At 37.1% G+C, this 72,089-nt stretch overlaps 4 protein-coding genes across 7 annotated transcripts; 2 read left to right on the plus strand and 2 right to left on the minus strand.

Annotated features, from left to right (window-relative positions):
* Positions 1-4,723: 4,723 nt before the first annotated feature.
* On the minus strand, positions 4,724-33,875 carry LOC108986827. 2 transcript variants are annotated; one of them, XM_035693412.1, is made up of 21 exons: positions 33,677-33,875; positions 33,423-33,492; positions 29,506-30,042; positions 28,543-28,637; positions 28,296-28,370; positions 28,039-28,200; positions 27,874-27,952; positions 27,600-27,754; positions 16,214-16,277; positions 15,217-15,296; positions 13,197-13,262; positions 11,320-11,370; positions 11,029-11,180; positions 10,679-10,769; positions 10,408-10,488; positions 8,449-8,526; positions 8,276-8,311; positions 8,147-8,190; positions 7,379-7,457; positions 6,904-6,994; positions 4,724-6,810 (listed from the first exon to the last, which is right to left on the minus strand). In XM_035693412.1, the coding sequence occupies exons 3-21, from the start codon at positions 30,038-30,040 to the stop codon at positions 5,639-5,641; spliced, it is 3,186 nt and encodes a 1,061-aa protein (XP_035549305.1). In that variant the 5' UTR covers positions 30,041-30,042; positions 33,423-33,492; positions 33,677-33,875; the 3' UTR covers positions 4,724-5,638. The 2 variants fall into 2 exon arrangements, with proteins under 2 accessions (XP_035549305.1, XP_018815139.1); XM_018959594.2 differs by having other exon boundaries at positions 33,423-33,520.
* Positions 33,876-46,282: 12,407 nt separating this feature from the next.
* LOC108986813 (dof zinc finger protein DOF5.7-like) lies at positions 46,283-48,118 on the minus strand. Of its 2 annotated transcripts, XR_004802271.1 has the most exons (2): positions 46,623-48,118; positions 46,283-46,406 (listed from the first exon to the last, which is right to left on the minus strand). XR_004802271.1 is itself a non-coding variant. In XM_035693431.1 (1 exon), exon 1 carries the CDS (start codon positions 47,746-47,748, stop codon positions 46,717-46,719), a length of 1,032 nt encoding a protein of 343 aa, XP_035549324.1. In that variant the 5' UTR covers positions 47,749-48,118; the 3' UTR covers positions 46,536-46,716. The 2 variants fall into 2 exon arrangements, 1 of the variants encoding a protein (XP_035549324.1); XM_035693431.1 differs by lacking the exon at positions 46,283-46,406 and having other exon boundaries at positions 46,536-48,118.
* Positions 48,119-65,249: 17,131 nt separating this feature from the next.
* On the plus strand, positions 65,250-71,190 carry LOC108986830 (protein FAR-RED IMPAIRED RESPONSE 1-like). 2 transcript variants are annotated; one of them, XM_035693426.1, is made up of 7 exons: positions 65,250-65,415; positions 67,656-67,968; positions 68,046-68,195; positions 68,345-69,001; positions 69,107-70,594; positions 70,721-70,857; positions 70,939-71,190. In XM_035693426.1, exons 2-5 carry the CDS (start codon positions 67,879-67,881, stop codon positions 69,437-69,439), a joined length of 1,230 nt encoding a protein of 409 aa, XP_035549319.1. In that variant the 5' UTR covers positions 65,250-65,415; positions 67,656-67,878; the 3' UTR covers positions 69,440-70,594; positions 70,721-70,857; positions 70,939-71,190. The 2 variants fall into 2 exon arrangements, with proteins under 2 accessions (XP_035549319.1, XP_035549318.1); XM_035693425.1 differs by having other exon boundaries at positions 68,345-70,594.
* LOC108986821 (protein FAR-RED ELONGATED HYPOCOTYL 3-like) lies at positions 69,713-70,426 on the plus strand. Its single transcript, XM_018959582.1, has one exon. The coding sequence runs from the start codon at positions 69,713-69,715 to the stop codon at positions 70,424-70,426; it is 714 nt and encodes a 237-aa protein (XP_018815127.1).
* Positions 71,191-72,089: the final 899 nt, after the last annotated feature.

Raw genomic sequence — 72,089 nt, forward strand, 5'->3', positions numbered from 1 at the left:
AAATAACTTACCCCAACTTTCGCTACGACGAAGAGTGGGATCAGCACCAGCCTAACCGAAAATTTACCCTTCCCTGCAGTGTCAAAGGACGAGAGTTGGTCCAATAGCAAACTGACCGAACAACCTACCTCTCTCTCGCGGGGAACAAAGGGACAGGTTAAGCCAGAGGCCGCCTTGTCCCTTCCACTATGGAGAGCGGGTCCAGTTTTAAGACTGCCCAAATACTTACTCCAACCCCTATCACGGCAAATGAGCGGACCAGCCACATTGCTGTCCGAATTACCTCCTCGGGGGAGCAAAGGGGCGGTTTGGCTTGAAGCATTCCGACCCCTCCCCAGCGGAGTGGGGGTAGTTCTCAGCTACTCGAAGACGAAGACTTATCTTCCTCGTAAGCGTCAACAGGCGTGAGTGAGTCCAGTAGCAGACTTTCCAAACGACTTACCTCCCTGCGAACCAAGGAGATGGATCGAGATAGGGGCCGCCTTGTCTCCTCGGGACCAGCCCCACGGCTACCCAAATAACTTACATCGACCTCTGCTACAAAGATGTGTGGGAACAACGCCAGCCTGACCCAAAACTTACACTTCCCTGCAGTGTCAACGGGCGAAAGCAGGTCCAGTAGTAGACTACTCGAACAACCTACCTACCTCATGGAACAAAGGGACAGGTTGAACCAGAGGCCACTTTGTCCCTTTCGCGACGAAGAGAGGCTCCAGCCCCGACGCTGTCAGAAAACTTACTCCAACCCCATCGCGGAGAAGGAGCAGCCAGACACATCGTTGTCCGAATTACTTCCTCGTAGGGCAAAAGGGCGGTTTGGTTGAGGCATTCTGACCCCTCCTCGATAGAGTACGAGTAGTCCTCAACTACTCAAAGATGAAAACTTACCTTCCTCTTAAACGTCAACAAGCGGAAGCAGGTCCAATAGCAGACTGCCCGAACAACCTATCTCCTCGCAGACCAAGGAGACAAATCGAGCCAAAGGCCGCCTCATTTTCCCACGATGGATAGCGAGACCAGCCCCACGACTACTAGAATAACTTATCCCGACCTACGCTACGATTAAGTGTGGGATCAACGTCAGTCTGACCCAAATTTATCCTTCCCTAGGATGTCAACGGAAGGGAGCAGGTCCAATAGTAGACTTCCCAAACAACCTACCTCCTGGTGGGAACAAAGGGACGAGTTGAGCCAAAGGCCACCTTGTCCCTCCTGAAACGGAGAGTGGGTCCAGCCCCGAGGCTGCCAAAAAACTTACCCCAACCCCCATCACGGTGAAGGAGTGGACCAGCTACATCACTGTCCGAATTACCTCCTCAGAGGGTAAAGAGGCGGTTTGGCTTAAGGCATTCCGACCCCTCCCCGATGGAGTGCAAGCCGGGTCCTTCGACCACCTAAAAGTTGCACTAAAGAACACATACATCAACAACATGGTAAAAAGCAGCAAGCGCATCGCGTCATATGCTAAAGGGTCCAAGTTTGCGAAGTCTAACTCCTACGAAGTTAAGGATAAAGTTATGATAACCTGCTTATTTTTTTCATTTCAACCAAAAATTAAATACGCAATGTCAACGGATGGAAGTGGGTCCAGTCCCAAGCTGCACGAACAAACCTACCTCCTGTAGGGCAAAAAAGGACATGTCGTGCCAAAGGTGGTCTTGTCCCTCCTGCGATGAAGAGCGAGTCCGGCCTCCCAATCACCCGAATGCTTATCCCAGCCCCCATTGTGGTGAAGGAGCAGACTAGCCACATCGCTGTCTGAATTACCTTCTTTGGGGTGGTTTGGCTTGAGGCATTCCGACCCCTCCCCAATGGAGTGCGGGCCAGGTCTTTCGACTGCCCGAATGCTGCACCAAGGAACGCGGACATCAACAACATGGTAAAAAGCAGCAAGCACATCGAGTCCAAAGGGCCTAGGTTTGCGAAGTCTAACTTCTACGAAGCTAAGGATAAAGTTATAATAGCCTGCTTCTTTTTTTTTTCAGCCAAAAATTAAATACGCAATGTCAAAGGGCCGGAGCGGGTCCTGTCCCAAACTGCCCGAACAAACCTACCTCCTGCGAGGACAAAAGGGACAAGTTGTGCCAAAGGCTGCCTTGTCTCTCCTGTGATGCACCATGAGTCTGACTCCCGATCATCGGAATACTTACCCCAGCCCCCATTGTAGCAAAGAGAAGCCCGGATTATTTAATTCAACTCCATGGCCACGATGCTACTCGGAGGGACATAAAGGCTAGTTAGCAGAGCACTTCCCAGCCTCCCTAAAGGAGAGGCTGATTTCCATCCCCTCCAAGCCAACGACAATGGACAAGGGTCGATATACGCTGATGAAATTTCTTTTTCCAGTTGCATATGAAAATAAAGGACATTAGCTCAAAATGAAAAAATTAAAGGACTAGGCAAGGTAAATCGCATCTCAGAGACTGACAACAAAAAAGAAGGAAATTGCTTAAAGAAAAAGTTGAAAGATATCGACCTCGTCAACAATATCGCTAAAGGCACCAAGAGGGTAACTGACTAATGAAGGTAAACGAGGACAGTATAAGCGGGAAGCCGTCAGTCGGTGGGGTTGTCGGGGATGGGTTCAGCGTTGGCGGGGTGAACTATAAGGCTCTGGATGACGGTAATCACCCTACCCGACGCGGACCCCATAATTCCCTACATCAAAATCCCAGGCCGACCGTTAAAAAAAAAAAAAAAAAAAAAAGGAGACCCCGAAAGCAAATGGCTACAAAAGATAAAGATAAAGCAAAAAATGATAATGTTATTGACAACATAAAGTTGCAAGTTTACAATGAACAAGTTACAACGTGAAGCGACAGGTTACAATATGAAGTCGCAAGCTTACAATGGATAAGTTACAATGTGAAGCGATAAGTTACAACATAAAGCCGCAAGCTTACAATAAACAAATTACAACATGAAGCGGCAAGTTACCACATAAGGCCGCATAGCCACATGGCCGCATAGACAAAAAAGCCACTCAGATATGGCTAGAAAGTAGAAGTGCAACATGTGAGCACCAAGAAACCCACAACTTCTTGTCCCAGAAAAGAAAAGGTTGCATAGCTGTAGTTGCAAAAATTGATTAATCAAGGAAGGAAATGAAGAATTCTCATCGATTCTATCTGATAGAAATTGGCAAGGTAAATGTAAGAGGATCTCCCCCTCACTCATAAGTCCACTAGACGCTTGGCCTAGAGTAATGAGTTTCGCCCATATACCCGGCCTTAGGGCCCAAACTTGCCCACGAGACAACTCACTTGCAAGGAAAAGTAAGCAATGATAGCTGATGGGACGAACAAGACTGACGCCACTCGGACGCATCCCGCTCATGGGGACTCATACAGGGCAGAACAAAAAAGACAGGTAAACTTTGATCTTTTGACAATGGAACATCGACGGACAGCCAATAGGGCCTGCAAAATAAAGAGATCGAGAAGCCAGCCATATTAATGGCACAACTATCCGAGCAATATGTCACATTAATGTCGTCGTCATAGAAGCACGTCGCATTAAAAGACCCTGACAGAGGGAACAGTAGTAAGGACGTAAGTCCCACGGGAGGAGGCACGATATGCCCTCCAAATCTTAGTATAAATAGCAATTTCCAAATACGAATCCATTTTAAAGATATGGGTCTTGTACCATCAGGCCACATGCCCTTAGCAATAACCACCTCACTCTTAACTTGCAAATAGCTACTAGCCTCCTATAATCAAGAATATCTTAAGGAGTCTCAAGGATGTCCCTAAATTAAAAGTCATTAGTATTCACATGATTGCCGATTTTAATGTGCATAATCTTGTCAAATGGGCCGATCCACGATTCATTACCATCTTTTGGACACCTATTTCACATTTGAACCCCATATTGAGTGTCATGGATTCATTTCTTGATCATCACAAATTGTTCTTTGGAAGATAATATTTTTTTACAGGTTGAGCGAGATATTCTAGCACTTCAACATAGAGAGATAAAAGGGGAAAAAACAGAAAATTTGTAATGTTAGATAAACAAAAAGAATTTAAAAAGAATGATGCTAGATACAGTATTTAGATATGCAATCTTTGTGCACTTTTTTTGAAAAAAAAATTATAGTCCATTATTAAAAAATTTTTTTTTTTTTTGAGAAATGATATTTATAGTCGTGGAGTGTGCAAGCGTCATGCAATCTCTTTGAAAAAAAGTGAGTAAAAAAGAACTCACATGAAAAAAAAAATTAAGTTTTGAATAATGAAAGTGATTACTCTATTTTTTTATATGAGTCTCATATTTACATACTTTTAATTGAACATTCTAAGATTGTAAATATCATTTAAAAACTATTGGTAAAGCAATCTACCAGATTTAAAGTGTGAATGCAAGAGAAACCCATAATATGAAAGTATGCGTTGCTTTTAGTTACGTTGAGGTGGCAGTTAAACACCTTCACTCTCGCGTTCCCAACACTATCGAATAGTGATCATAAAATTACATCAATTATAGACTTTTTTTTTCTTAAAAAAAAAAAAATAGACGAGATCATATGTCTAAGAGTAACCACTTTCCAATTTTATTAAAAAATCATCACTTATAGTAGAGAAATACCATGTAAACAAAACAAATAACACCTGAGAATTTACAAAAAAATTACCATAAGAACAAAACTCGTGTGGAGGGAAGGAATGAGATCTACTTTTCATTTCAAAGGAACGATAGGAGTCAAATGTAAAGAGATAAATCTGAAAATATCAGCTCTACAATACCGTAGAGTGATGATCGTGTATTGTATATACATCATAGTTTGTTACAAGAGTTCGATAAGATAAATATTGAAAGATAAAGCAGTTACACAAGCCTAGGATAAGGTTAGGATGATGAGATTGGTGGTGATGGACAACCGATGGACTCTGAGTGTTCAATAAAATGGTCACAGAAGTCACCGGAATGAGTTCCCATGTGGGCACAGGCTGTTTTCTACTGAATTCATACTAAAATTGTATAAATTCTTGCCTGTTTACTGTACCGTTCAAGCCATTTTGCCCAAAGGAATGTCGACTTGTGAGAATGCACGTGCCTCACACGACAGTGGAAATTGAGAGCGGTACGCAATGTACAGTGGATGAATCTATTGTGGGAGATCTATGGATGATGGCAAATGTGACCCAATCACTCTGGATAATGTTTGCATTTTCGATATTACTGCAGTAGTTGATACAAAGTTACATGATACTTATTCTCTATATATTGCTGCTGCTGCTGCTTCGGGAAAAGTTCATGACCCAAAAGCCTTCTACCTCCATGCAGAGGGATTGCTCCATATCCGACAAAGCTAGGAAAAAAAAAAGTGAGGAGAAAAATGAAAGAATAGAGATAAAGAAAGGAGAGAAGGAAGAGACGGCAAGGGAGAGGGAAAGCTCCACAGATTTCACGACAGAGGAAAATGGGTTGTTTATCGAGGGGAGAGCGTTTTCAAGAGTTTTATTCGAGTTAATTCATCAGTCACAAGGCGATTTGTCATTCCTCGCTTTTCCCAACTCCCCTAGAGAGGAGACAACAAATGTGTATCGCCAAAAACGAAGAAAGACTTGCTTGCATCATGAGATTATTGTCTACATTGATCCTAAAACGGAACACAAATGTACTGTGTAATATCCTATATCCTTTGAGATGATGGCAAAGTCAATGACGCTCCTTGGCTGGGGAACTCATCCATTGAAATTATATGGTTTTGAGAGTACAGCCTCTGAGATGTTGGTGAAATATATAACCTCTCAGTCGTTGGAGGCATGCCTGGGTTTCTCTGAACTATTGCAGACATGTACAGTCTTTCAGGCGTGGGGGGAACAGCATCAGTCCGCTGAGAAGCCGGAGCCATGTTTTCATTCCTTTGAGATGTTACAGGCATGTATATCCTCTCTGAAGTCGGATGCAAAGCAATATCCGTCCTCCGAGATGTAGAACCCATATGGTCATTCAGGTGAGATGTGGTGGGCATGTATAGCCTCTCAGAAGTTGAAAACATGTTGGTGTTAGTCCTTTGAAAGGTTTGACCCATGCCATCATTCAAGCGAGAAGTTGCCAGCATGAATACCCTGTCGGAAGTTGGATGCACAGTAGTGTCAATCCGATGAGATGTTGGAGCCACACTGTCGTTCCTGCACGAAGTTGGACCCATATTGTCAAGCGCGTGAGATGAAGGACCATATACCCTTTCAGAAGTTAAGGCCATCGCAGCATCGGCTCTTTGAGATGCTGCATTCCTCTGGGATGTAGGCACATGAATCCCGTCTGATGTTGATGGAATAGTTTCACTCCTTTGAGAGGCTGGGGGTTGAGTTTCATTCCACTGAGACTGAGGTATATATATCCTTTCAGATGACTTGGGTGTCGATATTGACACTCCTTCACTTGGTAAATCCCTCTCTGTCGATAGAGGCATAGCTACAGACATTTCATGGTTTGATAAACCCCTGTCGGATGTTGGAGGTAAGACCATGGACACTTCCTGGCTTCGTAAATCTCTATCCGCTGTTGGAGACACAGATGACAGTTGAGGGTTTGGTAAATCCGCCTCAGATGTTGGAGGAATTGGCAATACTTCACAGGTTGGAGAATCACTCTCGGATGCTAGAGGCATGGCTGGTGACATTCTTTGGCTAGGTGAGTCTCTCTCAGAAGTGGCAGGAAATGCTGAAGATACTCCTCGGCTTGTTGTATCAGTCTCAGATGATGGAGGCGCAGCTAGAGACACTCTTAGGCTAGGTAAATCCTTCCACTGTTGTGCCACTGTTTTGATCTGGGTGTAAAATTGCACACCCGCCTTCCCTGCAAAGTCAAGAATCAAAAGAAACTGAGAAACTGAAACTAGCATGTAACTAATTTGAGAGAGAGGGAGGGAGAGGACCAAATAAATTATACCGCAAAAGTTTAGATCCCCGGCAAAAGATGCCTTCGATCCATTGAATGAGGAAAATGGCAATGGAACTGGAACAGGAACATTGACCCCAACCTGAGTCGTATTTAAATTCTTGTAAGAAAATGACATGCAAGTTAGAATAATAGATACATATCTGAAAGAAGAATGAGCAACCCCATGGCACTGTCTTGGCTGGCTCACAAGGTCTCCCCCTATCCCATTGTGGGTTCCACTAGACACGTTTTAATCATAAACTTAAATGCAACATTTGCAAATAATGGCCTCCTCAACTCTAAATAACGTGTGAGCTGATCATGTTTTTTATTCAGGTTTTGTACAACTAGCCGATAGATGGGCCCCCTGCATTCTAGCCAGGATTGGCTTAAACTGAGCAATAAGGCGGACTGAGATCCAATGGCCAGAAAGGGGTACCAAAATTTCTTGGTACCCATATGCCATACAGAACGGTTGACTTACCAGCACAGCCTCAACTTCATTCTGGAACTTCCTAGCAGCAACACCAGATGTCGTGAATATGGAAGCTCCATTTCCATGCCTGTAAAATAGGAATATAAAATATGTAATGGTGAAATATCTCCAAAAAATTGTGAATTGTCAATGGGTACTTCGGATAGCATTTCAACACAATAGAAGAAAATGTCTCAGCATAGACCCTGGACTCTTATATACTCCAAACTCAAATTGCTATTTTTCTGACATGTTTAGATAGTTTATACAATTAGTTGCAGACCTGCACAATGGGCAGAAATAGTTGAGGGTATGCAGGAGCCACAAGGAAGACCAAATTAGCAAGTGTTCAACCATTAGAACATTTATAGATTCAGGATGGGAAAGACACATGAGAAGTCAACAGTTGAGGAGATGGAAAATAAACGCACGGTTGGTAAGTTATGTAAATATCAGGAGACAAATATCCAACATCATGGCCCGCTGACATGGATGAAAAAGTGACGTGGATGAACAAAAGAAAAAAGGCTAATTAGTCGCAAATGCTTCGATAATAAGATATTATACTAGATTCCTATATTTCGACAAGCAATTCATCCTAGAGTTTCAATAACATGAACAATTCACTCCCACTACTTGCCAAACTTGGTGTATATACACTGAAAAGAAAAAGCTTTGTGTACCTCATATATAATCCCATAATCAATTTAAAACATGACACCTCGAAACACACATCATATAATATTCACCTTGGAGCTAAGCGAGGAGTAGCAGTACCTGTTTTTGTTCACAATGGTTATGGCCTCTTCTAGGCTGTCAGCCTGGGTCACCAAATAAACGAAATGTTGTCAAACAATCTCCAGCTCACACCACAGACAAAAACGAAAGAAACCTAATTATGCATACCTGCATACAAATAAGAACTGGTCCAAAAATTTCTTCCTGCTCAACACAAGATACAGTGCTGTCAAGAATATGCCAATGTCTTTGGTTCTAATCTTCTTCCACTGAGATCATAATTATCCAAATACATTCATTTTTGGAAACAAAAGTGGAACTGCAAGCATAAAGAAAAATACCTTGTAGCACTCCATATTGGTTGTAACGTCGCATAAGATGGTAGGGCCAACAAAATTTCCATTCTCATATCCTCGTACCTACAAAGTTAAATTGGAAGATTTCACTGAACGTTTTTCAAAAGCAAGCTCTCGCAATATTTAAAATATAAATTAATATAACTCCTCAGCAAATGACAAGCAGATGGATTCTCTGAAAACATCATGCATCAAAGAGAATACCAAACAGAAAGAACTTTCCAAGCCAGGGTCCCATGATCTCACTTAATTCAGACCAATAAATCAATGTTTTCAGTCTTATATTGTTTAAAATTTTCTCCTGTGTTGAATGGAAAAGAACTGGGTTCCCTGTTATGACGAAGTTCGTCAAGGATCATGTGATTTGGGTTGTGAAGACGTTGGGTGAGCATATGCTTGAGCCCTGTGTCGAGAATGCGACCATGTTTATTTGTGCAATAGAAAAAAGTACTGGGAGCCCCAATTGTGAACAGTTCGTATCAAATCTGGCTAACATACCCCAGTCGTGAAACAAGGATTTTACTTTCAAGCAATCTCTATAGAGTTTTCCTCTAACCGGGTCTTGCAAGAAAACAGGATTTTAAATTAATCTTAAAAAATGTGCTATTAGGATAGGATGGATCCAACCAGTCTCCCCATAAGAATCATACGTTTAAGTTTCCTCTAATAAATCTCTAAAAAATGTGGACGTGCTATACCTTAAAAAGAATGGTCAAGATTGGAACTTCTCATAACCATTTATATAGTCCAAATAAACCAAGGTCACATCTAATGTAAGATTCAGTTTACATGTACGCAATTCCATCCACTTAAAAATCCCTGGCAGACTCTTGGACAACCCATATTGCCTTGCAATGCCCCTTAGACACATGGCATTACTAAGCTGACTTATAATCCTCTGGGTCATTGCTATGATGTGGGATCACAAAGACATTTTGATTCTCATCCAAACCACTGTTTAACAGAGATAATAATGGTATTGTAAAGCATCCAAAAAGAAGATCCAATTAAACTCAAAACATCAATTAATTTTCATTAAAAAAAAAAGTAATGCAATCAAAATGGTTCACATGTCAAATGTCGGTCTTCAAATGTCAATTTTATAACTAAGGCACCTTGGAGGGAAGCTGTTTTTGCTTGGACAGCAACTTTAGGTAAGACAATAACACTGGATAGTCTATGAAAGAGGCATTTGTAGTCTTGGAGTGTTGTATGTGTAAGCAGAGCAGAGACAGGTTTGACCATCTCCTACTTCAGTTGGAGAAATATAGGTTTAGATTTCTAGTACCTTTGGGAATGTGTGGATTATGCCCCAAAGGGTCATGGAGTTGCCTTTTTGGCTTTTTGGTAGAGCCCGTGAGAAGAAGATGAGACAGTTAAAAGCCTCAATATTTAAGATTTTTGTTGTTTATTCTTCCTCATTAGTTGGATGCATTTTTTATGTACATGTGTACTAGGGTTCTGCCTCTCAATGCTTTCAATTACATTACATTATTGATAAAAAATGAACACTATACACATTGCTGCATGACTATAAATTGTGAGCATTTAAGGAGCCTACAATTTGGACAACTAGAAAATCCATCATTTCCCTACATTGGAATGAAACTCCATTATGACCAAGAGCTGCCAACAACCAGTAAATTTGCAGTATCATCCTTCTTTAATCATGGTTGTGTAAAGAAAGCAACTGCTGAAACCCATAAGACTTTAACCAAAACCAAATCTCACAGTAAACGTTCAAGAATTTTTGCAATAGACTGAAATTGAGAAAAGTAGCATTATTGACACCAATGGGCCACATTTCTTTCTAACTCCAATAAAGAAAATTTGATGCAAGAGGATTCGCGCAACTGCAGTAAAGTTAAATTTGAAAAGGAGGTATCAAACAAGGTTTGGTATAGCAACAGTTAGCTTGACTTGTAGAGCATAAAGAAATCCTACCACAACATGTCTCCCATCAAGCAGCATTCTAGCACCACTTTCGACACCAGATTGTACTAATCTGCATACACAATCCTTTGCCTGCAAAATTTAACACACATCAAGAATGAAAAAGTAAAAGAAAAAATCGAGTATCTTACATAACTTAAAATGAACACAGTATGCACTAGCAACCAGCTAGGCAACAATAAGTGCATTACATTGATAGAATGTAATAAATACATCTATATTGTAGATGGATTGGGAAACTTTTTAGGGGCTATGCTTGCACCTCTTTAGTAATAAGTGGACCAAGGTCTGCACTCAGATCTGCTCCTACATTTACTTTAAGTTCTTTGGCACGCTCCACAAGTTGTTCTTCCCTGTACAGACCCGCAGACATCATTTTTTAAGACGAGGATTTGCCAAACCCTATTAAGTGGATTGGAGAATTGAAAGAAACCCTTGGAAACTGTTATAATTTCATAAATGAAAAAGACAGACTAATTTAGAACTATGACCACTTGAGTCTGAAGTCTGAAAATTGATAATGATTCTTTATGAAAGCAAGCACCCAATCGAAGCTTAAAACTTGGAAATGCCAAACCATAAAGAAAAGTTGAGGCAATTGAATCATAATACCATGGCCTTGAACCTCCGATAAAAACAGCTGTGCTGAGTGCCATACCCCGCTGTCCTGCAGCACCGAAGCCAGCAGCCACAAGAGCATTCAACGTAGCATCCACGCTAGCATCAGGCATAATGATCGCATGATTTTTGCCTCCTATATTGGACTAAAGAGTTAACACAACAATCAGTGACATAGCCAAATGGTGGGTTTACAGTTTTCAACTGGGTCTAACCAAAGTTGAAAGAACCTGAGTGAGTGGAAGAGAGAGAGAGAGAGAGAGATGAAAAGGGGCAAGCCCTCACCTGAACATGTTTTCCTCTAGCAGCTGCCCTGGCATATATGTGCATTCCAGCCTGAACAACAGGTGAACAAGCGAATAAATTTTTTTGATCTGTAGGTGAACAAGCGAATAGATAATATATATGCATGAATATATCTCCATATGCTCTATATATACGTGAATTTTAAAACATGAAAGTCAACTAATCCTGCACTTGCTTTATGTGACAACATTTGAGGGTGTTTGCACAAACATATAATGGTTAAGACTGAAATGGTGGGAAAAAACTGAAAAACACTACCAGGTATGGTATCTCAGTAGAATAGTCTCTGGGGAATGTAAGATCTTTTTTTTTCATAAGTAAGAAGTAAGTTTCATTGATATGAATGAAAATAGGCATAGCCCCATGTGCATAGGGAGTATACAAAAGAAAACGCCTAAATACATTCTAAAAACGCTAAATTAGAGATAAGAAATCATGCACACTATTTCCATTAAGGACAATGACTGAAAACCATAGGAGTAAAGTATGTAGAAAAAAATTCTGAAGCTCAGTTATTGTTCGCTCCCTATCTTCAAAGCACCGTGCATTCCTTTCCATCCAAATACACCACATAATGCACAAGAGGATCATCTTCCATGCTGGGGCCACCTGGGAACAACCTTGGAGACCCTTCCAGCAAGCAAGCAGGTCAGCCACCTTTGCCGGCATAACCCAATCAACATCCACTCTACTAAATATCCCATTCCACAGCTCTCTTGTCACCTCACAATGCAGTAATAGATGGTCCACTGATTCTCCTGTTTTTTGCACAAATAACACCAATCCATCATAATGAGGCCCCTCTACCTTAAGTTATCCGTGGTTAGAATATTCCCAAGGGCAGCAGTCCACACAAAGAAAGCCACTTTGGAAGGTGCGCGAGACCTCCAAATGCTTTTTCACAGGAAAGATACATTACCTTGTGATGCCAATATTTTATAATATGTCTTGGCTGTGATCTTCTTGCTGCCACTGCACCTCCATTGTATCCTATCACCCAGTGCCATTAATCTTCCAGAGGAGTATATCAAGCTGAAATATTCTGAAACAGTAGACAATTCCCAATCATGGTTATCCCGAGTGAATAGAATATTCCACTGATGAGAACCTTGGGCAAACACAAGTAGATCCACCACCAAAGCCTCCCTATTAGCCGCAATACTATAGAGAGCTGGGAAGGCCCTCTCCAGAGAGCGCTCTCCACACCAAACATCCTGCCAAAACCTGATTCTAGTGCCCTGTCCAACCACAAATCGGATATTGTTTTCGAAACATTGCCATCCCCACCTAATATATCTCCAGAAACCCACACCATACCCCCCCCCCCCCCTCCCTCACTACATTAGTGCACCAACCACCTCCATGTCTAGAGTCAACAACTTCCTTCCACAATGAAGATACAAATGTTAATCCTGATCTCAATTTTACATCCTCTTTTATATAAGCAGACAAACATTGCTCGTTATGTATAGAATATACACTAGAACCAATCAGGGTGTGCAAACATCACTCATCAACTTCAAAGCAGAATTACAAGAAGACGAGAGGATGGTATACTTACAACATGAACTTCCGCCAAAACTAATGCAATAAAATCCCCAAAGTTAATATATGCCCATTTCATATCCACAAAACACAAACAGAGCAACAAACATCACTCATCAACTTCAAAGCAGATTACACAGGAGTCAATAGGACTGCATAAGGAAAATTTTGCCAAAATAAATCCAATAAGATCCCCAAAAGTCATGCGCATGTGTGGGTGTATAAAATGTCTATACTTCAAATATCTTCAGGCATTGCATAAGCATGTGTATGTATTGGTAAAAATGTAGTGCCCTTGAGGACAAACTTACTGCATTCGAACCAAAGAACGATACTGCTTTTATATCATCGTCATCACATATTTGATTAACAATGTCCTGCTCCAGTTAAAAAATAAATAAAACGTCAGGGATAAATTAATGACCTAACTGAACCTTTAAATTGTAATTGAGTATACATCTTGACATAGAAAAGAAAAAGGGTACAAAGGAAAATGTAGAGAATATAAAAGTTTTTAAACTTGTCACATAATGTTATAATGTTTTTTTGATTGGCACCGGTGTCCAAGAACAGCGTCCCAACTAATCCTAGGGGTGCACAGACTCTCAGCAAGGAGTTTCCCACAAGTGCATCTCAGGTAATTCAAGGAAAAAATCCCCCAGTCCGATGGCCCCTAGAGATTGTTTGCACCCAAGGGGATTTGAACCTTAGACCTGGGGAGAGCATAAACCCAAGCCCAAGGCCTTTACCATTTGAGCCAACCCCTGGGGGTTGTATATAATGTTACAATTGCATCAATATTCCAATACTTTGAGGCACAAAAGAGACAAATCATGTGGAAAGAGAAATATCATGCCAAGTTAATATAGAGATGATAGACAAATTCAAAAGAAAACACTAAATAAACAAATCTCTCACATAAGACAATCTTATGTGGTTTCGCACAAAGGTTAATGTCAATGTGTAGAGAAAATCATGGAAAATTTCACAAATAAAAGGTGCAGTATCTTTGCAGTAAGATACATTCAAATTCTGACCCTGAATACAACTAACTGAACCAGCTCTTGGAAGAAACTCCCTCGTTCCTCTAAGCGGCTTCTTCTAACCATATAACTTCCCCACAAAAGAAGAACACCTTAGGCTGAAGGCACTAGTCGGGCTGAAAACCACAATTTTCCAAACCCCACTAACTTAAATCCCCAATTGCACTGAAGTCATTACCCTTAACTCTCTACTTATCACACCTCACAGAATTTGAGACAACTTATAATAAGGGCATTTCAGAGATCAAGTCTGCAGGAACTAATAAACTGGTAGATGGGTTCAGGTGATCTCGTTGCTTTGAACAATTGAAGATGGGTGACAAAGTCCCACAACAAACATGCACTTGATGGAAATGCATTTTACAAGATTTGTTTCTCATTATGAGGGTGAAGTGTTCACTGGCCACAATAGCCTCTACTACAAAATCATCCCCAAATTGGGAAGTGTCTTTAGTGAATTTATTCAATCAGACTGAGGGGAAGATAAGATTCTTTGGAACCCTTACAAGAGAGGAGAGCGTTCAATGTTTGCTCTTTTTATAATATTTCCATTTCTCGTGATAATAACCTATTTCCTTGGAGGAGCATTTGATGACTAATGTCCTGTTAAGAGCTGCTGTTTTGGCTTAAACAACAACTCTAGGAAAGATTCTTACCATGGATAATTTAAGGAAAACCAATCGTTGTGATTGATTGGTGTTGCATGTGTAAGAGAAGTGGTGAGTCTGCTAATCATCATACTCCATTGCAAGAATGTTGGTGCATTTTGGAGTGACTTCTTCAATCCAGTTGGTTTGGCTGTGGAGCATGCCAAGAAGAATTGAGGACCTTTTTTTATTATTTCTAGAGAAGATTAGGCGGTAGCCCACAAATTGCTGTTGCGTGAAAAATGGTTCCTACTTGCCTCATTCGGTGTATTTAGAAGGAAATGAATGACAGAATCTTTGATGAAAGCGCACAGACGCACAACTGACCCCGGGGGCCGGGGGAGCAAAAGAAAGGGGCTCAAAATATACTAATTTCTTTGGAAAGTCTTAGAATTTCATATGATTTTCGAGTATCTTTTTCTCCTTCTAGATAGGTGTCACTCTTGTATATATCCCGTGTGCTTGGTTCCTAATGAAGATTTATTAAAAAAATGCATATAACATGAATATAAAGCAGTTTTTTGTGTGAATGATAATGAAAAAGGGGTGAAGGATGAGGTCATGGGTTCAATGTCCTAGGGTGCAAGAGTCTTGCCAATCAAAAAATTCATATAGAAGAGGTTTAAAGAGAAAAAGCTTACATGAGTGCCGTGAACAATATTCAAGACACCATCAGGCAAACCAGCCTCGATGGCTAGTGCAGCAAGTATCATTGCAGCCCCTGGAACGAAAATAATATTACAATAACAGTAAGAAGAATGCAGTAAAGTGCATCAGTAACAAAATAATATGGGAAACAGGAGGATGGCATTTAAGAATAGCATAAGACCAAATAACTATATAATACAAAACACCGGTCCCAACTAACATTATGACTGGAAATGTACTCTGCATAAATCATCAATACACAATATAAAAGTTAACTAAGTTTCAATTTCTGCTTTTTTTCCTCACCACACTTGTTAAGAACCTTAGAATTGCCAAACTCCACTGCATCACTTACCAGTTAATCCAAGGTACAAGCAGTTCTACTGCCTACAGACACATGTCTATACACGCATGCATACCTGGTGAATAGCTCAATCATTCGCTGAAATAGAATACTAATTTACTCATCATACCTAACCATGTAACTTAGCAAATATTGACCTGAGAACAAAACTTATACCTAACCAACTAATAATATTGTATTGGACCATACATAGTGATGCAACATGAACAAAATTCATTGTTAATGCTGTTCCACATGTTCTCTAGAAGACAGCTGCAATTCAGAAACAACTGTTTAAAACTTTGAATCAACCTGAGATATAACCCCATTTTGTAATTCCTATCGGTCTAAGTGTGAGCCTTGTTACGAACCCAAACCTTTTAGACAGGCGGTAAAACAATGAACTGAATCCTGAAGAACATTGCTTAAAATATAGCCCACACAACTTATCAAAAAAAAATATAGCACACACAAGTGCTTTCACAGATAACAGCGCTATCAATCCTATTAGGAATAGACATAATCAAGTTCATGTATAAACTGAATTAACTTCATCAAATAAAGGGTGGTTTCTCCAAAAATTTTAATTAACATAGAGAATCAAAGTAAGAGAAGACAAACACAAAAATAAAATTGTTGACAATCACCTGGGTTTTTTTCGCATGGTTTAAGGACAAAGGTATTGCCACAAGTGACTGCAATTGGGAACATCTGCAAACTCACTCAACACCTTTGAACATAAGTTTCTTTCCATTTTCTTTTCCCAAAACACAAACAAGAGTTATATGAAACCAGAGTAATCTTTCAGTATATTTCTGTACATGCTAGTGATCTCTATTTAAGATACAAGAGAAATATCAAAGAAGGAAAGAATTTCCTAAAATAAGAGCAGGAAATCTGCCTAACTAATTGACAGAAACCAGAAACTTCCTAAAGAATATCTACCACAAATTACTTCACATTTATCTTGATATCTACCACTAATTACTCCATCTCCAGATTTATCGGGATTTCCACACTCTCCCTCAAGTTGGATTATAAATGTTGATCATATCCAACTTGCAGAGGAAATCACCAAAACTTTGTCTAGATAGCCCTTTGGTGAAGATGTCCGCTGTTTGCTCTTTTATAGGAACATAAGTCATACAGATGGTTCCTTCTTCAACCTTTTCCTTGATAAAATGTCTATCCACTACTACATGCTTGGTCCTGTCATGCTGAACTGGATTGAGAGAGATGCTAATGGCTGCTTTGTTATCACAGTAGAGTTTGATAGAGAATTTTACTGTGACATGTAGTTCTTCCAAGAGTTTCCGTAACCACAGTCCTTCACACATCCCTTGTGCAACTGCTCTAAACTCAGCTTCAGCACTACTTCTGGCCACTACATTATGTTTTTTGCTTCTCCAAGTTACCAAATTTCCCCATACAAAGGTGCAATACCCTGTGGTGGACCTTTTATCCTCTGCTGAACCTGCCCAATCAGCATCTGTGAAGACTTCTACTTCCATACTTTCACATTTTTTTAAGAATAGTCCTTTGCCCGGAGAACCCTTAAGATATCTGAGGATCTTGTGCACAGTTTCCAGGTGAGTTTCCTTTGGTGAATGCATGTGTTGGCTCACCAGACTCACTGCGAATGCAATGTCAGGTCAAGTATGTAATAGATAAATTAGTTTGCCAACTAATATCTGATATCTTTCTTTTTCAACATGTCTTCCAAATTATCTTGTTCTTTTTCCTACTTCGATGGGAGTGTCACTTGGTTTACAACCAAGCATGCCAGTTTCGATTAGGAGATCAAGAACATACTTGCGCTTAGAGACAATCCCTTCTTTGATATGGTAACTTCCATTCCCAAGAAGTACCTCATTTGTCCCAAGTCTTTTACTTCAACCTCTCCATCTCCACTAGATTACAATCAGAATTGTTTTCTTTCCATCTATGATCTGATTGTCCCTGTCGATATCCTTGACCCTTTATCACCTTTGCAAATCTATCGAACCATGCTCTTGGAGACTATTTGAGTCCATACAGGGATTTCTTGAGTTTACATACTCTGTTTTCTTCACCCTTCTTACAAAAACCTGGTGGTACTTTCATGAAAACTTCTTCTAATTTGCCATTTAGAAATGCATTCTTAATGTCAAGTTGTTGATGTGGCCAATCCAAGTTGGCTACCAAAGACGAGTACCAGAATTGTATTTAACTTTGCCACAGGTGCAAACGTCGCGGAGAAGTTAATGCCATAGGTTTGTGTAAAGCCCTTTGCAACAATACAAGCTTTGTACCGTTCTACTATCCATCAGCTCTATATTTCATAGTGAAAACCCATTTGCAACCCACTGGTTTCTTCCCTCTTGGCAAATTCATCACATCCCAAGTTTCGTTTTTTTTTTCCAAGACCCGCATTTCTTCCATAACTGCCTCTCTCCATTAAGGAATCTCCAAGGCTTCCTGAATATTCTTTGGACTTTTTATACTATCAAGGCACGACACCTGTAGACAAAGTATTGTAAGACATGAATTTTGAAATAGGATAGAGAGTACATGACCGAGTTTGTTTCCTGAGAGCAATAGGTAAATCAATATCAGTAGGCTCAAATTTATTAGAGGAGAACTCATGACAATTTTGAGCTACTACTTGGTCGGGATTGGAAAGAGACTCATGGTTGCTTGGATCTATCATCAGTTCCAACTCTCTTGGTGCCTTAGGTGTGAGATTCTCCTTGTACCTTAATTTTGGCTTCCTTGAATAAACAAGTATCTCCTTGTCATTTTGTTTTTCTGCATCTCCCCCTAAGTTTAAGTTTTCTTCTGTAACTGGCAGCTTAGAAAAGGGAGGTGTAACATCATGTGGGACAAGCATGTTTGGGACAGATTCAACAATAGAGAGATCGAAGTCTAGAAAATCCCAAGGCTGAGCTTCACTCAAATTCTCCCCCTGAAGAGATAGCTTTTGGAAGTAAGGAGTGGTCTCAAAGAAAGTAACATCAAATAGCATTTGTAGCCTTTTTGGGTAGGAGAATAGCCAATAAAAATGCACTTAAAAGCTCTAGGGTCTAGTTTATTCCGATAGTGATCATGAACATGGACAAAGGTAGTACAACCAAACACTTTGAGAGATACATTTGAGCTGAGAAGAGAGGTAGGGAAAAATTCCTGGAATTTTTTTAGAGGTGTTGCAAAAGAAAAGACACAACTAGGCATTATATTATTGAGATATGTAGCTATTAAGATGGCATCTCCCCAAGAATATTTTTGGCATGTTTGTAGTGAACATCAACGCAGGAGCAACTTCAAGAATGTCTATTTTTTCGTTCAGCCATTTTGTTGGGGGGTGTCGACACATGAACTTTGGTGAATTATCCCATGCTGTTGAAGATAATTTCCCAAGATACTATTGAAATATTTTGTGTCATTATCAATACGAAGAATTTGAATTTTTGTTTGGAACTGTGTTTGAATCATGGAATGGAAATTAATAAACACAGAACGAACTTTAGTTTTGTCTTTCAACAGGTAAACCCAACAAATACAATTATGATCATTAATAAAAGTAACAAACCATCTTGTGTGGGAACGATTAAGAGTACGGGAAGGTCCCCATAAATTACTGTGAATCATAGTGAACGGCTGGATGGTTTGTATTTGGATTTTGAGAAAGAAGTATGCTGATATTTAGCAAGTTCACAAATTTCACATTGAAAATCAAGAGACGTTTTATTCAAACAAATGGAAGGAAATAAAAGTCTCAAATACTGAAAATTGGGATGACCCATTCTAGAATGCCATAACAAAAGTTCACTATGCTTAGGAATAGATGAAGAATCACAAATAGCAATTTGACGTAGGGAACACTTTTCTCTCCATACACATGCGAAAAAATACGATGATGGTGTTACGTCGCTGCTGGCGTTAATGGAGTTCTGAGTATTGTTTCATAGTGCTTAGATTTCTTTTGTCTGGAGTGGTGGTTGGTTGCGATGGGGTCGTGTAGAAGCGTTATTATTTACTCTAAGTTGTTTGAGTTTAAGAGGGAGAATGAACAGTGGTGGAGAATCACAGAGAGTAGCCATCGAGTTGTGAAGTTCATCTCCTTTGATCAAGAAGCTATGGTATGGTTGGCTGCAAAGGTGAAGGAATGTATAGCCTCTAGGGTATCCTCTGAGTTTCTTAGAACTCGCAAAAGAGGAAACCGAGTACTTGTGGTGCAGAGACACCTCAACTACCACGGCAGTTTCTTCTCCCTCTTGAAGTTTGGACATGAGAAGAGGCGTGGTCTGATAGTAGTATCGGCAATAAGGAAGGGGGAGGATGGAGGAGTTTTGGCGAGACCCTAAAGGCGCTCTTAGCACCATCCTCTGTTTTGGTTGAGAAAAACAGAAGCAAAGGTGGAGTGATTTCATGGCTGCCTCCACCCTCGACTACGGCGTTCAAGTCTTCCTCATGGTCGTATAGAGGGGCTTGAGTTGCCTCGAGCAATGAAACCAGCAAAGAGGGCAAGCTTGCCAAGAACAGGAGGTTCTTATAGTTTGGGGTTCACACACAGCAGTGTGGAAGATGGCAGGGCTACAGGGGGTCTAAATGAGAAAAGAATCCTTCACGCATTGGTTGAAATGGAGAAATAGGTGGGGATTTTGTCTGATAACATCAGTTGGCTAAAACGCTACGTAAAGGGGAAAGAAGTAGAGAATGTGGGCTTGGGCTTGGGCCAAAGTATACCGGGGCCTCTGCGGGTTGGGAAGTTTGGAATAGATGGGCTGGGCCAAGGCCCACGCCCGACGAAGGTCTAGAAACAAAAAGAAGCATCTCGGGCCTTGCCCGAAATATTGGTCTAGGGGCTCTATCCCCGCCCCACGCCATTGATAGGTGGTCTGCCGGTCCCAGCCACTACACAGAAAGGGTCACCGTCGACCACTCTGGCGGCCGATAACACCACATAGCTGGGAGTAAGGCGAGAATCTTGAGGAAGGGGAGTTTCTCATGGATTCCAGCCTCGATGGGGAGATTTCACTGGCTTTCTCATCGGGGGAGCAGTCTGAGGATGGCTGGTGCAGTGAGGAAAACCGTCGGCAGATAGTAATGAGTGAGACGCAGGTGGGTGGCTTGTCTGGGCATCTGGAGTCAGTGGGCTTAAAGCTTGGTTTGAAAGAGAGGATGGAGTCGTAGGGGTAGAGGGGCCTGATGGTTGTTCAGGAGGTTTACAGATGGTGGTTTGTGAGAATGGGGGCGACCTAAATGAGGTGGGCAATCCAACACCGCTATGTGCCATCCCATCTTATCCAGCCCCTAACTCAGCGGATTGGGTGCTAAAAAAGGTGGCAGAGTTATAGGAGTGTTTGGGGATTTCTTGTGTAGGATATGAAGAGCAATTTGAGGCTCTTATAGTTGCAATTGAAACTGGGCGTCTAACGGCAGTAAAGTCTGCTGCTAAAAAAGATAAGAGAGTTGAAAATATTGTTGTGCTCTATTAATTATGACAATAAGGAGGGGCAGCGTGGGGAGGGAAATATTGAAGGGGAGGGGGAGCAGTTTTTCTTATGAAGCCTAAAATCTTATCGTGGAATGCTAGGGGGATTAACGATGCTAATAAGCGACTTCGCATTCGATCTCTCCTTCGTAGTTGAAAAGTTGATATTGTATGCCTTCAAGAGACGAAGTTGAGTCACGTTGCCAGAAATATTATCCGGAGTTTATAGGTGTAACGCCCCAATGGAAGGCCCAAACCACATGGCCTATACTCTAAAAGGACTAGTCAATGATACAATTGGAGCCCCATTGGAACCTTATAAAGAGCAAGAACTTCTCATTCCCAAGCAATGTGGGATCTCATACACCACCTACCCTTATCCATATCATATGGGGTATCACAATCTACCCCCCTTAAATTCCCGACGTCCTCGTCGGGCCTGTCCATTATAGGTGACACAGCTCAAGTCCCACATTTCTGGTTGGGATAGGCTTTGATACCATTTGTAACGCCCCAATGGAAAGCCCAAACCACATGGCCTATACTCTAAAAGGACTAGTCAATGATACAATTGGAGCCCCATTGAAACCTTATAAAGAGCAAAAACTTCTCCTTCCCAAGCAATGTGGGATCCCATACACCACCTACCCTTATCCATATCATATGGAGTATCACAATAGGGTTGCCCTTTTGTGGGATGGAGTTTCTTAGCTTCATTGGGTGCTTCTGAAGGGGTATTGTTGATGTGGTATATGAGAGTGGTGGACATAGTAGAGGAGTGCATCGGGGATCATTCAGCGGCCATCTCTTTCGAGAACATTGCGGATGGGTGGCGGCGGGCCCTTGCGGGGAGTGTATGGGCCTAATGGGGATAGAGACAGATGATTGTTATGGAAGGAGCTAGTAGGAGTGCATTATATTTGGGAATTAACTTGGGTTGTGTGTGGGGATTTTAATGTGGTACGTTTTCCTTGTGAGAGGGTTGGGACTACTTCTTTGTCACAGGCTATAGCAAATTTCTCAGAGCTGATTTTTTATCTCAATTTGATTGATCTTCCTCTGGTTGGGGGTTTACACACTTGGTCCAACAGTAGAGGGAGGGTCAAAAGATTGGACAGGTTTCTAGTCTCTTCTTCTTGGGAGACACGTTATCCGGACCTAAGCCAGAAGCACTTGCCTCGAGTATGCTCAGATCATTTTCCCATTTTGCAAGATTGTGGCGGTATTCTCGGGGGAAGGCGATATTTCAAATTTGAAAATGTGGCTCCATACGGTCGGTTTTGAGAAGAAGGTGAGGAATTGGTGGGCCTCCTACTCTGTCTTTGGCACCCCTAGTTTTATTGTGGCAGGTAAACTTAAAGCTCTCAAGTTGGATTTAAGGAAGTGGAATATTGAGACTTTTAGACATACTGATGAGCAGAAGAGTCTTCTATAGAACGAGTTGAATTCTCTTGAAGCGGGGGACGTTAGTGAGGAGTCTTTGTTGAGAAAGATTGAGGTGGTGGCTGAAATTGAGAGAGTTTTGTTACTGGAAGAAATCTCTTGGTGCCAGAAATCTAGGATGACGTGGTTGAAGGAGAGTGACAAATGTACTAAGTTCTTTCACAAGATGGCAAACTCCCAAAGGCGTAATAATGTGATTGAGGTGATACATTCTGGCAATACGGTGCTTCAATCTCCAGTGAATATTCGAGACCACATAAAAAGTTATTATGAAGATCTTCTCAAAGAGACAGCGGTGTGGCAACCTAAACTAGATGGGTTACTTTTTGAACAGTTGGATTGTAGTGCAGTGAGTTTGCTGGAGAGACCATTTGAGGAGTCCGAAGTGCAATAGGTGGTGAGGTATGTGTAAAGATAAAGCCCCGGGGCCAGACAATTTCTCAATGGCTTTTTTGCAAGAGTGTTGGGGCATAGTGAAGGATGATGTGATGAGGGTCTTCCATGAGTTTCATTGTTGCCACAAATTTGAGAAGTTCCTCAATGCTACTTTTATTGCACTTATTCCGAAGATAGCGGGAGCCATTGAGTTGAAAAATTTACGTCCTATTAGTTTGGTAGGCAGGATCTATAAAATTATTTCGAAGATATTAGCTAATCGAATGAGCATGGTGATGGACAAAATCATTTCTAAGCCTCCAAATGACTTTGTATGTGACCGGCAAATTTTGGATTCAGTTTTGGTAGCGAACGAGTGCTTGGACAGCCGGTTGAGGGATGGTATTCCGGGAGTCTTATGCAAGCTGGATATGGAAAAGGCCTATGATCATGTGTGCTGGGATTTTCTGATTTATATGCTGAGGCGTGGCTTCAGTGATAGGTGGTGTAGTTGGGTGAAACATTGTGCATCTATAGCTCAGTTTTCTGTTTTAGTTAATGGCCAACCCTGTGGATTTTTTTAGAGTTCGAGGGGCTTGAGACAAGGGGATCCGTTATCTCCTTTTCTCTTTGTTTAGTGATGGAGGCACTGAGTCGCATGTTGGAGGCAACGGTAAGGGGAGGTTTTATTGCTGGTTTTTTAGTGGGTAATCCTAACACGTGCGTTTTCCATTTCCCACTTGTTGTATGCGGATGACACCTTAATTTTTTGTGATGCTAACAGTGGACAGCTTCAAGCTTTAAGGGTTGTTCTTTTGTGCTTTAAAGCCATTTCAAGGCTCAAGGTGAATTTGGAAAAGTCGGAATTGGTCCCGATAGGAGAGGCAGATAATATCAACCATCTAGCAGAGTTGTTAGAGTGCAAAGTGGCCTCTCTTCCTATGAAATACCTCGGATTACCTTTGGAAGCCTCTTTCAAAGCAAAAAATATTTGGGATGGTGTGGTAGAAAATGTAGAAAAAAGATTGGCGGGTCGGAAGTGGCTCTATCTATCAAAAGGGGGGAGACTAACTCTCATCAAAAGTACTCTCTCAAATCTTCCTACATACTTTCTCTCATTATTCCCTTTAACGGTGGGTGTGACCAATCGGATCAAAAAACTATTTAGGGCCTTCTTGTGGGGTGGCATGGGAGAAGAGCAGAAATTCCACTTAGTAAGCTGGCAAAAAGTGTGCTGCTTGAAGGAGATGGGAGGCTTGGGGGTGCATAATTTATTCTTTTTTAATAAAGCTCTCATTGGGAAGTGGCTATGGAGATTCCAATCGGAAAGGGAATCGCGAAGATTCCAATCGGAAGGGGAATCGCTATGGAGATTGGTTATTGATCGGAAGTATGGCTGTGATTGGGGGGGTTGGTGTTCCAAGGAGGGTAGGAGTACTTATGGGGTGAGCCTCTGGAAATTTATTAGAAAATGGTGGAAGGTGTTCGTAAAACACACTGATTTTGAGGTGGGAGAGGGTACAAGAATCAGCTTTTGGTTTGATGTCTGGTGTGGTGAGAGAGCCTTATTTTCTGTTTTCCTTGGAGTATTCAGATTGGCGGCAAATCAGCAAGCCGCTGTTTCGGATGTAATGAGTCGAGCTAACGGTAATGTACATTTTTTGATAGGGACTTAAACAAAAATAACGGTAATGTACATTGGAATATGATCTTATCCAGAAACGCACAGGATTGGGAGGTGGATGAAACAGCGGGTTTTTACAACTTTCTTTATTCCAAGAAGATAGGAGGAAATGGGCGAGATTGAATGTTGTGGAAACACTCGAGGAGCAGAAAATTTTCAGTTAAATCTTTCTATAAAGTGCTGGCAGCACACCAGCCCAGTGGGTTTCCTTGGAAGGGTATTTGGAGAGTCCCTTGTACCCCCTAAAGTTGCCTTTTTTACTTGTACCGCAGTTTTAGGAAAGATTTTGACAGCTGATAATTTAAGGAAATGTGGTGTGATTGTGATGGAGTGGTGCTACATGTGTAAAAGCAATGGCGAATCGATTGAGCATCTTTTTTTGCATTGTGAGGTGGCAAGGGAATTATGGGCAGGTATTTCAGTCAATCTGGGTTGACTTGGATCATGCCCAAAAGTGTGGTGGATCTCTTAGCAAGTTGGAATAGGAAGCATCATTGCTCCCAACTAGCAACGACGTGGAGGATGGTTCCTTTGTGTCTTTTATGGTGTATTTGGATGGAGCGCAATGAAAGGTGCTTCAACAACAAGGAGAGAACTATGGGGGAAATATGGAGTTTTTTTGTATTTTCTTTAGTTCAATGGTTTGTTGTTATTGTATTAAAGGGAGGGAATGCCCATGAGTTCTTGCTTTCTTTTCAACTTTCTAGAATGTAATTAGGTGTCTCTTTTGTATACTTCCCGTGTACATGGGTTGTGCCTAGTTTCATTCAATCAATAAAGTTTCTTACTTATCAAAAAAAGCAATTTGACGTTGTTCGCGCACATTAGCCTCCTCAAAGTAGTAGAACCCCTCACACTCCTTAGCACTGCCAATCGTCTTCACCGATGATAGGTCCTAAAAGACACAATAAGGCTTCGTTTGGAACCTAAACTCATCTCAACTCTTCATTATAACTTTTTCAAATCCCAACACAAAATATAATAAACAATTTAATTTTTTCAAATCCCAAAATAATAATAATAATGAACAATAATATTCTAACAATATTTTATCATCTCAATTCAACTCAGTTCAACATCCAAACGCACCCTAAGAGGACAGAAATTTAGCCGAGCAATTGAAATTTTTTGTCAACTGGCTAATGGATAACAGATTGCATGATAAATTAGGGACATGAAGAACAGATTCTAGTTTTATAGAGTCAGAGATTTGGATACTCCCTTTGCCTACAACAGATGAGAGTGAACCATCTGCAATTTTAACTTTCAGATTTCCAGCACAAGGTGAGTATAAGGAGAAAAGTTGATAAAAATCAGTCATATGATCAGAAGCACCGGAATAAAAAATCCAAGGAGTTTTGTGCCGAGAGGTGGTACTTAAGGCTTTCAAAGAATTACCTCTGTGTGCTAAAGAACCAGAAGGGACACTCGTGGAGGACTAACCCAATGCATGAAGGGTAGAAATCATTTTATAGAGTTGCTCCAACTGTTCAGCGTTGAATGCACTGCTTGGAGTGGGATTTTTGCTCTTGTCCCCTTGAGGTTGCTCGGCTTGATGATCAACAGCAGCTTGGCAACCACGGTTTCAACTGTTGTCTTGGTTTCCAATCAAATGGTTTCTCGTGTATCTCCCAACAGGTGTCTTTTGTGTGTCAAAGTTTTCGGCAATGCTCACACCAAGGACGTCCCTTCTGTTGTCTTGAACCTGATCCAGCAAGAGTGCCCCGAGACACCAAGGCAGACATCTCAAGTCCAGTATGTCCAGCAAATACAATCTCCTTCAGCATCACCTTACACCTATTTTCTTCTCGCCTCACCTCCGAGAAGACTTCGCATGTTGAAGGCAGGGACGTCAGCCAAGAATTCTTCAGCGAACGTCATCCAAGTCTCAGTTAAGACCTGCAAGAAATTCAAAAACTCTTTCATTTTCAAGTCGCTTTTTGTATCGCACACTATCGCCAATTCACTCTCATTCTTCTTCGAAACTCAAATCGAGTTCTTGCCAGAGGGTTGTCATCTCCATGTAATAATCCGTGAACTCCCTCTCCCCTTGCCTCATCTGCCATAACTGAGTCTTAATCTCAAATATTTGGGAGGAGTTTTCAACATCAAAATATGTTTCACGGACAGGGTCGTCCCAAACATCTTTTGCCGAAGGCAAGAATAGATAGGTCTTGCCGATGGAGGGCTTCATGGAATTTACAAGCCAAGCAGTCACCATTGAATTTTCTAACTTCCATTTTTTTAGGGAGGAAGAGTCGGTTGAGGCTGGCTTTTTTGTCTCGCTGGTAAGGTATCCTAGTTTTCCTTTGCCGTCGATTATGAGCTTAATCGATTGGGCCCATTCACGAAAATTCTTCTCATTCAGCTTCTCCAGCATGAGTTGAAAGGATGAATTATCAAGTCCAGTTGAACTCATGGTGGAGATAGCTTTTGTTTCACTATCGTGAGTTTCATAGGTCATCGACCCTTTGTCGTTGACGGCAGTTTCCGCCATTGATAGCTAGGTTTTTCTAAACCTAGCTCTGATACCATGAAATCAGAGTAATCTTTCAGTATATTTTTGTACATGCTAGTGATCTCTATTTAAGATACAAGAGAAATATCAAATGAGGAAAAAATTTCCTAAAACAAGAGCAGGAAATCTGCCTAACTAATTGACAAAAAACCAAAAACTTCCTAAATAATATCTACCATAAATTACTTCACAAATATCTCGATATCTACCACTAATTACTCCATCTCCATATTTATCCGGATCTCCACATTATATAATAAAAATTACTCAATCTAGAGTCCTATTTCCAAGTTCCGAGTTTTGCTGAAGTTAATTCAACTTCTGTTCTCTCTCTTTTAGAACATACCATAAAATAAACAGTTCTAGTATTCAAAGAAGGGAGGGGCATGAATTAGTCACAGATATTTAATAATATCTCTAACCTACTTCAACCCCTTCCATTTCAATAGCAACATAGAGAAAACAGTGGATATCAATTTGTTCATTAATTAAACCAAAAAAGGACCAAATAAAAGAGCCCCAAATGAGTTGCAGGCATACCCACAAGGGAATCATTGCAGGGAAGTTAAAGGGACAGATCCCTGCACAAACACCAAGTGGTTCTCTAATGCAGTATGTATCAATACCATTAGATGCATTTGGAACAAACTCCCCCATTTGCAGAGTTGCCATCCCGCAAGCATGTTCAACCACCTCTACAAGCAAAAGAGAAAGGGAATGAGGTCATGAGCTCATCATGAGCATATGGATCCGAGCTTAAATCATTGTTGCTAAATGAGGAAAGAAACTGCAAGACTTGTATGCAGTGACAAACCTAGGCCACGGAGCACATCACCTCGTGCACCCTTCAACGTCTTACCCTGTTCTATTGTAATATTCATAGCAAGCTTATCCTGAGAATAAGACATATTGTGTCAACCAAATTAAAATACACAAGTTCAAAAGTGTAAACAAACAAATCAAATTGCAATAAACTCACAATATCTCTAAGGACGAGCTCCTGAAACTTGAACATTATCCGTTGGCGAGTGGCATTGGGTGTGTTTTTCCACAAAGGAAAAGCTTGCTCTGCTGCAGCAACAGCAGCTTTGAACTCTTCATAGGTAGTTAAAGGAACTTGAGAAACAACCTCTTGTGTTGCCTAATTAAGACACCTAAGGTATTAAAACACCGCTCATGGAACCAACTATATCAATAAGAAAATAAAAGTTTGACTACACAAGTTTATGGGCTTACAGGATTTAAAACGTCAATAAGTGCACTCCCCTGCGAATCCACAAATTTTCCTCCAATAAAATTAGGAACCTTCAACTACATTTAAATTTCAGATAAGTTGAATTCTTCGATACATTCAATGGAAAGCAGAAAGAAACTGAGAGGAAATACAACTAGAAACCAGACACATACCAATAAAAAACTAGAAACCAGATACAGAAAAGGAAACCTATCCACATCACCATTTTCTTTTCACTTTGGAACTTACCGGCTTGTTGTTGTTTTGCTTTGAACCTACGGTTGGAGCAGCATTTGAGTCCACAATCATAGATCTATTGGGTCTCCATGACTTAAAACTTCTCTCTGCAAAACACTTTCTATCAACTAAATTTTATCAAACTACTGAATTGACAAAATTATTGGGGTAGAGCAAAGGAGATTTCCTCGGGATATTTTTCACTTCCTGTCTAGTCAAATATTTCACCCTAACTATACAAAATGCCAACTTTCAAGCCTACTAGTCATTTAAAATGCACATGCTTTTTAAGCATTCAAAGACACAGAGCCTAATATCTATAACCACTAATAGTGAAGCTCCAATCCCATGTTTGGTTTATGCAACCAAAATGAAGAAGATGAACCTTGGATCCTCCATAAAAAAGTCCCACCAGTGCGATCAATGTAGGCATTCGAAAAAAATTAGCGTACTATGAATCATTTATCTAGCTTCACTGAACTTGCAAGTTACTCCCTTCAATTAAAAAAGAATATTGCCGTTTAATTCCTAATCAATCCACACCTATCCCCCAACATGGATCATATTCATTAAACCTACGGCCATATTAGGGCACTAACCCCTAGGGGTTGGCTCAAGTGGTAAAAGCCTTGGGCTTGGGGGTATGCTCCCCCTAGGTCTAAGATTCAAATTCCCTTGAGTGCAAACAATCTCTAGGGGCCATCAGACTGGGGGATTTTTTTCCTTGAATTACATGATGTGCATTTGCGAGAAACTCCTAGCCAAGGGCCCGTGCACCCCCGGAATTAGTCGGGACGCTATTCCTAGACACTGAGTGCCAATAAAAATAAAAATAAAGATTTGGGCACTACTTTCCAATCATGAGGCCATGATAGTACAGAACCTACAATTCAGCATGATGCATTCCACACAAATCTACAAATCACAGCCTCTGCATGATCTATTTGATTTAAAAAGCTTAAGTAAATTTCTGACCTGACAGATTTCCTTGGCGGATCTTAGCTTTGAGATTGTACAAATGTCTTGGTGTTGACTGCAGCTCTGGATTACTTTGCTTGAGAGTCTTAAGCACTTGACGAGGTTTAATACCAGCTTCTGTCATAAGTTTGATTTGCCTGACTTCTTCCTCAGTAAAGCGACGACTATAAGGATGTTCTGACATGTCTTTTAATGGTTCATGGTTGTGTTCCCCATTTTTTATGGTTAGCACCCAGACGTCATCTTCCCTCTTACCTATGGCTTCAAAAGGACAATTTATAAGGCGTGAACTAGCTTTTCTCTTGCGTTTACTCTCATCAATCTTACGCCTATTACGATAAACACCTCCTCTATCACAACCAAGGATCACTCTTCTATCCTTCCTAGACTTCTTGATAGTAACCACATATCCTTGATTAGCTCCAAAGTCACGAACGTATTTAATAAGGTCTTCACGATCTTCAAAAGTTCCAGATGTGGGCGGAAGCATCTTTCTCTCCTCTGCTTCTTCTACCTGGCTTTGTGTTTCCATTACTGATGGATGACAAGATCCCCAATGGAAAATAAAATATCAAGTAATTAGATTACAGGAAGGAAAACAAACTTATTCTATTTTGACAAGTAGTTGTCCATAAAAAGTGCAATCAGGGTGCAAGACCATTATGTTTCCAAGGGATTCAACCACACAAAAAACCCTTAGAAAACAAATAATGGGCATCGAGACCATTTAGTTACAATATTAGAGGCAAAGTTCACTTTTACATCAGGATCCTCCAAATAGCACCATTACAATTTTTTACTAATTTTTATGAGTAAGCCTAGTTCTATCATGTAGATTTCTTCAAATCTAAACCATTGCTTTTGAATTAAATAGTTGATAATTTACAACAAAAGTATTTATCAATTCTTTACTAGTAAGATAACAATTTATTCAATCAAAAGGGATATTACCCCAGTACGGAGGATCTATACAAGAGAAAAATATAACTAGCAAAAGTTAGGTTTAAAATGTGATAATCTGATAAATACTAACCTCATAAATGTTGTATTGGATGAATAATAATGTTGATATGACAAGATCTCAACCTTAGACTCCCAAATGGATTATTCTGGGGGCAGTGATTCCTTTAAAATCGTATGTTGAATATTTCACTAAAAAAGTTCTCCATCTCTCTCCCTCTTCACAAAAGTTCTCACTTCATCTCTCTCTCTCTCTCTCTCTCTCTCTCTCTCTCTCTCTACATAGATATATTTTTCAACCCCCAACAAATTCCATTCAGTTTTTTTTTTTTTTTTGATAAGTAATTCCATTCAGTTTTTTCAAAATAACCAAGCGTCACGACTCAATAATTTTGATCCAAACTCAGCAAATCACAAGCAAATTTGCTCTAGCCATTACAGTTTGAGTTCACTTGGCAGTCAGATATTTCCTTGCACTACATTTGAGTAAAGTCTACACTAAAATGCATTCTGATCTTTAATGGTTGTACAAACCCAATGTAACTTCTCACAATTATACATTACTAAAGGAAATGTTACCTGCTCCAAACCCTAACACAAAATGCTGCACAGAAAAACTTACCAGAATCGAAATGCAATGACAGCGCTAAAAATTGTCTTCATGAAATTTCTACGATCAAGCATGTGATTTAAATTAGAAAAGATTGACTATTGTTGATAATTCAAGACAGGTTGAACTCAAGCTTGTTCTAATCTCAGTCAAGATTACTGCCTTAGCCCAGTCCTATCATCTATTTAATGGGGTTTGTCTTTTCTCTTTTTTTTTTTTCCTTTTTTTTTTTTTTTTTGGCTAGATAAAAATGGGTAGGAGGGGGCAACCAAAGGTGGGGCTTCCCTACCTGGGCAAGACCATAGGTATACCCTACCCACTAGGAACTGGACGGGAGGAGCCTAGATGGCGGGAAGCCACAGGTGCTCCCTCAAGTCAGGTTTGAGCCATAGCTTAGACCTAATTGGTTTCGTCATTTATTAATGGATTTTTCTTTGGAGAAAAACATTGAAATGATTGTTCAAAATTTTACCTGTACTTACAAATTGTAAATTACAAGAAGAAAATCTGGTGACAGTTAGAAAGGGGACCTGCACACTTTTTTTTTTTGTTGGGGGTGGGGGGGAGGGGTAATGGTGTTGTACTGTCAAGTTTCCAAAAGACAAGTATGATCATAAGAAGCAACCTACACTACAAATCATGAAACATAAGCATAGCCATATCGAGAAAAAGTTCTGTAACCTATAAAAAAAAAAAATGAAACAAAAGCACAGCAGCACGCACTCACAGTTGGGACAATTGGGGGTAAACACATGAAAAGTGAACGAAAGATTCTGGTTATAATATTTCCTACCAATAAGAAGTGAGCACTAATTCTCCATCCAAAAGTGCTTAAAACCAACTAAGCAATCTGCCCTTTCTACTGTATTATAACTAAGCATTACTAAACAAGATTAGTATACAATGAAAAAGGACTAAACTGAACCCTCGTGTAGGACTGAACAAAATAGCTGGCCACTTTGTACTTCCATTTTATCGACCCGACCCGAACCGAAATTACCCAACCCGTACAGCTTCCGAATCAGAAACGGAAATTACCCGACTCGTTTAAAAAAATTCGGTTATTAGCCAATACCCGTTTAAAAACACTCGGTCATTAGCTCAGCAACGACAACTTTGTAGGCGATTGGATTCGATTCAAAGCATTTCACATATTTCTTCTTCAAAATTCTGTCATCCTTTCCAACGGAGAGAGAGTTCCCAATTTCTCTTGCAATCCCCCCCTCCTTTCCCATATGATAGCCTGAGCATCTCTCTGGCCTGGTTCCAAAAAATCAAGACAATAATAATGTCGGCGTTTTTGCACCAAAGCATCTACCTCCCAGGATTTTTACTTTTTATTTTCTTGTGAGAATTCAATGTCAGGTTTGACTCAAATCAAGTCTTTTTGAGAATTAATTATGCTGGATATATTTATAAAAAAAAAAAAAAAAGGAACAAAAGAAATCATCACTTTCCATAGCCCTGAAAGGATAGGAACTAGGCCACGCTGCCAGCACACGCCTCTTTCAAAAGAAAAAACAGTACAAATAAATTGATGAAGAAAAAATATTTACATCAGCCTACTATTTATCACACACTCCACACACTCCACTGGATTGTGTAAAAAAAAAAAAAAACACAGCACGCAGGTGTGCTGCGGCTACGGGCTGATGCCCAGAATTCCTCATTGATGAATATCTAATTTTTCTAGAAAATAAAAATTTTTAAAAAAATTTAAAAAAAAAAAAATTGGGTACCCATTTTCTGCCGAATCTGCTGTCGGGTTGGGTAATCGACCAACGGTTAAATGCCTGAATGGGATGGTCCCGTTTCGGGTCAGGTCGGAACTATTATTTTCCGGGTCGGGTCAGTGAACAGCCCTACCTTCGTGTGCTTTTAGATTATGTATCCTCCAACAACAAGAGGAAACGCATAAACCATTTTGAAATCTTCCCCTCTCAGACATTCATTTAATTTGGCACAAGCATGAGTATATCAATATGCTCTACTGGTTCTCATAGAGAAACTGCACCAACTGAATTCTCAAACTTAACAACCAGAAGCCAAAAACTACTCGACTAGCACTTGTCAATTTTCTCAACCCATTTGGAATTTATAGTTAGACCAACTTTCCGCACCCCATCTATCCTGTTCACATTGTAGACTCAAAACATCTCAACACGTGCACCATACACACATAACCATCTAACCCAGCAAACAAAACGAAATTACAGAATAAAACGAATCACCAATGGAGATATGCTACAAGCATATTAATCACGTATTCAACACATAGAAAGCGATAATCATTCTCAAATACAATAAAATATGATTAAAAAGGCGAGAAAGTTGAGGATTTTACCTATGAAAAATCCCACTACAAAGTTCCCTCAGAAGTGAAAATAGGGCTTGCAGACCCTGACCTGCTCCCCCTACATATAAACACCTGGAAATTACAAGCTACGAGAAGCAACAAAATACAGTTAATCAGAATCAAAAAACAAAAAAATAAGCACAGATCAACCGTACTTAAATAGAACATAGTTGTACTTATCCAATGAACCATAAATTATTCAGTGAAATAAGTACCATTTCAAAAAGAAAAAAAATATATACCTTTTGTGTATAAATACTAGGCCTGTTTGGTTGCTGGGAAACGAAGTGAAACAAGAAACTAAATGAAGCGGAAAAAAAATAAGAAAAAAATAAGAAAAAAAAAAAGGCAAAAGGCAAAAGAAAATCTTCTGAAAATTTGTGGGTTTTGGAGGAAAATGGATCGGGACGCCCACTAGTTTTGATAAACAAGCCCTCGTTAGTTTCTAAGACGAAAAATTCTAAGACAGAGTTCGAGACTTTCAGGCGCAGCCAGAACCACGCGTTACGGTAACTCGTGTGGGAGTTTTTGGTTTGAGGAACCGACATGGCGGAAGTTGATTAGAGGGTGTCTTTGACGTGCCTTTGTAGAAAGTTAAGAAAAACATTTCCACCTCACATGTTCAGACGGGTGTCCCTTTTATCAAAAGAACTAGTGATCTGGCCATTTCATTTGGTTTCAGTCCAATTTCAAATGGAACTTGAAACTGGATTCTTAAAATCAGGACACGTGTACTGTTCACTTGTCCCATAAAACGTCTATTTTGAAAACATTAATGTTTCAAATTCTTTAAAATGATAAAAAAAAAAAATTAATACTATTTTTCTTATTTTAGAGCAAATTTATTCTGCATGTAGATTTTTCTTTCTTTACCTCAAAATAGCGAGAACGTTTTACTTTTGTTGATTGAGATTTGTACGTGTATACTTACGTGATTATTACTATTTTATACATCCCTTTATTTTCAATAATCTTGTTAAAATATTGAGTATTGCTACGGTCCCGAATTTGGGATTCATAAAATATTTTGAATAATATAATTTTTTTTCATATATTTTTTTAATTATTATAAACATTTTTAAAAAAAATTCACAATATCATTAATAGTATTTTCTTAATCATTCGGTAAAAAAAAAATCTCATTCGGAATATTTTTTTAGTCCCAAATTCAAAACCCAAAGCATTTATTTAAAATATTACCATTCTCATACTCATGGAATATATTCATACTACTTTAACTTGTGCGTGGTAGTATGATTTATTTTCTACCATATTTAATTTATTGTGTAAATTAATTAATATCATCGATTTATTGTATTTTTATTCTTTCGCTAACCTTGTTCACCTATAAATAAATAAGAAAGACATAGACTTCAAAGTCTTTATCCCTCATTCTCTCTTCTCCATATTTTTTCTATTTTTCATACTTTCTACATGGTAATACCCAATCATGGTATCTTTCATAGAATCGTTTGTATTCGTGCTCAATCTTTTTGTTAGCGGGCGTGTTTCTTCAATTTTCTATTTACATAACACACTACGTCTAGTTTAACAGTCTTTTAGCACTTGATAGGTACGATTCCTTACATAGCAGTTATGTCATTTTTCCAATCTGGACTTTTTCATATTAGACCACAAATCGTCTGTACAAGTTGTCATTGGCATTTTGGCATCAAAGTCACAATTTTTTTTCCATTTGTGATAAGTCTTATATTCAACATGTTATTTAGTTTATTTCGTTCACCACATGTCCTCTAGAAGTTTCTTATGCACTTAACAGATTGCTACCATCATTTTCATCATCAATCTCATACATTGGTTTGCCAACACCGATTTTCTATTGTCTTCACAGCTTTTTTTTATCGTTCATGATAAGTCACATACTCAATGTGTTATTTGGTTTCTTTTTCATTCACCACATGTCCTCCAAAGGCCTCTTACGTACTTAACAGATCGTTGCCCTCCTTGTTATCATCAATCTTGTACCTCGGTTTGCTCCCACACACCACCTGAAGTTTTCTTCTTGTCGTCCACTTGCACCACGCGCCACAGAGACTCCTTTTGTCAGGTTGCTAGTCGAATCCCTAAGTCTCATCCACCTGACTGCTCTTATTTCCAAACTCAAGATAGAGTTTTCACATCATCATTAGGAGTGTAATCAGTTCTGTCTAATCGGTCGATAGGGGGGTTTTTAGATTGGACCGAAAAGTTTGGTCCACCCTCTTTTCGGACCGACTATCCCTATAGACCAGATCAGACCGTTAGCTATCGATTCGATCGGTCCATTTAGTCCAATTTGGTCTGGGCTAGTGTAAAATGGGCCCAATATCGAAAAAACCTCATATCACTTCTAATGTGTATTTTCGGCCCTACTAAAAAAAAAAAACCTAGCATTTTTACATTTTTTAATATCAACTATTTTATTTTATATTTCACATTTTGTACTTGAAAATAGCCTAAAAAAAGTTAGACAAATTATTAAAATTATCTATATCCATCCATGAGAATTAGTAATCATCATAATAAAGTTAAAAACAAAAAATAGAGAAAATGAAATTGAAAAATGCAATACATCCAAACTCTAAATACATATGGTCATTGGTGATAGATTAGATGAAAATTACATAATTAACTTATACAAATACTATAAAAAATATTAAAAAAAATTATGTATATACTTCGATTGGTCTGGTCCAAAAAAACAACACCCTGAGACTGGACCTAAAATCGAAAGTCTAAGTTTATATGGACCAAAACCGACCGGTCTAGTTTCCTAGTCTAGGCTGGTAAACTTACTCCCCTAATCATCAGCCTGAGTTTGAAGGGATGTTAGAATATTACCATACTTATGATATAATATATTCATAATATTCTATCTTATATATAGTAATATGACTTATTATCTATCATATTTAGTTTATTATGTAATAAATCAATTAGTATCATTGATTTATTGTATTTACATCCTTTCTCTAGCTTCATTCACCTATAAATAAGAACATATGTTATATATATTTAATAAAAATTGAGAATAAGAAAGACGTAGCCTTCAAAGTTTCTCTCTTTCCTTCTTTGATCTTCTCCATCTCTTTTTCTATTTCTCATACTTTCTAATCATTTTCAGGCAAAGTTTCATTTTGCACCCCTAAGCTATCACTCTTTTATTATAAATTGCTGTTAAAAGTATAAAAATCAATAATTTGATCGTCAAACTATAACATTTTTTCAAGTTAGGTTTCAAACTATCAAAATCCAAAATTCTCATTGTCAACAAGTACATTTTTTTCAAATATTTATGACTCATTTTTTCTAAAATGTCTTTGCTAAAATTTCAAAATATTAAGAAACAAAAACATTAAAAATCTCAAAAGAAATTAAAAAAAAAATACTAATAAATAATTCCAAAACAATAAGAAAAACAACATGAAGAATTGACCTGCTTAAACTAGGGGTGTCAATATATGATACAAGCTGTGAATTAATCAATAAGATCACGAAATGAAATAAACGGATCTGGGGTTTAATATAAATAGATTTGGGTTTGATATAAATGGATTTGGATTTGGGTTTATTCTTACACATTTCTTAACAAAAAATGTGTGACGCCTGTCTGGTATACTGTTGTGATGAATGGAATGGTGAAGGGATTTTATAAGGGTGGAATGGGGTTACGTCAAGGAGATCCTCTATCTCTGTATTTGTTTATTTTAGTGAAGGAGATGCTATCAAAACTTTTGAAGGAGAAGTTTCAATCTGGGTAAATTGGGAGGTTTTTGCATCCGAGGGGGGGCACCGCTAGTTTCTCACCTTTTATATGCAGATGATATGATTATATTTGCAAATGATGGAAAAAAATCTTTAAAGTCAATCATGGATTGTTTGAAGAAGTACGAGGTACGGTCGGGCCAAGCTGTAAATAAGGATAAGTCGGCGATTTATTTTTCTGATCGTATTACGAGGCCGCGAAGACGATCCATTGTACGTGCTACTGGGTTTGTGCAATGTGCATTTCCTTTCAAATATTTAGAGGTTCACATTGTTACCAGCATATTGTTAAATAGACAGTTGGCAGATTTATTGGAAAAAATTAAGAGGAAAATTGAAGGGTGAAAGGCACGGATGTTGTCAAAAGGAGCAAGGCTCATCTTGTTAAGGCATGTTCTATCTAGTGTTGCGGTCCATTTGTTATTGATCATTCCTATTCCAAAGTCGACAATTGAGTTCTTGAATAGGACATTTAGCTCTTTTTTCCGGGGAATGGAAAATGGGAAGCAAAAAAAAAAAAAAAAATGGCTTGGGACAAAATTTGCAAACCGAATCAGGAGGGGGAAGTTGGCTTAAGGAAGTTATGTGAGGTTCAAAAAGCGTTAAATATGAAATTTATGTGGAAAGTTATAGCTAAAAAGTCATTATAGGCTTCATTTTTCCGAGCTAAGTACATAAAAGAGAATCATATTTCCTTGATAAATCCTACGAGGAGCACTGGTTTTTGGCGTATGGTGATGAGATGCATTCCTAAGGTATTACATCATTTAAGATGGGGTTTAATGATGGGGACGTGTTTTTATGGTGGGATAAGTGGTCTCCTTTAGAGCCTCTGGGCCATACGTATGTAGATATTGTTAGGCCTTTGTTGTCTCTAAAAGAATGCAAGTCAGAGATTGGTTGGAATGATAATTTATTTACAAGTTTATTAGGGAGGAAAATGGCCCTGGAAGTGTTCATGCATCTGGGTAATAGTTGACAAGGTATGGATAAATTAATATGGATGGGGAAAACATATGGGGGTTTTTCTGTGAAAAATGCTTGGGAGAATACGAGAATGAGGGGATCGGAGTTACCTTGGACTAATTGGATCTGGAATCCTGGACTTCCTAAAAATATTTCTATGACTATGTGGTAGACCTTTCATGGAGGTCTTTCTGTGGATGACAAGTTGCGTAAAGTGGGGCTGTCGATTGTCTCAAAATGTGTGTTATGACTTCGGAGCCTATGAAGATCTTAAGCACGTTTTGGCAAGAGGAGACATGGCTCAATATATTTGGAGGAAAATATCTACTCAGTTGGGTATGGGTTTTGTTTCCATCATGGAAATAGAGAATTTGTTTATGGTTTGACAGGGTGAAAAAATCATCCTCTTGTGGGATGTTGCTTAGGCTTATTCCTTCTACTATTACCTAGCAACTTTGGTTTTGGAGATGCAAAAAACGAATGAAGGTTGTTGTCGATTCGAAAGAGGCTCTTTGGCAACATGTATTATACTGTATTTCTTGGGTGGGTTTAAAGCTCAAGACATCAGTGACTTGGAATGAGTTTGATCATGCAATATTGTCTGAATTAGAAGTGCCTATTAAGCATAAGAAATAGAAAGAAGCTAGGCTGATTGTTTGGCAGAAACCGAGAGATGGTTGGTGCAAACTTAATACAGATGGATGTAGCTTGGGCAACCCCGAAAGATCAGGTGTTGGAGGTGTCATACGAGATGAGAAATGGGCCCTCGTTCTAGCTTATGCAGCTGAGATTGCAGACGGCACCAATTATAGTGCTGAATTAATGGCTTTAGTCCGTGGTCTTCGGTATTGCAAGCTAGTGGGTATGCCGTATGTGGAACTGAAAATAGATTCCAAGATTTTAGTGAATTGGTTGCGTGAGTGTAAGTTTGGTCTTTTGTATCTTGAAGACTTTTAGGAGGAGATTCTTTTAATGTTACATTCGATAACTTACATAGTACAACATGTTTTTAGAGAAGGGAATGCGATGGCCGATGACTTGGCGAAGTTGGGTGTTGAGGGAGTTTCTTGCCTCTGGATGGATTCTGTGGGGTTGCCAACTCCTTTAGAAGGAATTTTTGGTGTTGATAAAGCGGGTTTGCCTTCTTTATGAGTTTAGAATGTCGTTTAGGAATTGTATATTTAAGGTTTTGTATTGTTTTGAGTTGTTGGTTAAAGTTTCATAACAGGCTTGGGAAGAATGTTCCTAGTGTCATGTAATGCCTCGACCCCGAGGGTCCAAAGAGTTAACTCATATAACCTGATAATCAACTCCAACAATACTAATGTATTTCCAAATCCAAGAATATATACTTTCAAAACTTCAAATCAACCGTAAATACTTCAAATTAATAAACCATATATATATTCCCATATCAAATCCTTAATCCAACAACCCAAATAAAATATCAACTCTTCTTCATGTCTCAAATAACAAACTAGAATAAAATAAAATTGACATAAATCTCAATAAACAGTCTAAAATCCATTGAAATCAACTTAATAAATAAATAACATCCAACAGCAGCACTAATACCACGAGATACCCAATAACTATTCACATCTAATCTTGTCTACAAACTCTAACACTGATTCTCAGCTGAACCATGAATGTCATCTGAAAATATTATGAAAATTAAGAGGTGAGTTATCAACAACTCAGCAAGCAGAGAGCATATACTAACATGTAAACATGAGTATTTATAACGTTTGGTATGCAAACAAATTATTTACTTTCAGAAATGCATAAACAAAACTTGATACAAAAACGTTAGAGCGAAATTTCCATAAAGACAAACTTATTCCCAAAAAGAAAATTATTTGACATATCCAAACTGAAACATTATATTCATATCATCTCATAGCATCACATCAGGATAAATACTATGTTTAACCCTCGTGGTAGGGTTATAAACCACCATTATACCCGTAGATGGATCGTATACCATGTTTCACCTCCGTGGTAGGGTTATAAACCACCATTATACCCGTGGCTGGGTCGTATACCATGCTTCACCCCCGTGGTAGGGTTATAAACCACCATTATACCCGTGGCTGGGCCGTATACCATGTTTCACCCCTGTGGTAGGGTTATAAACCACCATTATACCCGTGGTTGGGCTGTATTCCATGTTTCACCCCCGTGGTAGGATTATAAACAACCATTATACCCGTGGCTAGGTTGTATACCATGTTTCACCCCCGTGGTAGGGTTATAAACCACCATTATACCCTTATACCCGTAGCTGGGCCGTATTCCATATTTCACCCCCGTGGTAGGGTTATAAACTACCATTATACCCGTGACTGGGCCTTAACAGAAACAGAACGAAACATCATCGGAATCAGGTCACATTCATATACAGAATCAGAACTTCATACCAAAGTTTTCAGATGACACATCATATCAAAACAAAATACTGAATAACTTCAAATCATTTCACATGTTCAAAATAAACAGAATTCAAAACATTTTCATTTATTCATAGCAAAAACTTGATTTTCATATTCGCTCATATTACATAATTCAGAAAAGAATGCACAAAATTAACTCATGTCTACACTAGTCATGACAAAATATTTTCTCTTATATAGAATTTATGCATATGCAGAATAAACATCTGAGGTCGTTTTCAGATTTCTTTTAAAAAACAAACATGCTTATTTTCAAAGTTAATCTCATTTCATTTCTTTTATACAAAACTAGTATATGAACAATCGATTACCTGACTTCTGTGTATTATCAATGCCTTGAGTCGGAACTCTAGTAGTAACACCACCTAAACAAAACATATACCCAACATTTAATAAATCAATCTAGAAAGCTACTATTAATTGTGTAATAATCCAAAACAGTCCATTTTAACACAATAACTAACCTAAAATTAAACCCAAACAATCCCCTCCTCGAACCATTAGCATTTAAACCCTAATACAGCCACTAACATCTCCACCCAATAGCCAAACTCAACCCATACAGCCGCTTTTTATCAACATCAAACCAACCATAAAACATCTTCAAAACCAACAACAACAACTCCTATGTTTAAAACATAACACAAACAACACATCAACTTCAACCTTCAATATAAAACTTTAGTGCAACCATCATATACTTTTAATCATTCAACATTTCAAGACTTAGGTCTCTGCGCCACTCATAATACACCCAACACAACTAGCTCAAAACACCCATTGTACGCACAGTCAATAAACCACCCCGAGCAGCCATCAATCACTTCCATACGCCACACATATAAACCCAAAACACCACACTTTAACATAAATAATTAAAATAGCCAAACTTAAAATCACATAAAATCTCCCTTTTACTCAGTGATAAATAAAAGAGAAGAAGAGAGTAACGTGGCTTACCGGCGTTGGACTCTATGACAACAACTGACAAACACAAGGGAGGCACTGCTCGATGAAGGGAAAAATACACTGTGAAAATAAAATGAGTGTGTGGTTAAAGTGTGCGTATGGCTGGGTAAAAAATAGAGTTTATGAGAGCTTGAGTGTGTGCATGCGAGGGACTAAGATTCTATGTGAGAGTGAGATAGAGGTAAAAAAAATGAGAGTGAGATCAGATAGTGAAATGCAGCCCAAAAATTTGTGATCAGATACAAACATCTAAAATCTCAAATCTACTGAAAAGAAAAAATATAGGGAAGAATAGAGGGAGAGAGAGAGAAAAGCTAACCTTGGTTAATTTCAGAAATCGAAACTTGGGTGCACCAAAATCACTGAAAATCGCAAGAGAGAAAGGATATGAGAGGTTTGCACTTTAGAGAGAAAGAGAGGGAGAGTGATCGGTTGGGAGGTTTGGAAATGAGGAAGGAACGAAAAAATAAACTGCATAGGAATGGAGAAATCATGGTAGTTACGGGGAGAAGAAGAAAAGAAAAAGTATGGGGAAAGTCACTCACATAAACGACAGCGTCTGGGGCTTCAATTTATGAAATGTCGTGGGCTTGGGCCAGGCCTTATGGCCGGTTATTACATGTCATGTTTGTTTTCACGGTATTTCTCCGCCACAAGTGAGGTTCTTAATAAATGTTGGGGGGATCACTATTGGACATGTGATCCTATCTATTTGGTAAAAAAAAAAATTGCGGGTCAACCCATGAAATCCACAATCAACCAGAATAACATAAATAAATTCTATTTTCAAGTTTTATAAATACTTAGTTTTATATGCCTTTTTTTATTATTGGGATGTTATATTAATATTAGTATTTGACTACTTAATTTCTCAAATTATTAAACTTTCTTTTGTTAATATGTAATTTTATTTTATGAAAATATTAATTTTTTTAATATATTTTGGTTTGGATACTTATGATGAAATACTTTATCATGAACTGATGAGTTGTAATTGTGAATGATTTATGTAGTTATTCGTGTATTATATATGAAATTATACCAATTGTGTTAATATATATATATATATATATATATATATGGTTCTATTCAACTCACTTATAAAGTTATATGAAATGAAAGCGGGTTAAATTGGTTGTGTCCAGGCCGTTAACCCAATAAAAGTTCATTATTAAAAGAGTTAAGCGAGTCGTGTTATGTCATCCATTATTTAAATAGTTCAATCGTATTAAGTTTTTAGAATCTGACTCATTTAATTAAATATGTCAAGTTTAAATTGATCAATATAGTCTAATACTTAGGGTGGCAAACACGGATTGCCACCCTAAGCTTATAACCAATATCAAGTTGATGATAATGCAAGTTCCCATGCATTCCGGCCATAAAGAAGAACATAAAGGAAATTAAGTGCCATAGCCATGTTGTCTCCACGGCACAAATCCTTCATGATTCATGTGTCATTTGAGATCAAACACTCCCTTAATTTTAAGCCTAACTTAGATACTACTCTTAATTTTAAGCCTAACTTAGATACTACTCTTAATTTTAAGCCTAACTTAGATACTTATAATAAATCATCTCATCTGTCGGCCTTCTCTTTCCTAACATGAATTAATGTTTACATAAAGATCAGTACTTGAGGATTCTTTTTTAATAAATTAATGTAAAAGAACAGGAAGAGATCAGAGATCAGAGATCAGAGCCCTTACGTATACGTACCCAGAATTTGGCACATCATGATTTTGCATGGGCTATTCACGATCAAAATATTTCTACTTTTATGTAAAATTGAAATCGATCTACAAACTGGCCGGTGGAAGGTGTGGAGTCCTGAAATGAAATGTTGAATACCAAAGACTAAAGAAGAGGACGAAAAGGGTGCATGATGATGATGGGCATGCATTATGCATGCATGGCTTTTTTCTCGTTTTAACAAGCTGGTGAGGCACATGTCTCAACATATACACGTACGTAATCAATGAAACTCTAATTCGGGAGGAAACGTTATATATAAATATATATATATATATATATATATATAAATCCTTCTAATTAACAGAAATGTTTCTTTTTAATGATGATCAGATCGAGAACCGGATGTTCGAATTCCTATCCTGTTCTCTAGAAATAATAAGTTGGGTTCGTTTAGATAGTGAGATGAGATGAGATAGTTTGAGATGAGTTGAATAAAATATTGTTAAAATATTATTTTTTTAATATTTTTATTGTTTTGAGATTTAAAAAGATTGAATTATTTATTATATTTTATATAAAAATTTAGAAAAGTTGTAATGATGAGATGAAATAGGTTGAAAGTCATGTTTTTGTATCCAAACGAGGCCAAGTCGCATTTGGGTATTGATATGATCTCAGATATTCCGTGAATAGTAATGCGAAAATAATAAAATATTAATGATAGAATATTAAATAGTAGTGAAAAGTAAATAAAAAATAATAATAAAATAATCTATAACCACTACCCAAACTAGCCCAAATCTTCACATTAGATGGATGACAATTATTGTATAATTAATATTAAATTTCATTGTGACGTTTCTGTAGAAAAAGTTAGAATTTTTAACGAATATTCAATAATATAAAATTTTATAATAATCTTATATTTATGAGCTCGATCAAATTGTGAAAATGACATTTTTTTCGAAATATAAACCTAGACACGAATGAAATATGAAAAATTTTAGATATAAATCTATATATATTTTGTATACTCACTTAAAAATATATTATTTTATCTTTTTATTTATATAATGAAAATGATTTCAAACATGTCTATAAGTAAAATATAGAGTAAAAAAATAAAATATTAAATTTTAAATAAATGTAAAGGATGTGAAGTTTATATACAGTACTGCTTATTAAATATATATATATATATATAGAGGAGTATAATTGCATATATGGATGAATATCGATGTGGCAAATTAATTAGAAAGGTAGACGGTAAGTGGGGCCAGGCCGCCAAGATACGAACGAGGTAGAAGCTAGCTAGAGATCGAGGATGCATGTTGGATGATGGGGTGGAAGAAAGATGAGGAGCACCTCAGCTTAGAGCAATGTCCCATTAGATCACGAGCTTCTTGCATGCAGTTGAACATGTAAGCTGTAAATTAATGATGACAGTTGACACAAACACAACTGCATGGGCATGACAAAAAGCTTACTCCCACTCAGTCTATCACGTTAATCATGACATGACTACCTCCGATCTTCCTCATGCATGCATAGTTGGTTCTTTGAGATCTCTCTCTCTCTCTCTCTCTCTCTCTCTGCCCAACAAAAAAGATAATTAAATATAATATAATAATAAGGATAACTCGATGCTAAGTACATCATGTTCATGATGACCATTCTTTTACAGTATAATCAAGTTTTGGGTGTATCAAGATTTTCCTACAGAAAAATCTCGAAATGTGTGAAAGAGAAAAAGATAAGAAAAAGCACCAGAAAGAAGCTAAAGGTCTGGCATATTATAAGGCCGTACTGATAGTTATCGTCTCTGCTAACCACAAAAATTGGTGCCATGGAAGGTGGAAGCGGCCTGGAAACTCAGAATAGGTCACTGTATAGAATGTCAACTTTCTGCCATTATGTTGGCCAAACAGAAGGCAAAGGGAGAGAGGTTGGCCTTGTTACAGGCTGTGATCTCTCAGTTACACGCAATATTTAGTAGTGAAAGACTGGAAGTCCTAAGATGCTCAGAAGATAGAAAAAAGAGATCATGTTTAGAACTTTATATTTTGGGTAAGTGAGAAAGTGATTATCTTGATGGAAGAAAAGATCAGATATTGAAGATCGAACTTTTTTGTGGCATTTATGGACGTACAATAAGAAATCATGTGGTACTGAAGCTAATTCAGGGGACAAAGCAGAAATCAAACCAGCTAATTTTACATGCATTCCAAGAAGCTGCTGCATGTAGAAGCATTCCTAATTAGATTAGTGGAGGTCAGAAAGCTTAAAATCATTCATATGAAAGTTCATTTCCCTCGTCACACTTATAAGCCAAAACATTATGGTTTTAAATAATTGAGGGAATTGCATGGACATCCTTCATGTTTATCTCTAGATAGTACAGTAGGAGCTGGCATAATGCTAATCTCTTTTCATGACTGTGAGGCTCTAGGTCTCTCACTGGTCATGAAACAGATCAATCACAGCCATGAGAGATGTTCAGTTGTAATTAGTCGGGAAGGGCTCACTCTCCAAGACACAAAAAAAGATAGGCAACAAATTGCAGGCCTAGTGAGTGCCCTATGCGCACAGAGAGATAAAGAGAGAGAGAGAGAGAGAGGTGCTAAACGCTGCAGCCTAGTAAGAGGCTGATCAGCAGAAAAGCCCTGTCCAGCCATTGCTGCTGTGGTGCTTCACATATATAGGGACATTGTGTCTGTTAATTGCTGAGCAGCCTGAGACTGATCAGTTTCTCGATAGAGATAGACAGTGAGAGTTCTAGATACAGACTGAACATAAAACAGATCAAAGATATTCTATTAAAATAGCGGTCGAAAGCCCAGCACAGATCCCAAATAGATTTTGTAGATGATAGAAGAGCATATATAATCAATTCTTCAAGAAAGTAGCGAGGCTTGAAATTATAGAGCATCAAAACCACTGAAAAGACTGGAGTTAAATCATGTCGATGGTAGATATTTTTCAAATCAAACCTCAGAATTAAACAAATTAATTCTACTACGTACAGAAGTAATTGTATTCACTAGTTAGAGAGATCCAACAGTACCCAATTGCTTTCACTTTCATCGAAAGCTAGTATTTATTTGCTGACATAACCAACATGGTCCTGCATTTACATGCAAAAGAAATTGAGAGCACTACAATCAACAGCATCAATATTAGCAAACAAAAGAACTGAGACTAGTACTGATCATCAGCAACGATCCTAACACATAAAATAATGAAATATAAGCTTAAACTTTGGAACAAAACACTATCTTTGTTTTCCCCGAATTTCACACGTTGATCTTAATTCACAAAAGAACAACAGACAAACACATACCTAAATCATGAGTTTAGTTTAGATTGTATGTCGACATTTTCCCTATTTTCAACATCGATCCTTTGAGGCCTACCTCTTGATGCTCGATCATCATCTAGGGCAAAGTACTATATTGTTGCAAGTCACCCCATGTTTGAATTCCGTTCCAACTGTTCTCGTTACCGTGGCCACCGTTGCCTCCGCTGTTGGCCGGAGTAGGGGTCACCGGCCCATAAGAGTTCCCGAAAAACCACTCGGTCGCTATCTGATCTCTGGTACTTGTACCTTCTTTTCTTGAATTACCAACGCTGCAAGCCTCTGATGATTTGGGAATCTCCAGATTCTGGAACACAATGGGTTGAGGTTTCTGCGTAAGGTTTTCAAGAGGAACCGAGGAAACGCTATTGTCTTTCTGATTTTCTCCACCAAATAGCATGGCCAGCCTCTGCTGCTGAAGCTTCCAGTGCAGGTCTTGGTTGATAGTACTCAGAGACTCGATAGAAGATGCAAGACCGCTGTGAACGTTCATGGAGCTGCTTGTGTTCTGGACTGCAGCAGCACTAAAACCACCACCGCCACCATTTGTAGAAGACAGCGGATAATTAAAACTCATCAGAGAATTATTAGAGTTTCCAGAGGGTTCGAGGGTAAAAGGAGTGGTTACAGTTCCAGAAGCAGCCGGAAAATTACCCGAAACGTCTCCAAATGAAGAAAACTGGTTGTAAATAGCTGTTGTTGGAGGGTGAAGCCTGGGGAATGGTAGCCCACCAAGCTGAAAATCCATGGCTGGGGATAGACCATGGAAGAACTTCAACCCTCCGATCTCCGAAGATGAGCTCGAGTCTTTGGAGTCTTCAGAGAGCCTCGAAGATGACTTCACCTTCTTGTTTTTCCGGCAGCCTCCGCCGATGGGAACGCTGCGCAAAGCCCCACCTTTTGTCCAGTACCTTCTACAAGTCTTACAGAAATGCCTTGGCTGCGTGAGGCTGTAGTTGTTGTAGTAGCAGAATTTGGTGTTAGGCGAGTCACATCGTGGGCACTTTAGGCCGTGCTCTGGTGGCCTTGCCGACGCAGTTTTTCTGCTGCCTGAGCCTTGGTTGTCATCCTCCGTAACCGGCTTTGCCGGAATGTTATCCGGCGACATCATTGCTACCGAGAGAGAGAGAGAGAGAGAGAGAGAGAGAGAGAGAGAGAGAGAGATGTGGGGACAATAAGAAGTGGGTGTTGTGGGAGATGGTCAGTTTCCTTTTGCAGAGGCAAAGATACTCAATTAATCAATGGTTTCATGCACGGGGTTGAGAAATGGAGGGAGAGATGTTGATGGATGGTACCTGTGATCTTCATCAAAGAGATCGAGGGGAGTGGGATTTTACAAAAGTAATCTTTATATAGCAGGAGGGTTATAGAGTTGAGACTACTCCTGGTGGAATTAATCAAAGTAATAGCTAGTATATGAAATGAAATGAAAGGGTGAGAGAGAGAGAGAGAGAGAGAGAGAGCAGAGCAGAGCAGAGGTGCAGATGTTACCAGAAAAAAAGTCCAAATATACAATAACGACAGAGAGTGAGCTAGGGAGAGAAGCTTGACCATCTGAAACTGAAGTACTGGCAAGAACGAGAGATCTACAACTACAAGCAAACGATTGGATAGAAAAAGTTGATTAGTTGTTCATGGTCGATGATGATCAGAAATGATGGTGATGAGTACTGTTAAATCATTCCTGTGAGCGGATTAATGCTGGCATATATATGGCTACCTAATTAAGTTCTAACCTCTGTATATAGGAATTTCAGATTAGATTTTTCTTCATTATTACTATAATATTCTTCATTTAATTATGCATTGATAATGTTTATGTGCTTAGAGAAACAAAAAATTTATAAAATTGAAGAAATAGGCAGCTAATTACGTACCGATCATCCGCCTTTTAATTAAAAGAAATTATAGTTTTTGTCGTGATTGCGCAAACGCCAAACAATCATTTTGAAAAAAGTAAAATAATATGAGACTCATATGAAAAAAAAATTAATAATAAATTTCACTCTTTTTCAAAACGACTGTACGGCACTTAAGTATTCCACGACTGTATGCACCATTATTCTTTAATTAATTATAGTTTATATATTGGATAACCCTTTTGCTAATGAACAATTTAGAGGTAGAAATTCGATTATTAAATCCCTTTATTTTACAAATGATTATATATATAGGAATAAATATTATTAAGGAAAACTAGAAGCCATTTAACTTAAAAAATGATTACTAAAATTAATATTCAATGACTCGTGAATCAAATATTGGCTCCTCTAAAAAGTCTTAAAAGATATATGAAAAGTGTTATTTGTACTTAAAGAAAAACTTACAAAAAATTTACTTCTCCACGTATCAGTTATTGATATATTGAAAATTATGAAATTTAAAATTTAAAAATTAAATTTCAAGACATGAAAACTGACAAAATGAGTATTGTAAGTAAAAATTATAAGTACATGTAGCACTACTTAAGATATATATATATATATATATATATACACTTCATCAATTAATGTTTATGCTCATGCATTAATCACGATTAAATCATGCATGATTAATGCCACAAGTCATAAACATTGATGAATAATGTATATATATGAAAAAAAAATTCAAATGTTTTTTTGAAATTGAGTATTTTAAGTGGGAGAGAAAATCACACATGAAATAAGATTTACGACATTGATTGCCACCTATATAAATGTTTATACTGACAATAATAAATGTTATAACTATTATAACTAGGATCATGTGTCGCCCTCTCTTCCAATTGAGACTCCTAATATATATATAAGTTCTGACGTGAATTTAATTAGAAAACTTCATATATATATATATATATTGCTAAAAGATATAAGTGATTTAATGTGAGAGTATAAAGGTATAAGTGCCATGTCAGAGAGCAGCAATGACAAAAGCACTTGGAGCAGGGACTAGTAAGCTGGTTCATTAGCTTAAAGTTAGCGAGACAGCAGCATATATGCATGCAGCACCGCAACAGCGGGCCTCTGCCACTCCTTGCAGCTTTGTCCCTCCCTTCACATGTAATGTCCTTCTCACTCTTATATAATTACAGTTCACGAAAACTGTTTATTTGTAGTCAGTTATTTTCTGCGAAAATAATTATTTTCTACTAAAACAAATTTATTTTCGACACAAATATTCATTATCGTTGTAAATAATCCGTCACAAATACTCGTATTTCTTATAGTGTTAATCCACTTTATCTAATTAACAGCTTATATATAATCATCTAATAACCCATATTAATTAAGGACAATGAATCAACATGAGCTTCTTTCTGGGGGCACTACTCAATTATAATATATATATATGTATGTATGTATATATACTTTATGCATACATATTATATTAATTATGATAATATCAATAAGGGCCTAAACAACATTATATATAGTATCAGGAACATTAATTCTTTTTATTTTTTAAATACTTTAACATATACTCATTGTAATATTAAAAGTAATGATATATACTATATATATATATATATATAACAAATAATAAATACGAAGTTATTCAAATTTATACTGAAGTATAAAAGACGAGTCGTTGAGTTTTATATGAGTTATAATATCGATCATTAGATATATAATTGATCATGCTTTTATGTTTGCAAATGTCTCATTCAATGAACGAAGTAAGTTAAACTCTACTAATTTTATTAATGCGATCTTTACCGGCTTAGCAAATAGTCTTATTTATTTATAGTACTATTTGGCCTAATTATGTGAGCCGGAGAATACATTGATATTAAGAAGAGTTTTGGTCCACCGATGTGCCTGAATACGTATCATGATCAACCAATTAAGCTATGAAGTACAACTCAAATTTTGTGAAATTAACAGCTTATATATAATCATCTAATAACCCATATTAATTAAGGACAATGAATCAACATGAGCTTCTTTCTGGGGCACTACTCAATTATAATATATATATATATATGTATGCATGTATATATACTTTATGTATGCATACATATTATATTAATTATGATAATATCAATAAGGGCCTAAACAACATTATGTATAAATATATAAGTTATACACTTTCAATATGAGTATATATGATATATCACTATATAATATACATATATTTATAATTTATTTATGCTAATTTTGGAGATGGAGGTATAGGTCGGAGGCAGATTCCAAAATGGATTCGAAGTATCAAGTCGGAGTCAAAGTCAGAGTCGGTTAGGAATTAGCTTCGTTATTTGGTTAATACTGAAAACTCCAAGTCCGACTCCGTTTTCTTGAAGCTCTGACTCCAACAATGTAGATTTGGTGCTAGAGTTAGATAATCCAATTTTTGCACATGAGCCCAATTCAATTGAATAAAAAGTTGAAATTGTGTATTTAATTTGTATCTTTGTGTTTGGTTTGAGATTTTGAAATTAATTTATTGAAAATCAGAACAAAATTTTAGAAAGCTAATTGTAACGAAACATGGCCGTTTTAATTTGAAGAGCCATGAAAAATGCGTATTTCGAGTTAGATCATTCATGCATGTATCTGAGTATCATAATCATCACTAACCGAAGCCTACTCAGATCGAATGCCGCCTACCCAAACAAGGCATGCAGGCACTACCGATCACCGAAAACGTTCATGAGCACCATAAAATAGCCATTTTTGCGCTAAGTACAGCTTGTTGATTAAGCCAGATCATATGATCCATATCACACTTGAGAGAGAGAGAGAGAGAGAGAGAGAGAGAGAGAGAGAGAGGTGCTGGATTATACTTCTGGCCAGTGATCAGAGGTAGCTAGCAAAGGTAAAACGAAACCCATAGTGACATTAAAACCAATGCTTCTACCAAGCGTTACATGAACTCACGGGCCTCCCCCACGTCAGTCTGAACTGATCTAGTACTACATGATCTTCCTTTTTGCCCTTATTTTTACTAAGCTGGCCGCCTCTCTGATGCCAATAATTAGTCAAAATCTTGCTTGGAAAGTTTGTCGGGTGTGTAGTGGCTGAACTAGCATTTTTTTTTTACCGTCACGTACACGTTTAATTATGTAAAATAAAAAAAAAATTATAAAATTATAAAAAAATAACTATAAAAAAAATTAGATCTCGATAATTAGTTACATATGCTCAGAAATAATACTCTAAAACAAAACTTAATATATGTAACATATTTATGACGATAATATTTTATAGAATAATATTTCTCTATTATTATATATTTTTGTACTGAAATATTTAAAATTTATTCTCTTTATAGAAATTATTAAGTGATCATTTAGAAGACCATTTTTCATTCTAGTATGCAGTGGCTAAACCATAAATTGACTTTAGGGGGCCGTATTGATCTATACGATCATGACGACTATGCTTGTATAGATACACATGTTTATGTGTGTGTATATATATTTATAAAAAATACATTATAGACGTAATTTCATTTCATATTCCTTCAATTTATATTAAACATTTTTTTGTCGAACTTGATAACTGGTCATTAAAATCTTTAATTCCAGTAAAATAAGGCCGAATCGGTGTACTTTTGTTCATGTATTTTTCATTAAGTAAAAGATTAATCGAAGAAATTTAAGAGATGATATGCAAACCGCTTTTAAAGGTTTAAACAAATGCTTTAATTTTTTTATTTTTTAAATGAATGACTTTTGGGCTTTATAAAAGAAATATATATATAATGATCAACGCGTGTAGATATATAAATTCATAATTTAGCAACCAAATTCTGGATTTTCTTAAACTCAAATATTCAAGGTTTTAAATTTTTGGAGGTATGTTTTTGGATTTATTAGGTATAATATATGCTCATTTATATATTTTGTAGGCAAAATTTATGGACTTAAAAAGAAAATATAGAAACTGTTTCTTTCATAACTTCTAAGAAGATTCAAGAAATTTACATGGAGTTATAGTTAAATTCAATATTAATATAGTTAGATTCAATAATATACTAGTATGAGCTAATTATTATAAAATAATATAGTTATACTATAAAAAATAGACTAATAATAATTTAGTATATGTAAACATTATAGTATTAAAACCATACATAATCAAGTATATAAATAAGTTAGACACTAGTATTGAAATAAGTCTAGTACAATCACTTAATAACACATAATACTAATTTACTAAAATATAATAAAATGTAATAGACACTAGAAATAAGTCTAGTGTAAAAATAAGTTATAAATAAATTAGACACTATTATAATATAATAACATGTAATACTATAGTAGAGAAATAAGTATAATATAATAAGTTAATAACACATAATATTATATTATAATAACATGTAATTAGACACTAGAAATAATATGTAATACTATAATATGATAACATGTTATTAGAACTATACTAGTACAGGTCTAGTATAAAAATAGTTAGACATTAGTATAGAAATAAATTAACAGATGTAGTATTAGTTTTTAATTTTCTAGAAAAATTAAAATTTGAAAGCCCACAAAAACTATTTTTCTAAAAATAGGCTAAACAAGAAGCTAAAAAAAATTCAAAAAAGCCCAAATCCAACTCTACTCCGACAAATCAAAGTTTGAGTCAAATCAGGGCCTACACAAGTCAGAGTCGGAGTTAGAATTCGTGTGAAACCCAAAATTTTTGTGTGTGCTTTTTCTTTAAAAGAAAAATTGAGCCTAAGTGGTTGTATGTGGTTTTATTTATCTATTGTGAGTGTTGGGCCGAATTTTAGGCTTGAGAGAGAGAGATTTCGGTCGCATCCAGTGTGCATTGTAAGCCCAGCCCCTCCCCCACTTGAAACGAAGCTGTTTTGGAGCCTAAGGGTAAAAACCCTAATTTCATTCTTCCCTTCCCCTGCACCGCACGACCCCCTTTCCTTTTTTTTTTTTTCCCTTATTCTTCTTCCTCCTACCTGTTGACCCGTGAACCCTATGCCTTCCCCGTGACTTGCAGCGCCGTTCCCCACCACCACCACCTTGGCTCCACGTGTTTGTCTATCAGAACACCTCTCCTTCGTCTGCATCCACCATGCGCCTTGCCCAACCCACACCCTTCGGTATCTGCAACTTGTGAGGCCATGGCAGTTGCGCGCCACTGTTGCCCACGACTCATCACAAGCCGCACGTGTGACGCTCGTGAAGCCCACATTGTCCCCCACCACCAATCGCAGCCACGACTGTGAACTTTGACCACAACCCTCAGCCTATAAATAAGCCGAGCCTCTCCACCCCAAATTATCCCTCAAGCATCCTCTCTTCCTCTCAAATCATGTTCCATCGCCTCCCTCACCTCCAGATCTACCCTTCGTAGCTTTTAGGAGTATTTTTCCCTAGCGCCGCCATGCTTCGCCGCACCCTGTCGTGAAAATCCCTTCCTTCACCCAGTAGCATGTCAAATCTGCCACCCCTTTTAAAATAACCCCATTTTAGCTCCCTGTTCTGCCCAGTTTCACCATTGTTGCCATCGTGCTCTGCCCCTCTAAACGCCACAACTTGACATAAGCACACGCTTAATCGCGAGACACTTTAAGCCATCATGCTCAATCATCCAGAATTTGGTTTCTGCACAGTAAGTAAATTGACCCTTGATTTTCTAAAATGGAATTATCGCTAATTCTGTTGCAATCTGATTGCGATTAAGAAGTGACCTGGGACCCTATAAAGTGTTGGGATATTAATGACATAGTTGTTGTCGAAAATATGAGCTGAGGGCCGGATGACGACGCGTGTAGTTGGGATTTGTGAAAATGTGGAATTGTGACTTTTGTGTTGTTGTGTGGTTGATTTTTTTGTGTTATGCCATGCCATCCAATAATTTCTTTTCACGCATCTGCATATTAATGGTTATTAATATATGTCATGATTTATTCAACTGTGCTATGTTCTATGGTATGCTACGTAATCTGAAAATTGAGTTTTTTGGTGTCATAAGAAATATATTTTTCTGTGGGTGCGTGCATGTCACGACCCTAAATCGAGATGAGATATTATCTCAGTAGAGATCCTCTGGTGACTCAGGATCATGTAAAACTGAGTAATAAATGACTGTGTTTTGGGTACAAATGAGATTTTTGGAGTGAATGGCTATAATTAAATGATTTTTGGGAAGGTTGTAAAAATAGATATTTTTGGGTAGTTGCTTTCATGACTGCTGAATATGTTTATTTGTATAATTTTATGTTTGAATCTCTTGGTTTTTGTTCTGGTAATTTATCTATTGAGATTGTGAAATCTCATTGTGGTATTCCAACATATGGTTTTGTTTCAGTAGGCTTTAATGCAGATGATGAGTATGAGCATGAGGAACCGACTCCACCTTAGGAGTGATGGCTTGGACTTTACCCGTCATTGTTGCTGGATCCAAGGGTGTAAACTCAAACTGAAAAATCGGTCTGGATCGGACCGGACCGGTTCAAAACTAGTCCGGTCCGGAACCAGTTTTTAAAATGTAAAAACCGGCCGGTTCCGGTTTTGGGATTTTTTGGACCGGACCGGACCGGTTGATTAAAAAAAATAAAAAATAATATTTTTATATATAAGTTTTATACAAAATATTTTAAATATATATTAAATATTAATATAAATAAGTTTTATATATAATGTATAATTATAAATTTATACATTAAATGTTAATTTATAATTTCATATATATATATATATATACATATATATGAAATAAGTTTATATTATAATTTATAAATTATTACATTAAATGTTAATACTAATATATAAGTTTATAAATAATACTAATAGTCTAATATAGACTATAGATTATAGTTATACTTATAATTAATATTAAAAGTTTTTACTAAAAGATTATAACTAATACTAATACTTATAATTCATACTAACAATTTTTTTTATAAACAAATTTTTATTGACAAATTGTGAAATTTACATTTTAAAAAAATCAGAAAATCGGACCGGATCGGACCGGAAACCGGTAAAACCAAAAGTACCAGTTTAGGAAGGTAACCGGTGCGTAATCGGTTTTGAAAAATACAAAACCGGTACATACCGGTTCGGTCTTAGATTTTGTCCAAAACCGGACCGGACCGGACCGGTTACACCCCTAGCTGGATCTTTTTATTTATTTTCTTTGATACCGCTGGATGACTGTATTAACCTCTTGGATGAACTTTTGTTGCGTTGTATTTGCTTAAACTTTTATGGTATTTACTTTTAGATTGCTTTATTTTTTTTTTCTGCTACGTTATATATTGCACACTTATTGCATATTCGCACACACTTGCACTTGGAGATGGGGTGGTTATCACCCCAGTGTTGCAACTCTCACCAAATCACATGTGGGGGTTGAGGGCTCCACAGTTCAGATTGGAACTCTAAGTCGGTGCTTACCTCTAGTATTGAGTATTCCACCAAAATGGAAATTTCCAACCATTTTGGCCAAAACGGAACAAAATTCAAACTATGCTTGTATATACAATAACAACCGACTATAATTATCTTTTGGAAAATGATAAAAATATAATCCCTTTTATAATTAGTTTGAAACTCTGTAAAAAATGAAGTGTGCATTATTAAAATAATTATACTATTTTATACAAAATGCCATATATTTTAAATAGAATTATTAAAAGATTTGATATATGTATTAATATCTTTTTTTCTCTCTCTAAAGGCCTTTATATATATATATATATATATATATATATATAAGGGGGTGGGGGGTTTCGAACCCAGGTTTTTTATTTGAAGAACCGAGTCATATGTCATCAGGCTCTTGGCCTCTCTAAAGGTCCATTTATGTGTAACATTTTATACCTAGGCTAAGGGTAGCATTGTTCACCTGGGTTGGTTCTTTTTTTGGCCTAGTCTGGAATTCAAATTTTGAGCCAATAACTAGATTACTCACCTGTCGATATTTAGGGTGGATATGGGTATATGAGATGGGTATCGGGTTTTAAATTCGGTACCTGGAATCCAAGTTTATTTTTTAAAAAATTAAGTAATGTTAAACTTGAGTACCCATATTTAAAAATTAAAAGAAAGTAGGATTTTTACAAAATTTTGTCTCCTCGGATATCTAAATTTTGGATTTCAAAAATTGTAATTCTTCCAAGTACCAGTTTGGGTTAACCCTAGTGGATAACTAAGCCGCATTACGCGTCTAGATCTGAATGCGGATATAGCCAGATACTCAAGTCTATACTCCAATAAACAACATTAGCTAAGGGTGTTTGAATGATAAGATATTTTCACGAATACTATAAAAATGTTTGTAAATACTGGTAAAAACCTGTTACAGTAAATTTTTATAGGATTTGTAAAAGTGACGGTACTATTAAAAATATATTTGGATATAAAAGTGTTTAGAAAAGTATTTAATTTAAGATGATATAATGAATTAATTTAATTAATTAAAATTAAAAAATGAAAAAGTTAACAGCAAGATCGTTACCATGGGTAACCAGCTTGGCCAGTACTACGAGTAGCCCCCATATTGAGCTACCACATACCTAGCTACCATGAGTTAGGGTGAGAATATGTAACACGATCCGTAAATCTAACCTGAATATGACACGAGATTAACAAGTTTGAGTTTGATATAAATGAGTTTGGATCAAACCAACTTGACCCATTAAGACATGATTAATAAACAGATCAATAATGACTAACACACTTAACCCGAAATCAACCCACAATAACCCTTTTAAATTTTATTTCAAAATTATAATTTTATTATTATTGAGTTGTAATATTGATATTTCTCAATATGCTTATGTTTTATTGTTGGGATTATAATCCTGAACCTATGCTCATATTTGTTATTATTAAGTTTATAATATTGATTTTATTATAGGTTAAAATTTGAAAATATTGATATTTTTGTTAGTATGTTAGAGATATTGTGTCTGCTAATAAATATAGATTTTAACTTTTATATAAAATTATGTTAATCAGGTCAAATGGGTTATGGAGTTAGTTCAACCCATTTACATGAAACTAGTTTAAATAAATCGTATCACATTGACCAATTTTTAATTAATTATTAAACGAGTCAAAACGAGTGATACGACATTATCCGTTACTTAAATTGGTCGTGTTAGGGTTTGAATGTCTGCTCATTTAACTTAACAGGTCAATTTGGATTGATTCATATAGTTGAATATTCATGACTTGACAAAAACACGATTTGCAAATATGAATTTTCAGCCCAACCACGAGCCTTACCCTTCAAGAATGGCACCCTGGTACCTTTCAATAACTCCTGCTATACCTCTCAACGTTTTGGGTGCAAATCCATGTCTCGCTCCTAAAGATGATGATGACCAACCAAAATGCTGAAAAAGATAGATAAAGTCTTGGGGAATCTCATTCAAGTTTGAAATCAATGTTGACAAACCTGGTTTCATCCTCTCATGTCGACACTAAGCTACTACTTGGATTCTTAGGATTTTCTCACTATAGATACTACTATGGATGCTTTGGCCATATCCAATCGTCATGTCCAATTCTCATTATTCCACTAGAAAATCCATCATTCGGGCCATGGTTGGGAGCTAAGAGCGCAGTCAACCAACATCATCCTTAGAGATGAAAATGACTTTTTTTTTTGTGATAAAAAAATTGATTCAATAAAGGCAACTTTTTTTTTTTTGTAATGCGTAATCAAACTCGAATTTAGCTTGATTTATTTATTAAATGAGCCGTTAGTAAAATAAAATTATGATTGGCTATTAAACAATATAACTTATATGAAAAATTCTACTTATCATCCCCTACGCCATAAACCAATATGTGATTTGTCCAGTGGGTCTCCTAGCATGGGTTGAGGAGTTTTTTTGCTCTAAGAAAGTCTCGTCTTTGCAGTTTTCTTTGTTTTCTTCTCTGGCTTGTCTTTTTACGTGGCAAGAGATCCCACCTATAGAGGTGAAGTAACTGAGAGAATGGCAGATGAAATCCTAGACAAGTGGTTCGACTGACAGAGGCTGAACAACATGAAATACTAAACTTCAGAGAAGAGAATCTGGTTGCTAGACATGGGAAGTTATGTCTGATTGGTCTTACAGTATCTGAAAAGACCAGTAACAAAGAAGCTTTTAAGGCAACAATGCAGACGGTATGGAAGCCAAAAGGAAGAGTTTTGTTTAAAGAAGTAGGTGACAACCTGTTCATCATTGAGTTTAAAAAAGAACAAGACATCTAGAAGAGGTAGATCATGGACTTTTGATCGTAATTTTGATAGGTTGTCCACTCCAAAAGACATAATTTTCAACAAGGAACCAATGCGGTTACAACTACATAACATTCCTTTGGGGGGGGGGATGACAAGGGATATTGGTGCACATATAGGAAGCAAAATTGGTGATGTAAAGGAGGTGGTGGTTGATGAGGATGAGATTGGATGGGGCCTTTATCTTAGAGTTAAAACTGATGTTGACATCACCAAGCCACTTAAGAGAAGTATCCATTTAAGTTTCCAAGGCATCAAGTTCTGGGTTTGTTTTAAATATGAAAGATTGACAAACTTCTGTTTCAGTTGTGGTACTATTAAGTATGGTGTCAATGGATGTGGAAAAGTCACCCTCAACAGAACAATTCATAGCAGCACACAAAGTCAATATGGGGCATGGCTTCGTGCACCTATACAAAGAGCAGTGTCAAAGAATTATCAAATATATAATGGTGGTAAGGAACAACTTGCCTCACAATTCTCAGAGCCACAGGTTGAAGATGAAGCTAAAGAAGGAAATAAAGATTGTTATGGAAAGTCTCAAAGGCCATTGGAATAGGAGGCTGAATTCCAAGAAAACCTCAGAGGTGAGGATCAGGTTAGGAAAGTTCCCCTTCCTGAATATGGGGAGTTGATGAAGGGTCAAACATTGATTATGGATACTACGACCATTTTAGAGGCTCAATCTTTGAAATCTGCAGGCACCATTTTAGGAAGGAAAGAGTATATTGAAGATAATTTTGGAAAGTCAGCTGCCAATGAAGGAAATAGAGTTGGGAAAACTTCTCAGAATCATATTGTTAATGTTCAAGATCTTGAGGTCCCCACAACTATAGAGGAAGCTCCACCTATAATTATTTCACTCTCGGAGACATTGAAGGCTCTTAATGACCCCGGATAATGAATGTGGACTTAGCTAATAATGCTGAAAATGAAGTCATGAACCCAATTGAACATACAAGTAAGGGTGTCACTCTTCCTAAAGGAGAAAAAAAGTGGAAAAGGAGAAATAAGCTAAGCAATGTTATGGAGGTTCATAATGTAAGTAGTGGCCACTAGAAAATAATTTCTCTCACTATTGAGCACATACAGTCTGAGCCAAGGGTGGTAGATGATGAGAGGTGTATTTCTTAGAGGAGCATAATGCTTGTAGAAAGGGAAGAGCAGCAACCATTATTATTGGTAGAGGTTGGTCACTAGCCCTACCATCCCCAATGAGTCTCTTAAGTTGGAACTGTAGAGGGCTTGAGATCTTTCAGATAGTTAGAGTCCTTAGTCTGTTATCTAAGGAAAAGTGCCCAAACTGGTGTTTCTTATGAAAACTAGATGCAATAAGAATAAGATGGAAATCAGGATCAAGATTAAGTTTGATTGCTGTTTAATTGTGGATAGCCGAGATAGATGGCACATCAATGCAATTATCAAAGAGAAATACAATGTTTCCCCTTGGATGTTTACTAGTTTTTATGACCATCTAGAGACATCAAAGATGGAGAACGACTGGAAGCTACTTAAGATTCTGAAAGAAAGTACTTCTTTATCGTGGTTATGCATGTGAGACTTTAATGAGATCACATGCCAAAGTGAAAAGGTGGGAGCTGCATCTAGACCCTATAAGCAGATGGAAGCTTTTAAGGGAGCTGTGTAATTTTGTTGTTTAAATGACCTTCATACAATGGGACATAAATTTACCTAGTCAAACAACAGACATGGCCCAAAGTTCACTAAAGAAAGACTTAATTGAGCTATGGCTACCCCAGAGTGGCAGAATCTCTTTCCAGATTACATTTGTACTACTATGCTTTCTGTAAAATCTAACCACTCTTTCTCTTTTTAACATTGATTAGCAACAACATAATAAGCAGAAAGAAACAACACATCTTCAGATATGAAGCATCATGGCCTTTAAGACCATACTGGATGGATAATGTCAAAGGAGCATGGAGTAAGATAGCAATTGGGGACTCAGCAGACGAATTGATAAGGAACAAGCTGCTTAACTGCAAGAAGGAACTTTAAAGGTGGAATGCTGAACAATGTAGAAAGAGCCCTGCCTATATCAAGAGGAAGCTGGGAAAAATTGCTGAGCCACAGAATATTGGCACTGGAGACCATCTGAGTAATGCCAAACAACTCCAGGAAGAAGTGGAACAACATTTTCCAGAAGATGAGCATAAATGGAAATAGCGTGCAAAATAGCGTTGGCTGCAACATGGTGATAAAAACACAAAGTTTTATCACATGTTTGCATCCCAAAGGAAGAAAACCAACACTATCAATCAGATTCATGATCAACAAGGAAATGTGCTCATTGAACATGACCTGATAGGTGATTGTTTTACTGGTTCTTTTCTCATATTTATTTACCTCTTCTAATCCATCTACTATTGAAAGTTGTCTCTCTAGCATGGAAACAAAAGTTACAGATGAAATGAATTCTAAGCTCTTGCTTACATTTTCTGAACTTGAGGTGAAAGATATTGTATTCCAAATGACTCCATTAAGCTCTCTAGGACCTAGTGGGTTCCCTACTCACTTTTATCAATCAAATTGGGAGATCATTGGCCAGGATGTGTGCATGTTTGTGCTTCTGGTCCTCAACCAGGGTGGGACTTTAAAAAGTGTCAATGACACCTTTATCACTCTCATTCCTAAGATAAAGGAGCCCAAGAAAGTGTTTGACTTTAGACCTATTAGTCTTTGTAATGTCATTTATAAAATTGTTGCTAAGGTGCTTGCTAATAGACTAAAATCTGTACTTCTTGACATAATATCCATAAATCAAAGTGATTTTGTTCCAGGTAGGTTAATCACTAATAATATTCTTGTTGCCTTCAAACTCTTCATGTTTTGAACTCACGAATGAAAGGAGAATTTGGGTACATAGCCCTTAAACTCAATATGAACAAGGCTTATGATCATGTTGAGTGGAGATTTCTTGAAGCTATCATGAGTAGAATGGGTTTCAACTAGAGATGGACTTCCCTTATTATGGAATGTATCTCCTCAGTTTCTTATTTACCGATCGATGGAGATCCTCATAGGCCCTTTATCCCCTCAAGAGGGTTGAGGGAGGAAAAGACCCCTCTCTCCCCATCTGTTCATTATCTATGCAGAAGCATTGACATCTTTACTCAACAAAGCATAAGCAAGTGACAAAATCTCTAGTGTCCCTATTGGTAAAGGCCCTAAAGCATCAATCATCTCTTCTTTGTAGATGATAGTCTACTGTTCTGCAAAACTAATTCTTTGGAGTGGAGTTGTATCATCCAGATCTTAGAGACTTATGAGAGTGCCTCTGGTCATATGCTGAACAAAGAGAAGACATCAATTTTTTTCAGTAAGAACACTCATGTCGATACTTAAAGAATTATTTTGGATACTGCTACGGTTAAATCTACTGGATCCTACGAGAAATACTTGGGCTTAACAGTAGTTGTGGGAAGAACTAAGATGGCTGCTTTCCACACCTTGATTGATAAAACTTGGGCTCGAATCTCTAATTGGACAACCAAGTTTCTATCAGGTACAGACAAAGAAATACTCCTAAAAGCTGTCATTCAAGCCATACCAACTTATATCAAGGGGTGTTCCTCCTCCCCCAGTCAATAACTTAGAGGCTAAAAAAGCTTTTAAAAAAGTTTTGGTGGGGCTATAATGAGGATAACTAAAAAAATACAATGAATCAAATAGAGCCAACTTGGGCAAGCTAAAAAGAAAGGTGGGCTGAGATTCAGAGATTTTAGAAACTTCAATCTTGCCATGTTAGCCAAGCAAGACTGGCGGACTATTAAACATCTAGACTCTCTCTTAGCTCAAGTTTTCAAAAAAGTTGAGTTACATGCATTCTTTTGCTTGAAGAAACGTACGTGCAGGGAAACAACTCTTAAAGGAAGGTTTGGTGTGAAGAATTTGTAATGGACAGACTGTTAGGATTTGGGAAGATAAGTGGCTCCCAGGGCCCCACTCTCCTATGCTTCAACATCGAGGGCAAGATAATGAAGATTATATCAAGGTGGCTGATCTTATTGACCCTGATCTCAAGAGATGTTGGGAAGACTTGCTTCAAAATATATTCTCTCCATTTGAGGTTAAGTAGATAAAGTCTATTCCAATAAGTCTTGGTGGTAGAGATGATCAAATGGTGTGGCCATACACCAACAATGGAGTTTTCTCAATAAAGAGTACATACCATTTACACAAACAACTTGAAGCTAATCAAGTAGGAGAATATTTAGGAGGAGGGACACAATCGGAGTGTTGGAAGTCGATTTGGAAGTTACATGTTCCAAATGCTGTCAAAATGTTCATTTGGAGAGCTTGTAAAGATAAAGATGCCTTAACCTACTCTCTAAAGGAAAGTAATGGAGGAAGTTGCTTGTCCAATATGCAAAATTTGCCCAGAAACTGTGGAACATGTCCTATGGGAATGTGAGGCATCCAAAGATATTTGGAGCTAAGGATGCAAAAGAATCCAAATGATGTTAGGGCAGGGCAATCCCTTTATAGAGATTTGGAGTCAGCTAGTAAAAAATCTGAAACAAGAGGAGCTGGATGAGGCTGTTGTGATTACTCGTATGATTTGGCATAGAAGGAATGATGTTATCCATAGGAAAGGCTTATTGAATCTAAACTCAATTATTAATAGAGCACATATGGAGGTACAACCTTACAGGAACAATAACAAGCGCCCTTAACCTATTGCTGTCACCATCGAAGCACTGAAAAAGCCACCAGAAAGAGTGTTCAAAGTGAACTGGGATGCTACCACAAGCATTGTTGATGGAAAAATTGGGACATGTGCAATTATCAGGGATTCTCTAGGGCAGACTATTGGCACTCTCAGAGCTTCACGTTCCTTATCAACCACTCCTTTTACTGCATAATCCTATGCTTGTATGATAACAGTAATTTTTTGCTATGACATGGGTATAACTAAGCTTATTATGGAAGGTGATGCTCTCTAAGTGGTGAATATTTTAAAGAAGAACAATACTGACTGGAGTCATGCATGCAGGTCTATTGATTACTGATGTAAAAAACATGCTCAATTTGTTTGCTAGATGGTTTGCTCAACACATCAAGAGAGATAGATGCTAATAAAACTGCTCTTGGTCTAGCTCAAGATGCTCTTCATTTAGAGGAAGACTTGTATGATTTGGAGGAAATTCCTTGTATTTATTCCACTGTCTCAAGTGAAATGATGCAAGTCTTCAGTAAGTAATAAAATATATTTCTATAAAAAAGAAATATGTAATTTTTTATTTTTACTCTTCTATTTAATCATACACATATTAATATGTGGTGTAGACGAGTGACATAGTAAAGTTCAAGTGACAAGTGACAAGTGACAAGTGACATAGTAATGTGTGGTGTAGAGATAATAAATAACATTTCTCAACTTATATAAAGTTCAAATTCATTTAAATAATCTTGCAAAAATTCAAATAACATCATATTTATAAATATTATAATATTCTTTTACTTAAAAAGATAAGAGGTAATCATATTCTCAATGCCGTGCTATGCATGTAGAATCCTTATGAAAGTTAATGATATGATATAAATAATTTATTATGTAAAATTGAAAAACTTATGAACAAATTTGAAATCGTTAAAAAATATTAACTTATGAACATAAAATGAAACTCGAATATAAATTCAAGCTTGACTCGTATTTGAAAAGATATTAATGAAGATTGAAAAGATACTAAGTGCTTAGTTAGATAGTGAGATGAAATGATATAAGATAAGATGGTTTTAGATGAGGTGAATAAAATATTATTTTTTAATATTATTATTATTTAGGATTTGAAAATTTTGAATTGTTTATTATATTTGTATGAAAATTTAGAAAAATTATAATAATGAGATGATATAAGATGAGATGAGTTGAAAATCATTTTTGTATCTAAACGAAGCCTTATTCTAACTAGATCATTTACATCCCTATCATCAATTTAGTGTAGCTTTTAACTATAAATAGTATTGAAATACTCAAGCCACAAAATGATTACACAAAAATAATTTCATAAATTGATGTGTCTTGACGTGGTTTATCATATTGTAAAATTACTTTTATTATAAAGTAGATCTAATAAATCATATAAAATCACATCAATTTATAAGATTATTTTATATAATTTTTTTGTAGATGTAACAATATTCTTTTTAGAAAATATGATTCTCTTTATTTTTCTTTATGTAAAACCCTTGCCCACAAATATATATACTTTAATTGTTAGGCGTGCCCATTGGTACATTTTTTAACATGTTTAAATATCTTTTAAAAATAAAAAAATATATCAATATATTAATAATCAATTCCTTAATTAATAAATAAAAAAATTAAAAAAATTAAATGCATAAACAATCGAAATAAAATATAAAATGACAACCCTTTAATGGCTTCTTCTCCTATCAATAACCCCACTCACTGAAAATCTCTCTCTATCTCTCTCTCTCTCTCCCTCCCTCCCTCCTTATATCGCTCTTATTTTTCGCTGCTATCGAGCCATTGTCGCTGGTCCAGTTGCCGCCTCAGACTTTGCATGCCGCTGTTTTCTTCTTGGTTTAAACTCCTGTTATTTATAATAGAGGTAAGTTCTCCTACCGATTGACCCGTTACTGTATATTTAATTGGGTTTAGATGATCTGGGAATCCAAATTATGATGTCTGATTTTTAATGCAACAGAAATGGTCAGTTGTGAGGATACTCAGCATTAGAGGAGTTCATTAAAACAGATTTTGGGTCGATTTCTAAACGAAATTGAATAGGTTGTTGTTTCAGTTGCTAGAAATGTATGACTAGATTAGTTGGCAAATATGGTTCGATCGGAAAAATTTGATATTCTGAATTGAAAGTGAAGAGGTTTTTGTTGGATGATTTTGTTGTGGTTTGGCTATGTTAAAATGAAACTGGAGTGTGGTCTGAATTGAGATTGGTAAAAATGGATTTTGGGTGACGTCCAATTGGACATTTTTCTTACTAAACAAGTTGGGATTTGGTTAGAAAATCTAAATTTAGCTTAATGCATTTTTTTTCTAGGGAGAAAAAATTTGAGAAAACTGTTGGCTATTTTTGTTGCGGAAAACAGAGTTTCAATACAATTTGATTTTTTTTTTTTTTTTATCGTTATGTATTTAATTATTTAGATGATTTTTAGGATATTCATAACCAGATCCATAAATAAATCAGTTTGGTAATAGATATCCTTAAACATAATCTAACACCTCAACACATATCCAATTAAAATATGTATACTTAATATAATTTATGCTTATAAGACATGAGATTATGTTGATCAGGTTAGATTTAGTATTTGGTTTAGTTCAACCCATTTATATTAAACAGGCCGAAACAAGTTGAAATGAGTTCCGTTCAAGTCAATCTAATATTATTAGTTTATTAAATGAGTTATGCAGATGACGTGACACTACATATTTATTTAAATGGATAATTTTAGGATTGAGGTGTTTGATATGCTTAATTAAAGTTGGATTAGGGTTGAGTGATATGGCTGTACTTCCATAACTTCATTGACATTAACCTGACCTATGCACTTGAATTGCCACCCTAGCCTCATTCTTAGCAGAAAATGGTTGGATTATGTTGAATTTATTTATTTTAGAAATAGAAAAGAAAAATAATAAGAAGAAACAGTTTAGGGTATTGGATAATGATATAGTTTGGTCTGATTGAGATACAATACTGTAGAATCAATAACACTGAAGTTCTAGAAGAAAATCTTAGAAAAATCTTGGTTAGGGTGGGGCGAAGTCGACCTTGGAGATTGCACGTATACCAAACAATGAAAGTGGTTTGGCCTAAAGGGTTTGGAGGCTAGAGAGTTGGAATCGAGTAACCACGGTGAAACATCTCTGTGTGTACCAATGATTAACAATCTATACGGCTGACATGGGTTAATTATTAGAGGCTGTAGCTTTTTTAAGATCATGTTTTCTTCATTGTGGGGAAAGCGATAAAACCTCACTTTGTTATATTATTGACATCTTGGATGTCCATAATTAAGATATTTGGAAGATGATCTTGTCCTTAAGTCTGGCCTTGGTTTAATGCCAAATTGATAAACCTTGTTGACATATCAGATTGAGTGTGGCCTTTCATAGGACTGGTATGGAAAGCCATTGAGGACAACACTTTTACTCACTTTTAAGCCTAATAACTCTTTTTAGAATAGAGGATAGTACCCCATAATTTTATTAAGGAGCTCTTACTTGTGGCAGAGGAATTTTAAGTCTAATAACTCATGTCAAGGTAGAATCACTTGGAAGGTTGCTCCTAGTAATTATAAATTCTTGGTCTGTTTAATGCTTGGGAAACTTTTGACATCCAAGTAATGAGGTGAACTGGCATGGGGGTGGTTTGGTTTCCAGAGCTATCTCTTGGCATGCCTAATTCTATGACTTGCTATATATGGTAGACTTACTACTCATGGATGGCTCCTAGAGATAGTCCTTAATTGGTCACGTCATGTTCTTTGCAATTCTGCAGTGGGATGAAATCATGATCTGTTCTTCAATTGTCCTTCTCCTAAGTGGATAATCAGTCATCAGTTGCCCGTTGTGATAAATTATCAAACCTTGATGAGTCTTTCTCGGGAGGGCCACAAATATTTCAGTTTAGGCATTAATTACTCACCATTATTATGCTACAAAATCAGGGGAAGACATATATTATTGTGCTTTGAAGCTGTCTCGGGGAGGAATTTTGCGGAGCACAAGCCATATGCATATATTGAAGCATAGAATTTTCTAATTTTCTTGAATTTGTTAATTGGAGTTGATGCACATTGTTTAATCTATTACTCTTAACAGGTTTTTGACAAGAGTATTGTTTTACAAGTTGATGGGGAAAGGGAAAGATAAAAAATCTCCAAGGCCTCCCAGCATTGCTCCATCAATCCAAGGATTGTCGTCTTACTCCCATCTTGTGTTCTTTGAACTTATATTTATTTATATCTTTAATTTTGTGTTTATAAATCTATTGTTTATATTTTAGGAAATACCAAAAACATTTTATCCGGATTGGTTGAGCTATATGTATGGTTATTATGGAGCTATGCCACCTCCATTTTTTCCACCATTTGTTCCCCATCCAAATACCCATCACTATCCATGGGGAGGCCAGGTGATATAATTTGGGTTGACATTTTTTTATTCAGGTACATGATACTTACATTCATGATCTCATGTTGCAAACTGCAGCAATCGTTGGCCCGGCCATTTTTTTCGCCAATTCCTTACCTTATTGCATTCAACCCTAGAAGTTCAAGACATGTGGAACAGGTTGCAGAGCCCACCTCAGATTCAAGGCAACGTAATACTGCTGAAAGTGGAACTCGGGATAAATCAAATGTGAGGGATGAGCTTGATCAAGAATAGGTAATAAATCAATAAATTGGAATCTTTACTTTTTTTTTTTTTTTTTTTTTATCAATAATATACAACAATTGTTTCTAATGTGGCAATTTACTATGGTTTTCCAACCTACGAAATTTTTGTAGGATTTTGGTGGATTCAAAGAGAAACATGTAGATGAGGGCTCTGCTGAAGTGGCAAATGATGCTGCACATCATTTAAGGGCGGAAGAGGAGGTGGATAATGATGGGCGTGAAAATTTCATGAATGACGGGAAGGACAATGATAGTCTTGAAGAGCCCAAGTCCGGGATGTTGTTTAGTTCCAAGGAGGAGCTTTTTGCTTATTATAAACAGTATGGGAAACAAACTGGTTTTGGGGTCATGACACAAAGAAGTAAAAGGGAAGTGGATGGGAGTGCCAAATATTTAACGCTAGGATGTGCTCATGGTGGCAAGGCACGAAATCGAACATCCAATGTTTCTAAGCCACGTCCAACAACAAAGACGAATTTTAAGGCCAAGATTAATGTGATGTTGGTTGATGGATCATGGCGTGTGACTACAGTTGAGAATACACACAATCATGCACTAAATTCATTCAAGTCGAATTTCTTTAGATGTAATAGAAATGATGATGATGTTGTCAAGAGGCAGTTAGACGAAAACGATGAGATTGGCATACAAATGAATAAAAGTTTCGACGAGGTGGGTGAGCTCAAGAATATTCAATTTATAGAGAAAGATTGTCGAAATTCTATTGACAAAACACGACACCTTCAACTTGGTGAAGGAGGCGCTAAGGCACTATGTGAGTATTTTGAGAGAATGCAGCACGAGAATGATGGGTTCTATGTCATGATGGATTTGGATGATGATTCGAGACTGAGAAATGTTTTTTGGGCCGAGGCACTATGTGAGTATTTTGAGAGAATGCAGCACGAGAATGATGGGTTCTATGTCATGATGGATTTGGATGATGATTCGAGACTGAGAAATGTTTTTTGGGCCGATGCACGGAGTAGGGTAGCATATGAATATTTTGGAGATGTTGTTATGTTTGATACGACTTACTTGACTAATAGTTACAACATGCCCCTTGCACTTATCTTGGGTGTAAACCACCATGGTCAGTTAATCTTTTTAGGAGTAGGATTGATATCAATTGAAGATACAAATACTTTTGTTTGGTTATTTCATAAAAAATGCAATTGCAATTGTCTTTCCACAAACCCGACATAGATATTATTTGTGACATATTATGAAGAAACTACCAGAAGAGTTGGGTTCCCATGCTCAATATAGTCATGAATTGAAAAGTGCCCTACAACAATGCGTTTATGACTGTCAAACTTGTGAGGATTTTGAGAAGTCTTGGGATGTATTACTTATACATACAATTTGCATGATCATGCATGGCTACAAAGTTTATACAGTGAGAGAACGTATTGGGCACTAGTATATTTGAAAGATGCATTTTGGGCTGGAATGAGTACAATACAACAAAGCGAGAGCATGAATGCATTATTCGACAATTTGGTGTATTCAGGGTCTACATTGAAAGAATTTATTGATAAGTTTGATAATGCATTGAGGAAAAAGGTTGAGAATGAGAATGCAGCGGACTTTAACTTGTTCAAATACACAATTCCATGTATATCTCATTTATATGTTGAGAAGAAATTACAACAGTTGTACACTAATTCCAAGTTCAAAGAAGTACAACAAGAGATAATGGGGATGATATATTGTAATTCTCATCTTTATAAAACAGAGGGCGCAATTTCAATGTATCAAGTGTCCGATCAAGTACATGATGACTTCATCAAACCGGTTACATTTTCAGTTTACTTTAACGAAGATGAGTGTGAGGCAAAGTGCATATGTGGATTGTTTGAAATGAGAGGAATTTTGTGTAGACATATTCTTACTGTTTTCTCTGCCAAGAATGTGCAATCGTTACCTTTGAAGTACATTGTGGACCGGTGGAGGAAGGATCTAAAACGAAGATATACTTTTTTACAAAACAGTTATGATGACTTGAGTGGTAAACCTGATGCCCACAGATATTCCTGTTTGTTAAAGAGATGCTATGAAGTATTAACAATTGCATTGTCAAGTGATGATCATTTTGTTGATATGATGCGCCAGTTAGATGTGATGGATGAGAAATACAGTATGGCAAAGATCGTGATGGATGAGAAATACAGTATGGCAAAGATCCACTGATGTCGCAACGGGAAAATAAAAAGGGTACTCAGTCCTCATGTAATTAGTGACCGAGGCAGGCGGACAGTGAAGAGGAGGGTACCTAAGTAGAGAAAGTCATGAAGAGGTTACAAACAGGGAACAAGAAAGCATGTGACAATGGAGTTGCAAATGAGAGAAAAGAAACAGGTCAAAACATACTTATGCTATGATAATTTGTCATGCTTTACGCTTGGTTATGCTTATTGTTCAATTATTAATGAAGTAGGCTTGATTATGTTTATTTGTTGTGCTTGTACATTTTTTGAAACTTAGACATGTCAAGCTACTGAAGAAGGTCTATTGGAAACAAGTAGAGCTGCATTGGATATATGAACAAAGTCTCATTTCCATCAGGGGTTGAGTCCCAACATGGTTGTATGATTGGAACATAACAAAGTGTTATCACTCGGGTATACATATGATTATTCAAAGAAATTTGGACATATCAAACTGGTACTATGATATTGACCCGTCTTTATATTTGACTACAGATGTACTGTAGGAGCGATGGTAACTTCTGGCAATTGAAGAGTTGGGTCTATTTAAAATTACGCAACTTCTGCTTGTGGTTTTTGGTTTTTGGGAGCTTTGTCAGTTGCTGCTTTGCTGGTTGTAGCTTAGGCTTGGTTGCAACCATGTTTGGTTGGAGGCTGCTTGTTACACAAATATTTTTATTCGTCTGTCTTGATGTCCATCGGATTAAAACTAATGGAGAACATTTCACTCTTTCTATGATTTCTGATTGTTATCTCTGTCATTCATTTTGTTCATTGCTTTGGTGCAATCAGGATTTGTGCTGCAGCCGAAACCGATGCATTGTGTATATTGATTCAGCCTTTTTTTTTTTTTTTTATCGTCAATGTTTTGATCAATTTATACTTTAGACAAACAATATGACAATTTTCTGTAGTTGACTGTGTATACTTAAATTTGAAATTTGTTGTTCTGGGTGCTCTTAAATTTTGGTTAGCATATGGAAAATGCTATATGTACTCACATAACAATATGTGCTGATGTGTAGATATACTGAAAATTATAAAATTTGAAATTTGAATTTAAAAAAAAAAAAACTGATCATAAAATGAATCTCGTATGTAAATTATAAGTACATATGATGCTACTCTTCCCATTTTAACACTATATTACAAAAACAACCTAATAAAAAACAAACGAAAAAATAACTATTTACATCTCATGGATATAAGAACAACCCCGGTTTATTACACTGTAATAGAGATTTAAGAAGACGTAAAGTAAAACACTTTCTTATTCCACAATGATCGATTATTAAGGACAACGTATTGCAGGGCAGCTAGAGATAAAAGCAAAGGAGTGAGTAATTAAACAAGTTTGCCCTCTTGGTGTGTCCCTAGTGTAAATTGTATTTTTATTTTTTCAATTTTTTATTTCAAACATTTTTTAAGCATGTTTAAATATTTTCAAAAAATATAAAAAACTCAATACACTAATTATAAAGTAAAACCTAGCAGAACGCGAGAAATGGTGAAAACCCTAGCAGATCAAAGGTCGTGAGAAAAGGGAAGAAGCTTATGGAATCGAAGTGAAAAATAAAATGTAAAGTGTTAATTACATCCATGTACAGTAACACTATTTATAGGAATACGTGAAGAAATAAAATGAC

This window comes from Juglans regia, chromosome 8 (assembly GCF_001411555.2).
Source record: "Juglans regia cultivar Chandler chromosome 8, Walnut 2.0, whole genome shotgun sequence".
In the NCBI taxonomy this organism is placed as follows: Eukaryota; Viridiplantae; Streptophyta; class Magnoliopsida; order Fagales; family Juglandaceae; genus Juglans; species Juglans regia.

Excerpts from the sequence above, each read along its gene's own strand:
- LOC108986827 (XM_035693412.1), bottom strand. The coding sequence starts at position 30,040 with ATGGAAACACAAAGCCAGGTAGAAGAAGCAGAGGAGAGAAAGATGCTT. Across the intron at positions 28,201-28,295 it reads TTATTGACGTTTTAAATCCT|GCAACACAAGAGGTTGTTTC; the intron begins GTAAGCCCATAA and ends TGTCTTAATTAG. Across the intron at positions 6,811-6,903 it reads CGGGGATCTAAACTTTTGCG|GGAAGGCGGGTGTGCAATTT; the intron begins GTATAATTTATT and ends TTGACTTTGCAG.
- LOC108986813 (XM_035693431.1), bottom strand. The coding sequence starts at position 47,748 with ATGATGTCGCCGGATAACATTCCGGCAAAGCCGGTTACGGAGGATGAC.
- LOC108986830 (XM_035693425.1), top strand. The coding sequence starts at position 67,879 with ATGTATGGTTATTATGGAGCTATGCCACCTCCATTTTTTCCACCATTT. Across the intron at positions 67,969-68,045 it reads ACTATCCATGGGGAGGCCAG|CAATCGTTGGCCCGGCCATT; the intron begins GTGATATAATTT and ends TGCAAACTGCAG. Across the intron at positions 68,196-68,344 it reads GAACTCGGGATAAATCAAAT|GATTTTGGTGGATTCAAAGA; the intron begins GTGAGGGATGAG and ends AAATTTTTGTAG.
- LOC108986821 (XM_018959582.1), top strand. The coding sequence starts at position 69,713 with ATGAATGCATTATTCGACAATTTGGTGTATTCAGGGTCTACATTGAAA.